Raw genomic sequence first — 71521 nt, 5'->3', positions numbered from 1 at the left:
GAGTGTAACCTTTAAAAATCGTATAAATAAATAAATAAAAAGTCATCAAATTTAGGAAGCATTTACAAAGAAAACAAAAGAATAAGTTTAAAACTTAAAGAATACTTTGCAAGACTATTGAATTTTTAAAAATTGATAGAAGCAGAGGTTCAAAATTTCCCATATAAACATTGTTAATTGTGTCTAATTTGGGATGCTAAAATTAAAAAAAATAGTGCAAAACTGTATCAAAAATCTTGGAAATTATGGGTGAATTTGTGGCAAAGAAGGTAGGTCAAATATCATTCTTCATAGCTGGACAAATTCAGCAGCTAGCTAATGACATGGCAGATTAACTCACAAAACAAATACAGGTAGCAAAGTCTTTTTATTTCTTTTCATTGCAAATTGTTGAATGCACACATACTGCTAACATGACAATTAATTTGAAATATGTATATGCAATTTGAACATTGTAGAGATATGAGGAAGAATTTTTTTTCAGCCTCATTGATGACAACACAACCAGCTCTGAACTACATAAAACTGTGAAGGATTACACTGTTAAGGAATGTGGTTTGAGTTTAAATTTGTGTAGGAATATGCTCTAATGGTGCAGCTGCGTTGACAGAAAAACGTTCTGTAGTTATTACCCAAGTTAAAGAGCTTGCATGAGTATGTAAATCAGCACATGGCTTCCCTCATCAAGAAAGCTTTGCAATGAAAAAAATTTACAGTGTCTAGTTACGTAGTAAAAAAATGTGAATTATGCAAAAGCTGATGTATTAAGTTTGAGATTTTTTTCTCTTTATTATGTGACAACATGGAAGTTGATAACATGGAAACACCTATTATTGCGTATGATATGAGGCATGAGATTCCATGCTTACTGAAGGGGAAAGTTCTATTAACAATGTCTGAATATGAAACAAACTTTCAGTGTTCCTAGCAAGTGAAAAACGCACCTACATAAGGTCCCCACCTTTTAAATATGTGGTTTGGATGACAGACTAGTTTATTTGTGTAATATTTTTGGCATTTTTGATGATCTTACTACTTCTAAGCAACGAAAGACTGCAATATGATTTTCAATGGCAGATGGGATTGAAGAGCAAAAATAAAATTGAGAAGCTTGGAAGAACAGAGTTTCCATAGACTGTTACAACATGCTCCATAATTTAACAGCAATTATCAGTAAAGTAGGTGATGATCTTGATATTGCACATCTGGGAAGTGTTATGGCCAAATGTCTTACAGATTTCACAGAATTGTTTAAATTTTATTTCCATCAAAAGAAGATCCATGATGGGAAATTTACAGATCCAGAAACCTTTGCTTTAATTGAAAGATAATTTGATTCAACTTTATAACCTTACAGGATAAAATGGTGGAAATGGCAATGGATTGAGAATTGAAGATGGATTTTGAAAACCAGAATCATTTGCTTCACTTTGGGTAAAAGTGAAAGATGAAAATCTTGAGCTTCCTGGAATGGCTTTAAAATTTCTTCTTCCATTCCCATTAACAAACCTCTGTAATACTGGTTTCTCCACTAGAGCTCTTATTAAAACAAAATTTAGAAACAGTTTCAACAGACATTGTACCTTGTGAGTAGCATTATATTCCATTCTGCCTGCATTAGATAGACTAACAAGCCATAAGCATGTGTATTTTTCCATTAAAAACACAATATTGATATAAATAATGTTCATTCGAAGTGGGGAAACATATCGTACTTATAATTTTTCTTTAGTTATGACTGAAGAATGACAAAAAAGTTATTCGCATAATATCAATTGTCTATATTAATCGGTTATTACATGCACATTTAATGAACAACACATACAGACTTTGCAATTGTTTTACTTTTTCCTGTTATGTTTGTTCTGATTACGTTTATTGAAACGTAATATTGTCTGTTGAATCTGATAGTAACAATTAGGTTTTTATTTTATATGTTTGTTTTTAAACGTAATTTATCTAGTTTTTTTATTTTTTACTGACTTTTTTTTTTTTTTTTGCGGTACGCGGGCCTCTCACTGCTGTGGCCTCTCCCATTGCGGAGCACAGGCTCTGGACGCGCAGGCTCAGCGGCCATGGCTCACGGGCCCAGCTGCTCCGCGGCATGTGGGATCTTCCCGGACCGGGGCACGAGCCCGTGTCCGCTGCATCGGTAGGCAGACTCTCAACCACTGCGCCACCAGGGAAGCCGTTGATTACAATTTTGAGTGATGTGAAGTCCAGTAAGTTAGGAAAAAAGGGCCAATTTTATTCCAGTAGGAAAGATGAACATTGTTCTGAGTTTCACTTTTTCATTTTTCCCACTAGAGGGCAGTCAAGAAGTACTTATAAGTGTTGGGCGTATCATAAAGCCAAAATTGCTCTTTAACTAAGAGATTGAAGTACGGAGAAAAAATAAAACAGAGCAAGATCAATTACCCAGCGAACGTTTATTGGTACCAATACTGTACTGTAACACACTAAGACTCGATGAAGAGCTCGAAATCCAGTGTCTATGTATTTATAGCTAAAATCCAAGATAGTAGGTAAAAATGATACAACACAAGGGTAAAGAAAGAGTTTTGCAAGATGTTGTTTTATATTATGTGTATTTTAGAGTGCATGCACGTGCAGGAGAGAGAGAGATGTTGATTCATTCCTCAGGCCTGAAGCCTGGGTGGGCTGAAACCATCTATATTGACAGTTCCAGTTCATAAGACGTGGAGGAGAAGTAGAGGGACACAGGCTGCACATCACAGGTGTTACTGAGCTGTTGCTCTGGGGGACACACACATACATACACTTACTTTTATTCTGATTGTCACTACAAATCTTAGCCCATCTCTCTATTCCAGTTTCCTAGCTGACTTCTTTAGGGAATTGCTTTCACTAATTAGTTCATTCAACATTTGCTGAGTATCACCTTGTTTCTAGCACCTTGTAAGGCTCCGGGTACAGCTGTGAATGAGCTTCTACTCTCAAGGTGTTTAGAGAATATAGCTTTTTATGTTTGGGGCCTTGAAGGTCCTGGCAACTTTTTTTTGTTTGTTTGTTTGTTTGTTTGTTTGCGTTATGCGGGCCTCTCACTGTTGTGGCCTCTCCCATTGCGGAGCACGGGCTCCGGACGCGCAGGCTCAGTGGCCATGGCTCACGGGCCTAGCTGCTCCGCGGCATGTGGGATCTTCCTGGACCGGGGCACGAACCTGTGTCCCCTGCATCGGCAGGCAGACTCTCAACCACTGCGCCACCAGGGAAGCCCCTGGCAACTGTTTTTATTTCAAGTCAGCATCTCCTTCAATCGGTGACAAGTGGGCCACTTGGAGCTGCTGTCTCTCAAGTGTTCTCTTGCAAAGGTGGGAACACAAGAAAGAAAAAGAGAATAACTATAGGACCATAGTGTGATCCAGAGTTGCCTTGATAACAAGATTAGAGAAAACAGCCAAGCCTTTGAGGTGCCAGGGCTGGACTCAGCCTTGGCCAACTGTCCATGGAAGCATGTCACCTTTTGACTTTAACAGAACTTCACTGAAGTGAGTCTTTGAAATCCAAAGGAAGAGGGGCCCACGCATTGAGGAACTCATGCCACACCTACTCCAGCCTTGTTCCGATTCGTGTAGGAACACACGATGTTCTCACTTTAAAGACTGTCTGGGACTGCTGGAGGCAGTATAGTGGATGGGTAAGAGTTTGACTTAAGAATCAGACAAGCTGCAGTTAGAACTCAGGCTGGACCTGGTTTTGAATCCTGGCTCTACCAATGGACTTGAGGAAGGTCACTTAATTTCTGTAAGCTTCAGTTTCCTCATCTGTGAAATGGGACAATAAGGACAATAAGGACAACAATTCTGAGGACTAAATGGTATATATTATGTAAAGCACCTGGCACAAGGGCCTGGCACATAATAGTTGCCCAATAAAATGTTCCTTTGCTTCCTTCCTGCTCTTCCGTTGTCCAGAGTCATACTAGGTCCTAACTTTAAAAATGTAGGCCTCAGGGAGTTCATGCTGACCTTCATGATGCAAATGTGGAAGTCAAGCTGCTCTCAAGTCAAATCCAGTTGCTGACCTTGGGCAAGTGACTTATCCTCTTTCTGTTGCATTTAACTTGTCTGTAAAATGACGTTAATAACACTACCTACCACCCAAAGCTGGTGTGAGGATCATGCTCTCTTTTGAAGTGTCCCATAAATGTTTATTTTCATGTCCTTCAAACATGGCTCTGATCTGTAGGAGACTCTCAGGTAGATAAGTAGTCACGCCCATGTTCATTCATTCAATCAAACGTTTTTTTTGTTGTTGTTGTTCTTTTGTGTGCCAGGGTGTTATCAGAGCTGGGAGTCACAGAATTAGACAAGGCTCCTCCTCTTGAGTTGCTCACAGTGTAGTGGACTTAAACAATGGCTACATAACTGTGGGTCAAGGGCTTTGAGCGGCTCGGTCATCAGCAGTTAAGAGTACAGAATCTGGGGCTTCCCTGGTGGCACAGTGGTTGACAGTCCGCCTGCCGATGCAGGGGACACGGGTTCATGCCCCGGTCTGGGAGGATCCCACATGCCGCGGAGCGGCTGGGTCCGTGAGCCATGGCCGCTGAGCCTGCGTGTCCGGAGCCTGCACGTCCGGAGCCTGTGCTCCGCAACGGGAGAGGCCACAACAGTAAGAGGCCCACGTACTGCAAAGAAAAAAAAAAGAGTACAGAATCTACAGTCAGACAGCCGAGGTTTGACCTCAGCCTGCCACTCTGTGATCTTGTGCAAGTTACTTAACCTCTCTGTGCCTCTATAAAATAGGGATTACCACTGCACTTCGTTCATGGTGTTGCTATGAAGGTTAAATGGTTTCATAGCTGCAAAGTGCTTAGAACAGAGCCTGGAACATAGTAAACACACTCTGTGGGCTTTTTCAATCAATAGGAGCATAAGCAAAAATGACATCAGTAGAACTTAGGGGAGAGGGTGGAGTCTTAGAGGAAGAAATAGGGAAACCCAGGAGAAATTCAGTGCAGTTTCTATACCTCAGCCACCCTACATTTCACATTTCAAAATATTCCCAGCAGCCAAACCTGGAAGGAATCTGGAGAGCTTTTCATCAAAGACTCACAGTTTGCAGATGAGAAAACTCAGGCCAGAGAGAGAAAATGGCTTGCCCAGGTGAGGTAGACAGAATAATGACCCCCAAATATGTCCAAGTCCTGATCCCAGAACCTATGATTATATAGCCTTACATGGCAAAAGGAACTTTGCTGATGTGATTAAATTAAGGATTTTGAGTTGGGAGATTATCCCGGTGGGTGGGTCCAGGGTAATCTCAAGAGAGTCCCTAAGGGAAAGAAGGAGGCAGTCAGAGGGGCAGACGTGGCATCAGAAGCAGCGGTTGGATTGATGTGGGCCAACAAGCCAAGGACGGTGTGTGAAATGGGACCTCTGCTTCCCCCATGCCCCTTCCCCACGGAGGCCCTTCCATTGATCTGAGCCTTCACTTCCTGTTATTTGTCCCAGGAACCAAATTTGCTACTTTCGGCTCTGATAAAATGCCTGCCTCCCCAACTCCTGGCTTTAGAGAGAAAGCCAGAGCCTCACTCTCAGAAGTGTCCACAGAAAATGAGTGATATTAGCTATCTGTGGAAAACATTTAAGGAAATAACTCACCCTAGATGAGATTTGTGAACAAGGCTGACGAGATTTGGGAAATGTAGTCAATAGCAAATAAGCAGTCATCTAACTAATCATCAGCGGTCCTCTGTGAAGCAAGGCTTGGTGGCTGTGATGGAAAACTGGCAGGAGACGATAGTCAGAGTTTGTATCTCCAGAACTAGACAAGGTAGAAGAGGCCTTGTGAGGCTGGGAGACCAAATTTATGTATTTGGACAGAAAAATCCTTAGAACGGAGAAGAGAAAGTGATCAGGCTACCGCTGCTGGAGAGAAAAGAAGGGCTGTCGACAATCAAGATAGGGGACACTGCTGGACTTGATAGGTTGGGAACACAAACTGACATGAAGTTTTTGGAAGCCTGTTTGTAAGTATGGACCAACAATTCTCCTTTAGGAAATTCATCATAGGGGAGTAATAAAGATGTTCAACTGCTAACATGTTCATTTCAGCATTGTTTATAATGGTGAAAATACTCAACAATATGGGATTGGTTGAATAAATGATGATATGACTATCTGGTAGGACACTATGCCAGACATTTTTTTTTAAATGATGCTGTAGAAGACCAGTTAAAGACATGAGATGATGTTAATACACACTCATAGGTGAAAAGAGCAGGTTGGAAGATGGAGTGGGCATAGGATCTCATCTTTGTTTTAAAAAAATTATAATACACAAAAAGCCTGGAAGGACAAATACTAAAATACTACCAACAGTTCCCTCTCGATGATGGAGAGGTTTTGATTTTTTCCTTCTGACTTGTTGCATATTTTCCATATTCAATAATTAGCACGTGTTACCTTTGCAAATGAAAGTTATCTATAAAAAATAATTAAAAGAAAGTGACCACTGGGTGATATCTAGTTTGTACCTGGATCTTCCTGTATGTTATCTCATTTACACTTTAAAGCAGTATGAGTTAGGTGTTATTGTGCCCATTTCACTTACAGAGAAACTGACACAGAGACTTTAAGTAACTTGTTCAAGATCATACAGTTCATAAGTGCTGGACCTATGATTTCAAACCAATTGCTTCAGACTCTAAGGCCACCTTCTTTCTACGACATCACTTGCTTCCTTGTAAAGAGTTGCCAGGTCCCTCTGTGCTCTTTCTATGTTCTGAGCAACCTTCTGCTCATATAGTAACCTCGGCTTGCCTTATCCTGTAGCAAAGAACAATACTGCTGCTGCTGGACTCAGGAATGGCCTGATAAACTAATACATTAATTTCCTATTTCATTATTCCCACTCTTGTTATTACTTAGAATAAATTGGTCCCTCCAGAGCTTATTAGGGCTGGGGGAACAGGTGGGTCAAGTCCCAGGGTCCACGCTGGCAGGCTCTGGCTACCCTGGCTGGTTTCCTGCCCAATCTCCTTCAGTCTAATTCCCAGGGGGTCATTTGAAATAAGCTGTGACTTCTGTAGAGACTAGAAGCTGGGTGATTCCCCAGCGTATGTTAACCCAAGGGCATTGAGATAAATGCTCGGTTTCCGTCATGTGAGTTGACCAAGGAGAGAGATGTGCCTAAATTGATTCCGTATCCACACCACGTGCTTGGCAGGAAGAAGTCACTTGGTCGATATAGAATGTATCCATGGCCACAGGAAACCACCGAGGTCACTCTCCGTGCCAGCAGCTGCCTTTCCTCTCCCCTTGGGTCAAACATTGCCCAAGTGGCCGAGAACTGATCAAGCGGTTAGTATTTTCTGGAAACCTGCACTGTGTCCTATTATCTGAAATGACTAAAGGGAAGGTTGCAGGAACAAACAACAATTGAGCACCTGCCTGCCATCAGCATTCTCCTCTTTCCAATATTCATTCATTCGACAAATATACAACTTGTTGAATGTGTACCGTGAACTAGACCTTGCACTGGATGCCAGAGAGAATAAACAGGTAAAAAGGATGCCATGTAAGGAGCGTCTTACTTAAAGCATAGGATTAAAAATTTTTTTTTTGTTTTAAAATTATTGTTCAGTAAAGTTGATTCTGCTGATATACAGTTCTATGCATTTTATTTCTTTTATTTTTTATAAATTGATTGATTGATTGATTTATGGCTGTGTTGGGTCTTTGTTGCTGCACGCCGGCTTTCCCTAGTTGCAGTGAGCTGGGGCTCCTCTTTGTTGCGGTGCGCAGGCTTCTCATCGCGGTGGCTTCTCTTGTTGCGGAACACAGGCTCTAGGTGCACAGGCTTCAGTAGTTGTGGCACGCAGGCTCAGAAGTTGTGGCTTGATGGCTCTAGAGCACAGGCTCAGTAGTTGTGGCTCACAGGCTTAGTTGCTCCGCGGCATGTGGGATCTTCCCGAACCAGGGCTCGAACCCATGTCCTCTTCATTGGCAGGTGGATTCTTAACCACTGCACCACCAGGGAAGTCCAGTTCTATGCATTTTAACCATGTATAGATTCACCCTGTTAGCATCACAATCAGAGCACAAAACAGAGTATAGGAATTTTAATTTCCAGTTGGCTGTTGTGGAATTCAGTCCCAGAGAGTTTGAGCAATTCTCCAAGGTCAAGGTGTCCAGTGTTTACACAGATGACAGGAGGAAATGCGGGTTTCACCTTGGAGTCAGCAGGAGGTCAAGGAAGGGCTCTGTGGCCCAGCATTGGTCCTTGAAGTGGAAATCCCCTCTTTTTCATGGATGGTTGCAAACTTCTTGGTGTCAATGAAATCTACTCTGTAGCTTGTCTGGAATAACTGATTTAACAAAGAAGTATTTTGACTCACTTTCTTTAAAAACAACATGACTGCAAGGTAATCTTTTGCCAGTAACTCTTGGTCGTCTTGGTGACTGTCATTTGAGGTACCTTATTCTGACTCCTCTCTTGGGGAAAGTGTGCTTGCTGCCCTCACCACAAGCCCGCCTTTAACCCGATGTGTTTAATGAGCTCTATCCTGGACAATAAACACTGCAGTGTGGTGAAAACTGTAAACTGAAAGTCAATAAAGTTGAGTAAAAGTTGAGAGCCCCTTCTAGGGAGTGTCACGCACTTGCAAAATCCAGTACTTCCGTTCTACTTCTTAAATCACCTGCTGTCGTTGCTGAAAGCACTTTGGAAAATTTTTAAGCCAGCATTTTTATGTTAGTTTATGTAAGTAATAAATGCACATGATAAAAATGACACTAAGTGACTGAGAGTCTCCCTCCTACCCCCAGACCTCGTCCCTTGGTCTCCCCTTCCAGGGGCAAATGCCATGGTCAGTTTACTGTGTATCCTTTTGGGAAGTCACTAAACAATCAGAAAGCATTCTATTTATTGTCTATAGAATGTGCATTTATGTACTGCCTAAAAGAAATATGCCACCCCACTTCTCCTGACTCTATTCGTTCAATTAATTTAACTGGGGGCTGGTACCAGGTATACAAGGACCAATAAGGCAGCTGTGACTTTCAAGGAGCTCTTGTCAAGCAGAGGAGCTGGGGGCAGCATTTGTGTAAACAGGACTAAACACAGACTACTTGGGTTAGTGGCCCAGATGCCCCTTAATCCCGCCCATTTGGTCCTGGCCCATCCACCACTGGCACCATCTTGTGGCAGTGGCTGGTTTTCCAGATGTACCTGCAGGGCTGGTCCCAAAGCCTCCAAGGTGGGGCTAAGCTTGCCTTCCCTGGGGGAAGGGAAATTCTTCTCCTCAAAATCCCCAACAGGACCCCAGAGGCCATCCCCACAGCTGGTGACCCCTAGCCTGGAGCGGGCCTGAGGAACGCTTACTTTCCGAAGTGCTTGGAATTCCCACCCCTGCATCACCAGACTGGAAGGGACTTGAGAGGATGAGCCACCCCCTTTCCTGACTCCCGTTCCCACACAACACATCCCCATCCTGGGGACTTCTGACCTCGTGGGGGTGGGAACACACCAAGGACCAGGCACTCCTTCCCTGGGCAGCCCACTCAGTGGTCACACAACACAAGTGGTGAGAAAGATCTTCCCTATATTAGACAACACATGTGGCCCAGTGACACCCATCCAACAGGCAGACCAAACCGGGCTGACAGGATCAGAAAGTGGAGGCATCTGAAAGCATAAACAAATTTTCAAGGGACATTGATATTTGATACTATTTAAAAAAAGAAAACAAAAGAAACGAAAACACTAAAGTGGTCATTGTGAGAAAAATCAGAACCTTATTGGACATCCTTATACTTGTTCTTTAGGAATTAGATTGCTTGATTTTATATTACCTCTGGGAGGAGGGTGGGCAAGAAATACGATCATTAGAGGCTTAAGACTTCGAAAGATCTTAAACAATATTCCTGGATTCTGCTCTCGGCATTTACCCGGAGGAAGCGTCCCCCACCAGACAGCCTTTCAAATATCTGGTGACTTCTTCCGCTCTCACACTCAACGTTCCTTGCAGTTTGTCAACCTCCAGGAAGCCCTTTCTGTGCGACTGGGAGAGGATTGGGGTTTCCCCCAGCACACACAACCTCGTTTGTGTTTGTCTTTCCACTCAGAGTCCTGACCCCTGTGCTTGGAGACAACAATATCCCCTGAGTGGGTGCCCACGAGGCACCCATAGGGTCAGTGACTACTCCTTACTTCATGGCTAAGGCTTGCACATCCGCCTACCTGTCCCCGTCAGCCTTACATCACAGGTCTGGAGGGATGGGGTCCTCGTTCTTTACCCTCCTTACCCAGTCCCAGGACAACCAGGGTCTCCCGCCAGGCTTTCCATAGCAGGGTTGTGGAATAGGGCTGAAGTCGAGAGCTGGTGCCTCTCAACCTGGTAGGATAAGGGCACAGGAAGGGGTGACTAAGCCTCCCTGGCAGCTGGGGGTCATACGTATCATGGCTCTTATTACTAAACAGGGCTCTGGAGCACAGGGGACCCTGAACGAAACAGGAAGTGGTCACTGTGATTCAACCACAGAACTTTTTCCTGTCATCTGGTGGGAGTGACACAGCTTTTGGGGAAAGTCAGTGCTGAGGTGGGAGTGTGGGTGGGTGGGTGGGTGGTTGGATGTTCAAGTTATGGGCCGGTGCTGCCGCAGAAACTGGGCAGTGAGGCCGGGAAGGAGGGCAGACTCCTTCCTGTAGCATCGGTGTCTCCAGGGAGTCACAGCCAGCACCAGTCCCAGCTATGTGGGAAAATGCTTCTCCGTAGAGGGGACAGCTCCCAGGAGGCAGCATCTCTCTGCTTTCCTGGAGTAAGAGACCCTATTTACTAAAGCTACCATTTGTACAGGTTATTTTACTTCTCTGAGCCTCTATTTCCTTATCAATATAATGGGAATAATAATGGAGTCCACTAACAGCTTTGTTGTGAAAATCAAATGAGATGTTATGTTTATCACTTAGAAAAGTGCTTGGTATATGGTAGGCGGTAATAAACAATAGCTGTTATTATTTAGGATTTATTATAATCAGGGACTCTCAGAGGTGGAAATCTTAACCTGAATAATCCATTTTAAAGAAAAGAACTCTGAGGTGTCAAGTGGGCCAGTGATGTACCCAAAGTCTCACATTGCTAACCAGAGGCACAGGTGTGCCTAGAACCGAGGTCTCCTGCTTCTCAGCCCCTTTCCCTCGTTCTCTCCCCACCCCCGTTCATCATCCACCACTAACTGGGTTCTTGTTACATGCCAACCATTTAATGTATATGATATCAGTTAATTCTCAGAGAAGGTAGGCAAAATTGTTCCATCTTTCAGATGCCATGTCATTCAGCATGCTTTCAGCCATCTTCTCATCAATTCCTTTAAAACTCTCTGCCCAGCCACCCCCTCCAGGAAGTCCTCTGGCATTAAACCTTCCCCAGGATTCTAGTCCCTCCCAAACACCCTGCCCTCTCAGCTATTAGCCGACAGCCTGATCTAGCAGATACATCTTGCAACCATCAACAATCAACATAAACATGAGGAAGGACAAACATATGAAGGACAACATCCTTCAAACATGGGTCTTTCAAATCATAACTTTAAAAATTGTTTAATGGGGAGGGTGGGAGGGAGGGAGACGCAACAGGGAAGACATATGGGAACATATGTTTATGTATGACTGATTCACTTTGTTATAAAGCAGAAACTAACACACCATTGTAAAGCAATTATACCCCAATAAAGATGTTAAAAAAAAATTGTTTAAAATACTTTTATAATAAACATAAAGTAACAGCCATCATTTTTTGAGTATTTATTTTATGCCAGGCTCTCTTCTGATTCACATGGAATATCTTTAAATATGCAGTTCTAATATTCTCAGCAAGTGAGGAGAATTCCATGGCGGCTCCCATTCTTCCAAGGTGTTCCCTGGCTTCTAGCAGCTCACTTGAGGCAGTAGCAGCTTGTGGGCATCTTCTGCCCTTAGGAGAGGTCCAGGCACAGATGAGGCCACAGAGCCCCAGGATGGCAGACAAGGACTAGAGGGGGGCAAATACCCCAGGTACATCTAGGGACAGCCAGCCAAACATATTCATTGTGGTGTGAATGTATTTCTGAGGGAAGATCTGCCCCCTCTGGTTTGTGTCTTATTCTCCTGTTTCAGTGTCAGCCTGTGATGTAAGGTCCAAAATCCTTAGAGGACGTTCTCAGCCTGGTGGGCCCTGCGTTACTCTGTCCTCTCCTTAATCTCTGAGACCTGCTTACCTACCACTCCTTCCCCTGCCTCGTGACCTTGTCTCTACTACACCAAAGAACTTTGCTGTCATTCCCCCTAATAACCCCAGCTGGAGTACAGCTAGACTTCTGCACATTTCCTTCCCTGCCCCGGCACTCCCCCTCACCTCTTGCTTGCTTCCTGAGGACATTCATGTAGAAGTAAATAAATACTCCGTTTGGGCTTCTCTGCCCTGATGAAACTGGTGGGCTCCTCAAAACAGGGACTGGGATTTAATCTTAACAAAACTTTATTTACAAAAATAGGCTGAAGGCCTATGGGCCTTAGTTTGCCACGTGATTTTTTTAAAATATTGCATTAAAATATTATTTTTTGGCACTCCACCCCTCCCTTAGGTTTTTGTACTCAAAGCAAGTACTCAACTCTTCTCACACTATTCCCCGTCCTGTTTGTATCCTCAGCCCAGCACAGTACCTGGAGGTGTGTCAGCTCAGTTCTCACAGTTGGATGAATGAATGGATGAATGGATGAATGAAGTGGAAAGGACACCAGAGTGGGGATCGAGAACTCTGAGGTCCAGGCTCTGCCACTAATTATGGGACCCAGGCATATTTGTTAATGCTGCAGACCTCAGTTTTCTCATCTGTAAAATGCACAGACTGTGTTAGGATTCTTTCTGCAAACACTCAACAAACATTCATAGATAAAGTTATGGCTCAGACATAAAAAGAGGGACATGACCGAGTTCGTTGCCCTGGAGGTCCTCACAGTTGAATGAATTTAGTAAATCTCTGAGCCTTAGGTTTTTCCTCTGGAAAATGGGATGATGTTTGCCTAGAGCTGTCGGTGAGGCTCAAACGAGAGAAGGCAGGCATTCTGCACTGTATTACTCCAAGTCCTCTCAAATCTTGAGCCCCAGGACTTGTTTAATGCTTTTCTATAAACCAGTCAACAAAAATACTAACATCACACCCTTGTACTGGCTATGGGGAGCAGCTGAGTGCCAGGATTTCAACTCTGTCTGGGTACTTACTGTGTGTCCTTGGGCAAGTTACTGAACTCCTCAGGGCCTCCATTTGCTCATCTAATGAATGGGAATGACAGTTAAGTGTTCTCCCACCTCACAGCATTGTTGCCAAGGTGACTGGAAATTGCCATTGCAAGTGTATTGAAAACTGAAAACACCATATTTGGGAAGTCATCAGAGGACTCCTCCTGGCACAGTGAAGTTTTATGTCCGTCCCTCCCCCATCACACCTGCTCTCAGAAAAGGAACAGAAACTACTGCTTACTGACATGGAAAGTGATCCCCGCCAGGGGAAGCTTAACTTTTACTGGGCATCAAAGCCTTACAGAAGTGAAGTGGAATTTCAGGTGTTGGGGAGTTGGGGGGGTCGGAAAGCCTTTCTGAGCCACTGAAATCGCACGCAATTAACAACGTCGTGGACAGCGCTTCCGAAAGCTCCTGACACTCTCATTTGGTCATTTCTTATCGAAACTTCAAGTAGACCAACTCACTTCTGCTTGGGCCTCAGTTTCCAACTGCATGAAAGGAGAGAGTTGGGCAAGGACAGCTCTGAGCCCCCTGCTTCTTTTAGGTTTTAATGGTGTTTCAGAAGGCCGGGAGGTGTGGTTGGGAGGGGAAAGGACGATTTCATTTCCCTTTGCCCTCCTCAGTTACCCTTTCCGGTCACTTCATTCCCACACTTCATTCCCACACCCCACCGGGCATTGCCAGGGCGTATTTGCGCCCAGGTAGGCTGGGTCGCATCCTCTGCCTGCCCGCGGCACCCTTGGATTCCCTGCCGGCTGGGCGCGGGTGCCCATTGCGCAAGCGCTTCCGGGGAATGTGGCCGGGGCAGTTCCCACGGAGCTCCCAGCTCAGGGTGGGACCCTCTCCTCGGCCAGGCAATCAGAATCACACTCTGCAAAATACTAATTATTGTTGTTTCCAAAGCTCCACCGCTGGCCGTTGCCGGGCCCTGCCCAGGAAGTCCAAATAATCAGCACCTATGGCATTTTAGTCACCCCTGGTGGGGAGCCGGGTCACGTGATCCCTGGGTGCTCGGTAGGCGGGAGCCACTTCCTGGAGCCCAGCCTGGGACCGGCAGGTGCCAGGAGGCTGGAAGGGGCTGGGGCCGAGTCGGGGTGTGTGTTCGTGGGGGATGTAAGGTGAAGAAGGGAAGAATATGAAACTCTCCAGGAAGAAGGAAGAAACACTGTCTAAGTGAATTTATACACGATTCTCTTCATTTTCCAGAAGAGGTTGAGAGATGTAAGAAAATTGCCCCAAGTCCCAAGCTGCCAAAAGGAAGAGCCAGGGCACTTCCTACTACACTAAAGGCAGGTAATTTCACAGGCAGGATAAACCAACCCAGTCTAAACAGTGGTTGAGCATATTGGGAACGTGAGAAAGCAGTGGGCAGGCCTGCCCTGTCCAGGTGACTATGGGGCTGTGGGACTCATACTCTTGGTGGCAGTGAAAATGCCCTGTCAAAATTCAATGAAGGGGACTTCCCTGCTGGCGCAGTGGTTGGGAGTCCACCTACCAATGCAGGGGACAAGGGTTCGAGCCCTGGTCCGGGAAGTTCCCACATGCCATGGAACAGTTAAGCTCTTGAGCCACAACTACTGAGCCCGTGTGACACAACTAGTGAAGCCTGTGCACCTAGACCCCATGCTCCGCAACAAGAGGAGCCACCGCAATGAGAAGCCCACGCACTGCGAGGAAGGGTAGCCCCCACTCACCGCAACTAGAGAAAGCCCACGCAGAGCAATGAAGACCCAACACAGCCAAAAAGAAAAAAAAAAAAATTCAATGATGTGGTACGCATCCAGTAGGGTCCTGTCCCATGACCTGCATCAGATCTGTGGGAATTTTAGGAAACAGTCTCTTGAAAGTTTCTTGAACAAATTGCTTAATTGATGTCAATTAAGCATCAGTTGGTATTCCAAAGAAGCATTCCAGAATCAGAAACAGCTTTTGAAAAAACACTCATAATTTGTAAATGCATACCACCCCTCTTTGCCGCCACCCCTCCAAACAGTGGAAACAATACTTGGGGAATGAGTCTATCCACTCCACCGGATATTTTGCAGCTCCTAAGAATGATGATTACAAAGAGTCTTTAACAACATGAGGAAGTGCAGAGGCTATAAGGTAGGATACACAACTGTACACACAGGATGATCACAGCTGTTTGAAAGAAAAAAAGAAAGAACGAAAGAACCCAAACCAATACATAGAAAACAGGTTGGCAGGAAACAGCAAAATGTTGACAGTGGTTTTCTGTGGGTGGTAGGAGATTTCATTTTCTTCTTTCAACTTTTCAGTATTTTTTAACTTTTCTATCTATGGCATATATTACTTTATAGTGAAAACTAGCCATGTTTTTTACTTTAAAAGAGAGAAAGTGGATTATAAGAGTAATAATAATAATACTAATAATTACAACAACAATAATAGTAAACTAACGTCTACTGAGCATTTACTGGGTATCTGGCACTGTGCTAGGCACTTTACTTCTTTAAAAGGAAAAAATCCTCATGGCAATCCTGTGAGGTGGACATTATAAATGTCTCTATCTTATTTTTTATTTTTATTTTTTTGGCCACACGGCTTGCGGGATCCTAGCTCCCCAACCAGGGATTGAATCCGTGCCCCACCCACAATGGAAGCGCTGAGTCCCAACCACTGGACCACTAGGGAATTCCCTTAATGTCTCTATTTTACAAAAGCTCTGAGATGTTAGGCATTTCCGGGACATTGAGTTTTTCGGTATCCAGGCTCCAAAGCCCCCTGACGTATGCAGGACTTACCCTTGTGTGTCGGCTTGGAGGAAGGAAGCACCCTACCTCCTACCACTGAGGTCCAAGGGCAAATCCTCCCCCTTCCAGCTTCCTGGCAATGCGTGTGGGCACATGACCTGAGGCTTGGGCCCTGAGCCCTGGAGTGCTGGAGAGTTAGAACTCTGTTCGCTGTGGTATCTGGCTGCAGTGACATCGGCATCCTCAGTAGATGCTTCCCGGCCAAAGGGTGGTTTTGTGCCTTCTGCTGCTCTGGGCCTTGAGCACTGCCTTAATTTCTGCTCCTTTCCCAAGACTACCCCTGTTGAATCCCTGCCAGTTCTACTGCATTGGATTCCCTTTTTTTTTTTTTTTTTAAGATTATCCAGGTCCATCTCTGTGGCTTGTTACTAAGAGTTCTGACTGATACTGGTGATTTTCCAGCAGTCTCAGAGCAAATGGTGGAAACAGGACTGTAACCCAGATCTGTCCACCCAGAGCCCAAGCATTTAACTAATCCTTTTGTGTTGTCCACTCTTCCCCAGAGTATGATAAACATTTCCTGAACTCCTAGAAAACAAACCGGAAACATCAGCTTGAAATTTTTCTCAGAAATTGGCGGCCCACCACCCACTCGACTGCCGTGGGAGCCTGGCAACCCAATCGGTGAAGGGCAGGAAGCCAGAGACAAAAGCCAGGTCAGGGTGGAGCCAACTCCTGCCTCCAGTGACTGGGGCGCATGGGGTTGGGGAGGAGAGGAAGCAGAGGCATCTCAGGCCTCACTGGCACTTCCTGGCTGGTGCCAGAGGACTGACTCAGCGTACAGTGTCCTCATCCTGGAGGCCTTCCTTGACCTTTGGAGAATGGGAGAGGAACCCCTAGTTTGACCCTTATGGCACCTTGCATCTTCCTCTCCCACACCAGGTTGATGACTTATTTACACGTCTACCCCCATGCAACTGTGACCTTCTAGAGAGCAAGGACAGGGTCTTTCCCACCCTGAATTCCTCTTGCCTGGCACATCAATGTTATTGGAATGAATGAGAGAATAAGTGAATGAAGGGCTCTCCCCACCCCTATGCTAAGCAATGGGAAATCTTAAACGCTGGGACTTTTCCAAGTCATCTTGGTGAAAGAGAACAGCCATGGGCTTTGGAGTTGACAAATCTTGTTTTAAAACCTGACTCTCGGGTTTCCCTGGTGGCGCAGTGGTTGAGAGTCTGCCTGCCAATTTAGGGGACACGGGTTCGTGCCCCGGTATGGGAAGATCCCACATGCCGCGGAGTGGCTGGGCCTGTGAGCCATGGCCGCTGAGCCTGCGCGTCCGGAGCCTGTGCTCCGCAACGGGAGAGGCCACAGCAGTGAGAGGCCCGCGTACCGCAAACAAACAAACAAACAAACAAAAAACCTGACTCTCTTACCTATAAGCAGATTCTTCCTTAACCTTTCTGGGCCTCAGTTGCCTCATCTGCAGGATGGGAACAGGGCCTAAATTCTCACATTGAATGATTGGGCAGATAGGAAAAGTGGTTGGCACACATTAGGTCCTCAGTCTCAGCTAGCTTGCTTCCTCCTCCCAACGCTTCATTCTGACTTGCTTCCTTCTCCCTGCCCCTCACCTGAGTAAATGCCCAACGATAGGCAAAAGGTTAAATAAACTATGGCATACCAAAAATATAAAATGTTAGGCAGTCGATAAAAACGTTGTTTAACCAATAATTTTTAACGGAATAGAAAATGCTCATGTATTCATGTGAAGTGAAGATAAGGCTAAATTATTCAATACTGTATGACCTCAGCCATGTAAAATGAGTGTGCATATACAGGCTGGGACGTGCAATAGGCAATTTCTGGAAGGATACTCAAGAAACTCTTAACAGTAGTTTCCTCTTGGGTAGGAATAGAAAGTTAGGATAGACTTCAACTTTTCACTTTATAGCCTTCTGTCTTATTTTTAATATATAAAATAATACATATGCAATATATAATTTTATGTATATATATTTGCCATGATTATATATTAATTTTTAGATAAAAGCCAAAAAACCTAGAAAAAATAGAAAAGAAGTGTAACAAGATTTCAGCAGTGGTTATTTGGGGAGTTGTGGAATTATGGGATTACTAAAATAATTCTCCCTTTTATATTTTTCTATATTTTCCAAGTGTTCTTTGATGAGCATACAGTTCCTCTATAATCAGAGTTAAGGCAAACATTAATTGGAGCAGCTCCCCTGGGGTAGGGGGAAGAGGGAGGACGAGCAGGTGACTGTGTCCAAAGGGCCAAGGGAGCGTGAGGTGTATCTGGGCAGAGGTAGTTGCATTTTCGGAGCCATGTGGTTCCTGCTGAGTCAGCTAACTAGTTGTTTGGCCCCAGCTTGCTGGTGGAGGCAGGAAATCCTCCCACTCCGGCCCTGGTTTACACTTAGTCATCCTCTGGGAAAGCAGGGTAGGGGTGGGAGCAGGAGGTTAGTTGGGAACCTCCACCTGCTCTGGGAGCCTTCTAGGCAGAGAAATCCCCCAAAGATGTCTAAGACATAGGCATCCTATGCACCTCACAATTGCCACCTTGGGGTAGGCAGCAGCTGGGAGCGAGCAGGGAGGGTTGAGGGAGGGGTACTCGGACTATGGCCCTCTGGCCTTTGGCAGGCAGACTGCATCCTCCTGTGGAAGCTACTGTGAATATTAATTACCATTTGTCCAGGGCTTTTAGATTCCCCAGATGAAAGACGCAGCAGAAGGAGTGTCACGATGAATATGTATTTACGGTATCGACTTTCATCCCAAACATCCATCATGACAGTCATGTGTCTCTCTCCTAACCTCCCACTTGCCCTGACATCATAGCCTCAAAGCACAGAAGTTGAGCATCAGTATCAAATGATGCTGAAGGGGAGGAGGGAAGGGCAGGGGCAGCTGATCCCCCACAATCCTGCATTTCAGATGGGTAAACTGAGGTTCTCCATTCCCCCACAGGTTAAAGGGAAGACATTATGATGAAGCCTATGAAACTGAGGAAGGAAGCCTTGGAGAGAGGCGCTATGGATTCCTCTGGACCAGAGTCCAGGATTCTGCCCCTCTTGTGGATTGAGGAATGGGAGGAATCCCAGAACTCTCTGGCTCAGAGCATGCAGTGCCAAGCAGCTTCATCCCTAGATGCACAAAGTAGATGGAGTTTATTCCAACTTCTAATTCCTCTAGTAAACTGATTCCCTTCTTTTTGATTGCTTCTGAACACTTGACCACAGCTGAATTCTGTCATCTTCTGGCTCTGTGAATTTTGGAGGGGGAAACTCTTTGGTTTTCTGGACTCTTCTCATTCTGTCTTTCCTTCTTTATTTTATACAAGATGATTGATCTGTAAAGCTACTTAATGTGTTTCTGGGCAGGTGTACAGAGCAAATCCAGTGGAGAGAGGATCATGAAGGGGCCAGCCCCTCCCTCAAGGAGACACATTCTTATAGGAGAGTCAGTCCTTTGCTTATGAGACATTTAAACAATCTAAGAGAGCAGGCAGGCAGAGAAAAGGCCTGAGCCCTGAGAAAAGCAGGATAGTTGTGGACAAGAGAACTCAGGAGACTTTCCCAGGACCCAAGTATGGAGGTGCAAAGGGACACAGCCTAAGTGGAGACAATGAAGAGCCCACTGAGGCCAGAATGGAAGGTTCATGTGAGGATGTGGGCAGGCAGATGGGCAGGCTGGAGGAGATTGTGAAGGCCCTTGAATGTCAAGCTAAAGAATTAGGATTTTGTCCAGAGGGCAGTGGGAACCCACTGAATGTTTCTGAGCCAGAGAATGATACAAGGCAGAGTTTAATAAAAGGTTAAACATTTTCACCAGGAGGGGAATCTTAACATCTCTGAGTCAGCAGCCCTACCATGAAATTCACCATCTCTCTCCTCAGTCCAGCTCCTGAATTCTATTTCAGCTAATGACACACAAGCACAAATGTCACCTCCCCTGGTTGCTCTCTGACACACTACCCAGTGTTATTTTCTTCATAGCACTTATCACCCTTGGAAATGATCTTGTTTATATACTTGTTTACTTCCTTTCTCTCTGTTGTTCATGGAATGTACAAAATGGGGTAGATGGGCGATTGTTATCTGTTTTGTTTGCTGCTTCCTTTCTATCAACTATGACAGTACCAGGCTGGTGTCAGATGCTCAATGCGTATTTGTGGAATGAATGAGTAGATGGATTGACAAATACATTAATGGCACACTATTTTCTCAGTCACCCCGTCCCCACACCCCATGGTGATTCTTGACTCAGCCTTCTTCATCCTCTGCAGAATCCAGTCATTCATTCCCATGTCTATGAATATTATCTCTGCATCCCTCCCTGCCCTCCCCCTACCCCTCTGCATTTACGCCTGGACACTCCCAGACAACTCTAAGCTTCTTCAGGACAGAGGCTCCTCCCCTTCATTTCCTCCATGGGGGTAAGCACAGGGCCTGGGCAATGACAGTTCCCACTGGTCCAGTCTTTACAGTTTTCCAAGGGTTTTTCACATGATCCTGGTATACCTCGGGCAGGTTCAGACTCAAACCTCAGCCCTCAACTCTAAACCACACACTTATTCAGTTATTCTGATTTACGCATAATTTATGATGAGTGAATGAATGAATGAACAAATGAGTGAATGAAAGCTGGAAGTGCTCAAGATCAGTTGTAGAGGGAGAAACTAAAATTGGGAAGACCTGTTGAGGAAAATGTTGGTCCCCAACATACTGATACAAAAGGAGAGAGACTGGAGGTTGGGGATAAGGGGGATAGCCAAAAGCTGGGGCTAGAAAGGGCTGACTCCCCAGAGGTTAGATGACTTGGTCCCATGTGTCAAGAACCCCCTCCTCCATCGTCTTGTTTTTTAAAATGGAAAGACATGTAGCCAACCTGGGAGAAGACACCAGAGAAGAAGTTAAAGGAGCAGGGGATTCTGAGTCCAAAGGAGATATAACTTATTGGTTTGTGAGCTACTGTGTTTGTAAGTAATAAGTATTAAAAATATAAGCAATTCCATTGGACAAAAATTGCAAAGGACAGAAATATATAAAGAAAAAATAAACTGAAAATCACCAGTTATTTCACCATCCAGAAAAAGTCATCCTAAATTTTGATACACATCTGTTCAGACTATATAAATGTAAATATCAATATAAATATATATATTACATTTATATAAATCTATTATATATACTTATAATTTTATTATATATATTGTATATATATTTTACACATACAAGTATACACACACTTTAAAAAAAATAAAATGGGATACATACAGTTGTGTAAACCTGCTTTTTGTTCATTTAATAATATGTAGTGAACACAAAAGAGATTTTATAAGCCCAAAGGGCAGTTTGATAACCTTTGGGATAAACAGGAAACCAGAGAAGATATAAGAGCATGAAGTGAGTAGTTAAGCTCTGGGTTTTGATAAATATTATTAAAGTAAATAAAACTTAGATGTCCTGCCAGGTTAAGTAAATTATTAGCTCTCTATCAGCAAGGCCACTAAGTCGTAGACTCATAGGATGTTGGTACTTGAAGGAGCCTTTGAGTTGATCTAATTCAACCCCCTTCCCTTAGGTATTGAGAAACTCCAAGCCCTGGGACATTAACTAATGTGCCTAAAGAGACATGACTGGTGAGCCACAGAGCAGGAGTGAGAACAGAGTGCCCTGACTCCCAGCCCAGTGCTCTGGCCATTAAACCACACAGGTCAACAGTGTGCATGCTCAGGCACTGATGTGCAGAATGGGACAGGGGAGATGAGGCCCCAAACCCAGTAGTTCTCCAGCTATATAACACCAACGGAGGTGTGTGTGTGTGTTAAGACGGCAGCAAAGTGTCCCCAGGCAGGTCAGCAGCTTTGATGAAATAAACAAATTATTTGAAAGAAATAAACAACCAAAGTTCACTCAAGAAGAAATAAGTGGGGCTCCCCTGCTGGCGCAGTGGTTGAGAGTCCGCCTGCCGATGCAGGGGACACGGGTTCGTCCCCCGGTCTGGGAGGACCCCACATGCCATGAAGTGGCTGGGCCCGTGAGCCATGGCCGCTGAGCCTGCGCGTCCGGAGCCTGTGCTCCACAACGGGAGAGGCCACAACAGTGAGAGGCCCGTGTACAGCCAAAAAAAAAAAAAAAAAAAAAAATACAGCCGGCATACAACCTGCCCATATTAAGTGCTTTTTTAAAGGTCTTTTCAAAGGCCCTAAGCAGGCTTCCCTGGTGGCACAATGGTTAAGAATCCCCCTGTCAATGCAGGGGGGACGGGTTCGATCCCTGGTCCAGGAAGATCCCACATGCCGCAGAGCAACTAAGCCCGTGCGCCACAACTACTGAAGCCTGCGTGCCTAGAGCCCATGCTCTGCAACAAGAGAAGCCACTGCAATGAGAAGCCCACGCACGTTAATGAGTGCAATGAGAAGCACTCGCCGCAACTAGAGAAAGTCCACGCGCAGCAAGGAAGACCCAACGCAGCCAAAGATAAATAAATAAATAAATCTATAAAAAAATAAATAAAGGTCCTAAGCAGTTAGATTACCAAGGGACTGGCAGCTCTGCTTCCTGATTCTAAGTCTACTATTCTTTTCCTCGTGGGCTGGAGATAAACTGTTTTCGCCTTCCTATCTTAGAGATATATTTGAGGCTTCACTCTCTGGGAGGTTTATTCCTCTCGAGCAGCACATTTTCTCCTGGCTGCTGGAGAAGCCCAGGATGAAAAGCGTAGGGATGCTTCAAGGGTCTATTTTAAACTACCACCTAGTGGCTTCTAGGTTTCTATAAACTTTATAAGTGAATGGGGGTGGATGTGTGTGGCAGGAAGGGATCTGACCTGCTACTATAAATAAATACTACCATGATTTTAAATTTAGGTACCCTAATTGATAATATGAGGGCACTCACCAGAGGTGGGACAAGAAGGGTAGGGTTGAGTTTTCCTGTGCCCAGGCTATCTGGTCATCTCCAGGGCCTTCTTATTGAATACTCAGTCTTTGGGCATTAATTAAATTCTTTAGTGGCAAGTTAGTCCAGTGTGTGGCAGGATCTCCACCCCTTCTAGCTGAAACTGCTTCATCTACAGTCCTTGCTCAGGGATTCTGAGCTAGGCAGCTCTCTGAACTTAGAGGAGACTGATTGGTGCCAGGGTGGACACCTGACCAAAGGTGTCCATAGGCTGACCAGTGTCCATAGGCTGACCAGTGACCAATGAGGTGATGTGCTGACATGGACTCTGACCAATATGGTAGCAGTAATTAAATCTAGGAAACCTGTTTCCTTTAGGACTGGGGAGGGATTCAAAAGTGGGACCTGGGGTTAACAGGCTTATGAGCTTATGTGCAGAGGACAGCATGGGCTTTGAGAGAGATGGAAAGAGCAGCTTCTGGTTCTGACAGCTTTTCATTCCTATCTTGTCATTCATTCACGCCTTCACTCAACCAATACTTATTGAACACCTACTATAAATCAGGCCCTGTGCTAGATTCCTCTTGAAATTCAATATAATCTTTGCTCTCCTACTGCTTTTAGTCTGATGACAAACATTAATAAAATAATCACAGGTAAATGAATAATTCTTAAACTTTGGTGAAATATGAAGAAAAGATATAGATAGGGAGCTATGAAAGATTGAACAGGGACGTCTGACCTAGTCTGGGAGCCTGAGAAGGCTTCCCCGGAGAGGTGAAGTTTGAGCTGAGAAGTGAAGGACAAATAGGAGTTATTTAGTTGAAGGGTGAATTTAGGGGAGAAATGTGTTCCAGGCAGAGGAGCCAGAATGTGAAAAGAGGCAGGAGGGAGCATGGCTTGTTGAAAGGAGCTTGTCATAAATCCACTGTAGCTGGAGTGGAGTATAACTGGGCATTAAATGCCATTCATGTCTATACACAAAAGGTTGTGGTTTTTTTGTTTTTTGTTTTTTTTGCTGTACATGGGCCTCTCACTGTTGTGGCCTGTCCCGCTGCGGAGCACAGGCTCCGGACGCGCAGGCTCAGCGGCCATGGCTCACGGGCCCAGCCGCTCCATGGCATGTGGGATCTTCCTGGACCGGGGGACGAACCCGTGTCCCCGGCATCGGCAGGCGGACTCTCAACCACTGTGCCACCAGGGAAGCCCAAGGTTGTGTTTTTTCTAATGTGGCCTGAGGAGACTCTCTCCCTTGAAGACAAAAGCCCAATGGACAAAAGTACCTACTGTATACCCCAGGTGCTCAGAGGCGTACAGGATCAATGAAATAGTTTCATCCCAGCCTCCACCATTTACTAGCTGTGTGATCTTGGGCAAGTTACCTAATATCTCTGAGGCTCAGTTTATGCATCTGGAAATGGAGACAATAAAATCATTTGTACTGTGTTGTGTTGAGGATTAAAGAGATGATGCCTGTGTGCATGCCTAGTTTGACTTGTGGCACATAGTAGGTGCTTAATGCATACTTTTGATATTCGCCAAATGACTGAGAAAGGACCATGGCTCAATAAGAACTCACTTCTTTTTTTTTTTTAATTTATATATATTTTTTATTTTTAGTTTTTACAGTATGCGGGCCTCTCACTGTCGCGGCCTCTCCCGTTGCGGAGCACAGGCTCCGGACGTGCAGGCCCAGCAGCCATGGCCCACGGGCCCAGCTGCTCCGTGGCATGTGGGATCCCCCTGGACCGGGGCACGAACCCGAATCCCCTACACCGGCAGGCGGACTCTCAACCACTGCGCCACCAGGAAAGCCAGAACTCACTTCTTTTTGCACACTGGTGGGGGGCTGGAGGTGGGGCAAGACTAATACAGTGTTCAAGACAAGGTAGTAAACAATGCAAGAGAAGCTGAGGGATGAGCCAAGGCAGGGGTCAGACGGTTAGCGCGGGGAAACACAGCCACGTCCACGGGCTGGCATATCTGGGAGCTTAGGCATGAAGCATCCTGGGGCCAGAAGGGAGAGGATGGAGCTCGAGCCAAGAAGAGGGGAGCTGGGGAAGGGGATTGTGTGGGGCTGGGGACATGGGTCCACCTTGGGAGGCCAGCTCCACTCTGGGACAGAAAGTCCAGTGGACAGTCATCAGTACTTATGAAGCTCTCTTTCCCCACTGAATCCCAGGTTCTAGCAGGTGCTCAGTGTTAAATGGATGGACGGATGATGGTTATCTAGACACAGAGTCACATCCATCACATGCAGTGTGTGAGGGTTGGGATCATCTATGCTGTGGCTTTGAGCCATCTGGTCCAGGGCTCCCCCCATAGAAAGTCACCCGCAGTGGAATATAGGTCTCAGTGCCAGAGATTCTAAGACATGGAGCCAGGCCCTAGTCATGGGGTTTGGGTTCTGGACAGGGTTTATTCCAGAAAGAATACAAAACTTGGTAGATTTACTGAGAAGGTGAAGATTTATACAGTCCCATGGATAAATCCTTCAGAGTGAGATGGAGAGTAGCAACACCGAGGATGTACTGGCTTCTCTCTACATTCATATCACCTCATTCTATAAATGCACTGTGGTATGTTTAATATTTATTACCCAAGTGTTGTTCTTTTTTAAAAGTCACTGTGGAAATGGAAGTAAAGAAAAATAAAGTTGGGAAATTTTAATGGAAACCAGGTAGAGTTGATACCCAAAATATATGCCATAAGGTCCTATAAAATTGCCAGAGGTAGGCTAAAAATTTGGTTCTGAGCTGTCTCCTTGCCTGAGCAAAGAGGGAAACAGGGGTGGTCACCAACTTTATGGTGTTCAGAAGAGAAACCACCAGCGACTCAGTGAGATGCAGCCTTTCAGGGTATTGAGATCTGGGGTGCTTTCTCCCTGGGTCCTCACACAAAGGAGAGCCATGGGTACACAGGGCTCCTGCGAGCACATTGGTGTGAGCTGCTTTCACATTTCCTGCCCCTAGGTCAGGCCTAGCTCAGGAGCTAGGGTAGACCTGAGGAGCTCACCCACAGACTCTGCTGGGGAACAGAATAGAGAATTAACATTTCTATTCTCCCAGACACATCTCTGCCTGAAGCATTGCTGGAGACCAAGAGAGGTGTTCCTTCAAAACCTGGGGATGAAGGAACTGGATAACACCAGCTTTAATTCTCCACCTGGCACTGGAAGCCAATGTAAAGTTGGTCTTGGCAAAAATGGAGGTGTAATTAATAAGAAGACTATTAAGGGAGTGAGAGTTACGGAGCCATCCCCAGCTGTGGGGCTTCACTTGGCTTACCCTCCAGTGACTCACTGGCTTATGAGCAATCCTCATATGCCTGATTTAGAGGACTTACTCACCCTTCAGAGAAAGAATTTAATGCAATAAAGCAAATGTCAGCAAGTGGGCTGCGGCTTAGCACATCACCCCAGCCTGCATCCAGCTTCCCCCTCCCTGGCTCTCCCTGCTTGCGGCCCCTCCAGCCACTCAGCACCTGGACAGGCCCACACAATGGGACACATTCCAAGGCAGAGCGGAGACTCAGAGATATGAAACCAGGGAGGGACCTCAGGCAGACCAAGCCCTGAAGTTTGGTCCAGCAAGATTAGAGATTAGCTCTAAAGCACTAGAGTCAGGGGCAGGGTGAGGGCTAGAACCCAGGATTTCTTCCTCCTATACAGTGCCCTTCACTCCACTTTCTTCCCCTGGAAACCGTGCTTAGATTATGCAGATGAGGGGTGCAGGCTGAAGCAAATGCAGCTACCCCAGTCTGGGTGACATTCTTATCTGAGGACTCTCCAAGGACGAGTGGGGAAGGAAAGGTGTGTGGGGAGCAAAGTCTCAAGCAAAGTCTTCGAGGTGAGACGTGTAGAAAGAGCTGGGCTACCCTGGGCTCGGCCGCCATCTTGCTATTTGTTGACATGGTGCTTGCTGTGGGGGAGCTGGAGGCCTCTCTGGACGCCCCCCCCCCCGCCATAATCAGGTGGTATGGATTGGAATCCCTGTGTCAGGCAAGTATGGTATCATTCCCAGCCAATTTCCCGTTCCCCTTGATTAGGAAACAGGCCCCAAGAGTTAGGCTGGAGCAGAGGCATAAGCCACGGGAATACGCAAATATTTCCCCTTCCTTCCTCCACCACACAGAGGAAATTACTCAGAAGGCAAGTTGATTCAGCCTTGGATTTCAATCAACTCATTGAGGATTTACCTAGGAACTCCTGAGGGAATTATCTGGAAGAATTAATTCCAAGGGTAAAAGAGGGAGAACAGGCATTTAAGGTAAACCTTTACCTAGTTCACTTATCTGTCCCTTGGTCGTTTTTCCAAACTTTTCTGAGAGTCTGCCACATGCCAAGCACTGGAGGGAGGGGGCTGACCACAAACTTGCCACTCAGGTTTGCTGGAATCAAGGGTCTTGAGCTCTAAGGGGCTTTTCAGATCAACTAGCTTAGTTCACTCATTTCATGGATGAAGAAGTGGAGGTTCAAGTTGAACTCTGCCTGGGGCTCACAAAGAGCCCAGCGTGGGCGGATGCTCTGACCACGTCTCCATGTGGCCTGAGCCTAAGGAGTTCTCTTGCAAGTGAGCCAAGGGAAACCTCCCAACTGGAAAGCATTATTCTGTATTAAGATCACCAGCTCGTGAGCAGACGCACAGCCTCATGCCTCCAACTGCACACCCACCACCATCACCTTAGCGTTCATTTGGAAATAAAACCCAGTGAGGCAGGCTGGGCCCCGCCTCAGTGTATCCCTGCCTTACCCCAACTCACCAACATGAAGAAGCGTTTTTGTTCTTCTTACTATTTTTATTTTGCACTATAAAAAGCAACAACATCAACAACCAGTAACATACTGCTTTTCTTCACATTCATATGGATTTTAGGAAATTATTGCCTTTTCCCCTGGAGAAATAAACTACAGACAAAAAAGAAGTAGTACCACATTGAGAAATCTGCAAATCCCAGAAGTCAACAGCTTGAAGACAACCCCAAGGGGCAGGGAAGAAAACAAGTGTCACCAGAGACCAGACAAGCACATGTAAGGACAGCAAGCTGGGGTGACAACCGTTTCAATGCCACTGACTCAGACAGTGGGTACCCTTTCTCTCCTGGCACCCAGTGCCACCACCTCAAAGGGGTGATTGTTGGTCTATGGTCTAAAGAACTCTTGTCAAATGACGCCAGAGTTGCTTTGAGGAGAGGTGCAACGAGAAAGGTTCAAGTATGAGTAAGAATCATGCCAAAGTCCAAAGTCAGGGTAAAACCCACAGTGAAGAGGAAACCAGAAGTGTTACTGTCTCACTACTTCACCCAAATGACTCCACCTGACCCAAGACAGAGTCTCAAAAACATCTGAGGGTTCAAACGAGCATATACATCATGTCCCTAAAACCCTGTAGGGTTACTTTCCTGACTAGGTGGTGATCAGCTTATGCCCTGAAGCAACACAGACAGATACGGAGACTGCCAAAGTTAAAAAAATAAGGTGGAAATTGTGCTTCCTTCAAAATGAATTGGCTTTGTTACTGCCTTTTCTCCTGGTCCAGCAACTGCTTTCTCTCATATTGCTGCAGGTATTTATTGCCTTATGCTTGAAATGAAAAGGCAAACTTTGAGGTGCAAAGACTGGGCAGTCCTGAGGGCAGGGGGTCTGGAAATACAGTAGTCAGCACGTGCTGTGCTCTCATAATGGCTTGGCCTTCCTTCAGTCCCAAGAACCTATCCCCGAGGTCAGTCTGAAGTTTGTTTGCAAACCTGGTGACCCTTCACTGGTCCCACCAGGACAGCGGGACAGAGTGAGGTCTTCAGTATTGCACACGTATGAAATGTCCACGAGTCAAAATACAAAATCACAGTTGTTCTTGGAGCTGGGCTGGTTTTCCCACTCTGGTCTTAGCAGGATGTGGCTGTGGCCATGGGGCTCTGGCTGAGCTCTGAGACCGTTGAGTGGGTGGGCAACGGTGCCAGCACCGAGGTAGGGAACGTGCAGTAGGAACCCTGCACGTCAGGGCTCAGTGTCTGTAAATGGGCTATGAACGAAGGGCCGGCTGCCTCCCCTTGGGAGGAGGGAGCCTGGGGGCTAGGCGCGCAAGGCAGGATCTCGGACTCATACTGTAGGAGCTGGCCCATGAAGCTGAAGTTGGGCGAGACCACACTCCTCCTCTGCTTGATGTAATCAAAGGCGTCCTTTAGGTGGAACTGCTTGGTCTTCATGAGGTAAGCCATGCAGATGGTGGGTGAGCGGGAGATCCCAGCCTCACAGTGAACCAGGACCTTGCCTCCCTTTTCCCTGACACAGTCTGGAAGAAAGAAAAGACAGTGGAAATGAGTTGGGATTGGAACTCAAAGGCAACTGGATTTAATTAAAGAATTTAAAAAAAAGTGACCTAGTAATCAAATCATCCTCCCTGCTCAACGTCTGTGGTCCCACACCAGGCTTTTGCCAGTCTTTAACCTCCACTGCTGAGGATAGACTTTAGGGTCCCACCATGATGTCTATCTCTGCGTAGGACCTTCACAATCCTTAGTTCTCCAGGATGCTTTCACAGGTTCTGCCACTGGAGGTGCTGGACCTGGAGTAACTCCTTCCTGGGGATGCCATCTTAACTCGGGTTCCATGGATGCGTTTCAAGAAGACTTTGGAAAATCTTTGAAGCTGCATGCAAGTTTTCGTTGCACATTCACATTTCCCTGAGAGGGTCCCAGGCTCAAAGACTGACTTGGAGAAGCAATTCCTGCCTCTCGGGGTCTGATTCTAATGGTGATGACCTAGCCCTCATCCCGGTTGAGGCCTTCCATCCTCCCCGGGATCCCTGTTTGGCTGTGCCAGGGCGGGATGCTTGGCTCAGCACCGAGGGTTCCCAACCAAGCAAACATACAATAAATAGTGCACAGCCACTAATTATAGCCTTGGCTAAGTAACGCTTACTAGACGGAGGATATAAATGGCTTTGGCAAACTCCATCTTGCACAACAATGGGAGTCACTGCTATAAAGCTACCACCTTCAGTTAGCATTCATTAGCTCAATATGACACAAGCAGGGTGCCCTCCTTTTCTGTTCTACTCCTCCCCCCAAAAGAGCTCCAACTGTTAAAAATGAGCAGGGGCAAAAGGTTAAACACATATACACATCAAATAAAAACCACAAAAAAGAGTCTTTCCAATTCCCTCTCTTGCTAGTGAGGAAACAATTACATCACAGGAAGTTAGATGTCCATGGCACTATGTAAGGCCACAGTATGCAACAATATTTAAGATTTTGAAGGGCAAATAAAAAGTCAGCCCCCTTACCCACCTCCCTCCTCAAGTTCAAGAAATTTGCAAATGCATCTCTAAGATCTGAAAGATCCAGTTTCTGAGGAGTCAGGGAGGAACCTGGAGTCTCCCCAACAGAATGAAAATCCCAAAGGACACCCCAGGGTTCCTCATTAGAAGTGCCCCAGTCTCTGATTCAAAAGAAAAAAAAAAAAAGTTCCTGTAAATTAGTTCAAAAGAGACTCCAAGTTCCTAGGATTATAGGGTCGTGACTCCAACCTTCTTTTGCTCCTCCACCAGCAAAAAGCTGGTAGTCTAGCTTTTAATTGGCCCAGAGCCAAATCCCAGAAAGCAAAGGGCCTACAGTGTGTTGCTTCTGGATCCCACTTCACCCCTGGGGGCTTGCCTTCTACGTGGCCCTCAGAAGGGGTCAATGCATGATTCGGCCTCAGTCCCTCCTTCCTTCAGGAGGGCAAGGAGTCTGGGGAAAGGCATCTCGTGTGCCTTCAGAATGCTGTGGGTTTGTGCGGTTGTGTACCCAGACACAATGCACACACAGGATGGGGAGGGAGGCTTCTGAGAAGTGATGGGGGCGGGTTTCATGACTTCACTGAGAAGCTATCTAGATAATTGAATAACAGGCTGACAAGGGCAAGGCATTCCCAGGGACAGGGAGAACAAGTCAAGGGTTTCCCACCCTGACCCCATCATCTTGACTGTCTCTCAGAGACTCCAAAGGAACCATCGCAGCCCAGAGGCTCAGGGAACAGGGAGGCAGGCTCGGCCTTTTGCCTCTGGTGAGTTTCTCTGCAGGCTTCTGTGCAGTAGAGATTGTGTGTGCTGAGCAGAGGGCTCACCACGTGGTGGAAGGGGGGCCTTTAACGGCTCCCTGCACTAAGTAATCATTGCTGCACCCAGCACCGGCCTTTCTCCCTCCAACATCCCTCAGAGCACGAGGCAGGAAGATCACTGCTCAGCTTCAACAGTTATGCATGTTAAAGGGAAAGAAGGACTCTGGAAAGGGAGGCAAGCCCACAAGGATGGGGAGTGGTGGGTGCTTGCAAATCTGAGACACAAAAAAGTCAGTCCAGCCCCCAGGGGAGATGGTTGAGGGAAACAGAGATGTCCAATGAAAGAACAATCCAGCCTGTTCGAGGAGTTGGAATCCCAAGGCCCAAAGCCCTTTCTAGGCAGAGGGACGAGAGGTTTCCAGGCCTACACGATGGAGTAAATGATAACTGCCTCACGGAACGTACAAAGGATGCAAAAAGATGCCAACTTCTCTGTGCATAAAGCACAGAGCTTGAGACGAGCGCTACCTTTAGTCCCAAATCAGCTGAAAATGCAAAACAATTGCCCCCAAAGCAGTTTGCCAAAAACCGTGGAAAGCTGCCAGGGCCCTGGGGGCTCAGTGCGTAAGGAGTGCTCTCTCAGTCCTTCTGTTTGTTTTCAAAAATATCCCAACCTACGCAGAAGCAGTTTGGGTGGTTCTTTCCCTCCCCTGCTTCCCCGGCATGGAGCCTCACACACGGATGCACCCTGCTTCCCGCCCAGCCAGAAACACTAACAAGAGCGACAGAGTATTGCTATAGAATTGTAGTAATTCATTTATCTTGCAAATTAAAGCTCCTATTAATAGCAACTCAAATCCTCCCCTCTGTCGTTTTGGTCGGTGCATCCAACGAGCCAAGTTGGCTCTACAACAAGATGCTTTTCTTCTCACTGACGGGAACCCCCATCAGTACATCAAAATCCAAGAACACGCTCCCCTAGGGGGCCCCCAAAACAACTGAGGGGGAATGGCTGCACCTACCAATGAAATCTATTGCTTCTTGAAAGTGGGAGCTGATGTTAGCCGCATGGCTGTCTTCCACGGGGATCCATTTGTAGTGTAGGTGGGTCGTGCAGGCCTCAGAGGTCCGTCGTGAGACATTCAGCAGAGCCGTGATGTGCAGGTTGGCGAGGAACTCACACTTGGACGCATGGTAGGCACTTCCAAGGTACAGGAACGGAAGGATTTCGACTGGGCCGCCCTGGAAGGAGGGGCAAAGGAGGACAACCAGGAAATGTTGGATTAGCTTGCTCTTTGGGGAGAAGAAACAAAACAACGCTGACCTATTTGTTTTCAGGTGGGAGGTTCCCTTTCTGGTTTCCAGGTAGAGAGCTCAGAGTCAGCGCAGGTCACCCAAGAGTGTGTGGGTGGAGCCTCTGTCCTGGTAAACTCTCTGCCCTACATTACTGCCTTGTGACTCAGTGACAGCAAATCCCACACAGCTAAGATTTTCATTTTCTTATATATATTGAGGTGGTAGGAAATGCCGGCAGCCTTCCTATACTGACAAGGATGAGAAGAGGGTGGTGTGATGGAAGACTTGAGAGGCCCGTGCTATAGTTCTAGCTGCCCTGAGAGTGCCAGAGTGAGTCCTTTAACCTTGGGGGCAGCCTCGGTTTCCTTCTAGATAAAATGGAAAATGGTTCAACAAGGTGAGCCCCCTCCTTTACAATCCTGACGTTTTATATATATATATATATATATATATATATATATATATAAAATGTGTTTCATCAAACCTAGGACACTGTTGATCCTAAGATGCATTTGGAGCTCAGAGATGTTAAAATATGCTTCCCCCGTCCCCCAAAAAAGTAAACTTCTCAGAAGTGAAAATGACCACTATCTCTCCAAAATCCTCAGATAATGAAAAGCTGTTAGGCCATGAGCAGGGCCTGATCCTTTGTTTTTTTTTTTTTTTTTTTGGCTGTGCTGCGCTGCGTGGCATGCAGGCTGCAGGATCTTAGTTCCCCAACCAGGGATCAAACCCGTGCCCCGTGCAATGGAAGCGTGGAGTCTTAACCACTGGACTGCCAGGGAAGTCCCAGGCCTGATCTTCTCGTGGGGTTGAGTTTTGGTGAGAGACGCGGACATCTTCACCCTTTTGGGAGACCACCTATACCTGAGGTTTCTAGTTAAGAAGGATCCCCAAAGAACCAGAGACCATCTACCCTGAGGAAAAGCTAAAAAGAACAGCTAGCTAGTCAGACTCTGGCAGTCTCAGCATTTCCAGGGTGGCAAGAAAAGCCATTGTTCCATACTCGGAACAATGGGAGCCCCTGGAGATTTAGAGGGAAAACACTGAGCTGGGGTGACAGTGGCTGTGTCTTTGGCAGCCTTTCCCATATCATCCATCCGCTTCCTGTGTTTCCATTTCCTGTCCTGGAATAAGAGTAGAATGGAAACTCTCTGCCAGACCCACAATAGGGAAAGGGGCACGGGAAGAGGGCCAGGAGAAGGCAGTTCTCAAATTACCCCGCATGGGTGTTTGCTTTTTCTTTCCTGAGAAGTCAGGTGTTTAAGGCAAAGGCCAGTTTGGCCACTTGAAAGAAAGTTATAGAGATTTTACAAAAGGTAGTAATAGTAACCAGTATTTTTAATAGCTGGCCCCTGAGCTTAACACTTTAGGTGTACCTACATAGATCTCTCCCTCTCTTTAGAGCCTGGAAAATGCTGACACACCAGGCCTGGGAACCTACTCAATTTCTCCTGGAGCTTAGCCCAACACCCCTGAAACCATGTTTCTTTCCTTTTTTGAATCTTCTTTTTAGACTCAAGAGGAAGAAACCAAAGGCCTTCAGAAACCCCAAAGGTTAACACGACCTCACCCGGCTTCTCTCAAGGCAGAAGCGCTACTAAGAGTAGCACTAGGGGGTTCCCCAGATGAACCGTGGAAACACACCAGGGCCTCCCTGGTCCTTGCTTGGCCAAAGGTCTGCTGTGCTTTCACAACATCCTGCAAATTCTCGTTTCTCTTTCACTTTCTGAGAATGGAGGAGGAAAACACCACCCAAACAAACAAACAAAAATAGAAATTCAGCTAAGCCGGATGCCCATGGCTTGAAAGTCCAGAGTTCATCATACACTGTAATTTTAATAAAAGAAAACAAACAAAATAATAACCCTGGCACCTCGCCAAGCTAATAGGTTTCCATTCAAGGAAAAGCCACCTGGCTGTATTTGGAAGTTTATCCCCAGGGGCAGAGCTCTGCTCTTGGCAGGCAGCTGGCATCTTACACAGTATCTACAAATCTTCCTTCTATGATTTGGGTATGTTCTTATTTTGTGCAAAGAGCTTTTTGTGCAAAAAGCTCCTCCTACCAAGTCAGATGCCTAGAATGGCCCTCTTCCAAAAGAAGGCATGTGGAAAGCAGAACAGGGTCCTGAAAAGAACCAGAACAAGGAGTTAAGAGAAGGGAGTTCTGGGCCTAGTGTGGCCATGAACCCAGCTGCAGGATTCTTGGCAAAATCAATCATCCCACCAGCTGTGACAGTTTTTCCCTCTGTAAAATGGGAAGGTAGGTTTTGATCTCTGTTTTCTGCAGATTTGGGTCCTTGCTGGCTTTTTCCACATCCTCCTGCATTGTATAGGTAACCCCTGCCTGAGCCGTCCACTTTTTCTTCCTCTAATGAGTTGCCAGAAGGTACAGTTCTTTGAAGGGAAGAAACCCACATGTTTGTAGACACATGAAATCCTCTAGTGTGTCTTGATCTCTGGTTTCAGAATTTATGGAATTATAAGCATCAGAAACCCCTAGGGGAGGCTGCTTAGCCATCCAAATAGTAATTTCTCTACAACCCTCCCCCAATCTTCCTCCTTCAGTTAAAAATACCTAGACACGCCTTTACAGGTACTGGGTTGGTTTGCAGAAACTGCAGAGCATGAACAGTTACGAAGAAGATCAACACAGGAAGCCTGAAAGTCAGCTCTGAAACGTCTTCAGGGAAACCTAAACCGATATTTCAAAGCTTCAAAGCTTCTCTGCACCTCCCAGGCCAGCTAACAATAATGTATATTTCGCTTCCACTTTTTGCCAGAAGCCACCGAGCGTCCTGAAGTGCATTTGCTCTTGTCAGCTTATTTGCTGGAAGGAAGCCCATTTACTCTTAGATGGAAACTCAAGTTGGCAAGCAACAGAGGCTCTCTAAAGCTAGAGGCCTCTGCCAACTCCCTGATCCGCAAACGAACCAACCAAGGTTGCTGAGCAGGGAGTGGAAGAGCCAGGGTGCTGTGCAAGGAACAGAGCCAGGAGCCGGGACGGTACTTCCACACCGTGTACCTGGTCATAAGCCGGCCTGTAGCTGATGTTGAGCACTGACTTCCCACACTGACTGATGAGGGCTGTCTCAGTTTCAACCTTCTCTGGTGAAATGGGTTTTACGTCCACGCAACACTCAGGATATTCCGAGTGGAAAGTCTCATATCCCCCTAAAAGACAAAAAAAAGGCAAGAGAGATATAAGCATCGATTTTTCTCAGGCTGTCAGAAAATGCCCAGAATTGATCCATAGCCTGAGTGTGGAATAGTAAAAAAAATATTCAGCTACTATACATTTTGGTCATATTAAAAAATTGAGCCAAAACAAGTAATAGTTTTAGAATAGAAACGGGCTCCACAGACACACACACACACATACACACTCTCTCTCTCCTAAAAAGCTATAATTCAGAAAGGCAGTGATGAAAGTTTTCTATGCCTATCAGAAGATAGGCATAGAAGAAATGAAAGTTTTCTATGCCTATCAGAAGAAGCTTAAACTGTGAAAGGAAATATATCTGACATGTGGCAAATATTAACCAAATCCCTCCAGAAAACAAAAGCTGTTTTCTCTCATTTACCTAAAATGCAGGTGTGATTATGCAGAATTTCAGTAATTTGTGAATGAGACTCTAAACTGGTCTGGTTCATCCCTAGTCCCTTAGCTCTAAACTGGATTATAGACGAAACCTCCTCTATTCATAAGGGAATGGGGGCTAACACGAGGTTTAAACTCAGGGCAATAAAACAGCTCTGCCCTTTCTCTTTGCCAAGGTGCTAAGAACACTGCTGACAATCCTCTCCATAGGTCCAATGTAATCAATCTAGTTAATTACCTTACAAACCAGAGCAATGAGGCCTTCTGAACTTAATTCTTAACTCCTTAAGTAAAAACTCCTTCTTTCTCCTTGATGACCACCTACTCTCCCTTTATCTTATGACCCTCCCCTCCTGAACTTTCTCCCCAGCTACACACACACACACACCCTCATACCTGGCAGGTATGATTCTATAAAAATCCTAACTATATTTAAACTTCTCCAAATGGATCAGATCACTTAAGGTAAAAACTACTCTCTGACCGAGTCATAGAAACTTGAGTAGGTAAGTTCTCAGGCCCACACACGAGGTAGGGAAGAACCAAACGAAACACTGGCCTCGAAGCCTCAGAATGCCAAATGCTGCTGGGTGCATAGGCCAGACTTGTGTGGGGAAACACTTTGCTTCCAATCCAAAGGGACCTAAGACACTTCCAAGAGCCTCCAGAAAACCTGCTTCTTTTTCTGGCCCAGAGAATTCACTTGGGGTCAAATCATCAATTTTTTTTTTTGTTTTTTTTGGTCCATGCTGCACAGCTTGTGAGATCCTAGTTCCCAGCTTATGGGATCTTAGTTCCCTGACCAGGGATTGAACCTGGGCCCTGGCAGTGAAAGTGCTGCCAGGAATTAGGAATTCCCTAAATCATCAATTAAATAAGCATTCTGAGACCATATATTTTTCCAAAAAGGCCCCCTTTTTTTCTTCTGTCTTTTGGTGTTGTAATAGCCCCACAGTGGAGCACATGGTGGTTTTTTAAACCCCTGCAGTAGGCAAATGGTTAATGGATTACACGGCAGTCTCCAGCTCTCTCCCAGAAGCTACAGCCAATTCCTAGAATGAGTCATCTAGCTATTACTGCTTCCTCTCAGCTTGCTGGAACTGCCCCCAACCCCATTTAGCACACCCAAATCTCCCCTGTGGTCACTTCAACAAATAGCCAATTGGGCCTTCCCAAATGAGCTTCTGGACCTCCACAATGACCACGTTCCCGGTCATGATGACAGGCCATGCCGGAGGGAGGCGGAGGTGGAAAGTTTGAAGGTGTCTGTGGCTTAGTTTTCCCTCCCTCCCCACCATTGCCCCCACCCCCTTCCCTCCCAGAAGGCAGAAAGAAACCACACTTAAACTGACCCTCAGCTTCCTCCGAAGAGGTGTCCCTAGTTAGCAAATCACTTCCTGTGCCTGGGCCTCAACATTTTGAGTCCCAGGAGACAAACTGAGTGATAGGGGATGGGAATCTGAAGTAAGAGTGGCCCAGGCCCTCTCAAATTTCAGAATGAAGCTTGGGAAAGAGAAGCCTTCAGGCCACCCCATCTCTTGGCTTTAAACAGAGCACTTAAGAGTTGGCTGTTGGGCTTCCCTGGTGGCACAGTGGTTAAGAATCCGCCTGCCAATGCAGGGGACACGGGTTCGAGCCCTGGTCTGGGAAGATCCCACATGCCCTGGAGCAACTAAGCCCGTGTGCCACAATGACTGAGCCTGCACTCTAGAGTTCATTGAGCCACAACTACGGAGCCGCGTGCCACAACTACTGAAGCCCGTGTGCCTAGAGCCCGTGCTCTGCAACGAGAAGCCACCACAATGAGAAGCCCGTGCACCGCAACGAAGAGTAGCCCTCGCTCGCTGCAACTAGAAAGCCCGCGGGCAGCCATGAAGACCCAACGCAGCCAAAAATAAAATAAATTAAAATAATAATAATAATAAAAAGAGTTGGCTGTTAGGAGGACAGACAGGAGGTGCGGGTGTGGGCTGGGTCCTGCCTGCCTGTTGACAAAATAAGGCAGGCAGACAAAGTCTCAGTGTAGTTGAGGGACAGATAAACAGGGTCCTGCCTCTTCTAGCTGGGGTCAGGAGTCCTATAGATTAGATGGTCTGTCTTTCACCCACTCCCATCAGAGGCGTGGAGAGACAGAACATTCCTCTCTGGTGCCTCACTTGAACTCCAAGAGCCGTGGCAATTCTTTTGGCAGCTTCAATCCTCTTCAGAGTGATTCTGTTTTTGATCACCACCGCATTACCAGGGGAACTGAGCAGAGAAAGCACACGGACACTATATATAAATACGCACTGACAATGCCGTTCGGTCATCTCATTTTAGTGGGTTTTTTTGGGACTGGAGGGCATTGAGGGAAGTGTAAAAGGCATTGCAGGACTTCCCTGGCAGTCCTGTGGTTAACACTCCGTGCTTCCAGTGCAGGGGGCGTGGGTTTGATCCCTGGTTGAGGAAATTAGATTCCACATGCTGCGTGGCCAAAAAAAATGGTTTGCCCCACGATCTGGGATGCCACTAGATTAAAAACCTGAACTCTTATCTGGATGTGAGTCAGGTAAAGAAAAAATTTTCTTTGGCAACAACTTAAAGTTTAGTACTGTTATAAGGGTAAGTATTAAGCAATTTCTACTGAAATTTAAAACGGACATAACTTTCGACGTGGCAATTCTCATAATTTTACTGAAAGATAGTGCACATGCAAAAGCATTTGGACAAAGGTATACTCTCCCACACTGCTTCAAATACTAAGGCTGGAAGCAACCTACTTACTGGCTATCACCAGGGGATGGGTTTAAAAAGTGAATAGGACACGTATGCTCTGGTATGGACAAATCTCTCAAGACCTAGTTAGATGAAAGAGGCAGGAACAGGAAATATACAAAATCATTTTATTTTTACTCATGGAAAATTAATTTATCTAAAGATGAACAAGAAATAGTTGACTGTTGTCTCTGGGGAGTAGAACTGAGTTCTAGGGTGTGCAGAAGATCCACTTTTCATTGTACAGCCTTTGTGCTGTATGTTACTTACATTAAAAAAATTTTTTTAAACATTAATTTTTCTGAGATGTGAGTCTACAGAGCTGCCTACTTCCTGTGGCAATAACTTCCAAACTGCTAGCGTGGCCCCCTGCAGAGGGGTGGGGAGCAGAGGTAGGACCCGGAAGGGTTTCCTGGAATGTATCTTTCGTGCTACTGGAGAGGCAGAAGCTTTTTCTGTACTCACTGCTAAGAAGCGGAGACAAAAAGCATATCAAAAAGAAATCAGGGACTATGTGTGAAAAATCTCTGCAGAGCTTGGAGGGCACTCTCCATCTCCTGGGGGCTGAGGCTGGGTAAAAGAGGAATATCATTATCTTCTGCCTCTGTTGTTTCCCTAACAGGAATCAACAGGGGACCGTCTGTAAGAGGTGCTAACAGAGGTGGGAGCTGCCCGTGTGCCTCTGGAATCTCCTGGCCTGGAATGTGTAAAACTCCACAAGTCGCACGGTTTTAAAACAGCGCTCTCACTCTCTCAGCTCACTGCACCTGAGCTCTGAACCACATCAGTGTTACATCTCCAGGTGTCCCCGTCAGAGTCGGCCGGCGCAGCCTAGGCTGAGTCCTCTTGTCTGCCCTACAGGCTATGCCTTCAATACGTTTGAGGTTACAAAGGACTCAAATACAAGGCGGCAGCAGTTATAGGAAGTGACACAGAAATCAATATTCTGGAGTCTGAGAGTAAATCACCCACCCACCACCAACGTCATCTCCCCCAGCAGGTGGAATGGGCAGACTGGTGAAGCAGCTTCTGGGGATCTCAAACCAAATGCGACGCAATCCCCTTCACAGCCACCCTGTGGCACCTCTCACGTGTCCTGGCTCGCTGGCCAGCCTGCCTACCACCCCTGGCAGACAGCGTTAGGCCCGCCGGGTTTGGCCCACGACCAGTACAGATGATCCTGGGGTGGGGGAGAGGAGGTGAAAAGGGTGTCAGCTCCAAACGGAGCGAGAGAAAGGCCTGGGAGGGGAGAAGGGGAAGCCAAAGAACAATAAAAAGCAATAAAATGAAATGGAAAGGAAGGGGAGGGGAGGAGAGAGACTCGCCAGGGTCAAAAAGGCAAGAGGGTCGAAGACGACACAGCCTAACATACGTTAATCGTGCAGGAGGGAGAAAAGGGGACACCGCGGCGCCACACTTCGGGGGTGAGTGTGTTACGACCTGCTGATCCCTCCAGATCTGTCCATCAGGACGGCTCCAGAGCGCAGGCCCCTGCGAGAGCGGTGAAGCCGGCGCCAGGAAAGCCGGCCCGCGCCCAGCACTAGGCGACCGACCCCCAGCTGAGAAGCAGCGCCCCCGGCTGCGTAAGCAACCCCACCCCACCCACCCGGGCCGAAAGGCCGATCGTCAAGCGCTTTCGAGGAACTCGAGTGGGGAAGCTGTGAGCGCTGACGCTAGCAGTGCCCTCCCTAGAGCACGTCAAGCCCCAAGGTGCAGACTCCCGCCAGCGGAGAACCGCTCGGGTTCTAGCGTCAAGGAAGGCGCCCGGCGCCAGCAGGGGACCCCAGAGCCCGGGGCCGTCCCGGCGCGGACGGTGACAGGGGACCGGCGTCCCCGACGCGCTCACCTTTGAGGAAGTAGACCCGCGGGCCGGCGGGCAGACAGGCGAGCAGCGAGGTGAGCACAACGCGCGCGGCGCTCTCCTCGCGCAGCTTCTGCCAGTGGCGGCTGCCCTGGTCCAGCACGACCACGGCCGCCACGCCGCCGCCGCCCTCCTGCAGCAGCCGCGCGCGCGCCGCCTCGTCCGGCAGCACGTAGCGCGCCGACACCGCGCCTCCGCGGGCCCGCCGCAACACCACCGAGTTGAGGTTGACGTTGAGCGAGCCGCGCACGCTCGAGGCGGCGAAGGCCAGGTAGGGCCGGCAGTCGAGCACCACACAGCGCGCCGCAGCCTCCTTGCGGAGCATCTTGCGCAGCTGGCGCCCGTCGAGCGACGTGACCTTCATGCCGCCGCCGCCGCCCAGCGGCCCCGCGCAGTGCGCCCCGCAGGTGCCCACAGCCAGGGTGCCCGCCGGCGAGGCCCGGGAGGGCGACCCGCGGGCCTGAGGCCGGCCGACCGAGCCCGGCGCCGGAGCGACCGCTCAACTCTTCTTTCCCGCCCTTCACGCTCGGCACCCGGCCCGGCCACTCGCCGCCCCAGAAGCCGGGGATTCCGCCGGCAGCTCAGCGTTTTATGTGAATGGGTGTACAGCCTGTGACGTGGCTGCCCATATAAGGCCGAATAAGAGTATTTCCCCGCCCCTTCGGGCTGTGGCCACGCCCCCCGGGAGCCGGACGTGCTGGGCGGGCGCCGAGCGTTAGTCAGCCTGAGAAAGAGGAAGTGGCAGGCAACTTGCCGTGCTCTCTGTGGCGCTGCGCGGAGACACTCACTTGCGCATCACCGGGGACTGCTGGTGGGGTGTCAGGAACGCCACGAGGCCGAGGTGACCCACGCTGTGCGGGAAGAGGAGGAAGCGGGGGAGGCGGAGCTGGCGTCGTGACATGGGTTTAGAGTTTCATAGACGTAGGTTCAGAACCCGCTGGGGGCCGGGCCAGGTACCGTGGTAGGCAGAGCTAGGGGCGGCCTCGGCCAGTGCCCCCAGATGGATCTGACGTAGATTTCGATCCTTACGCGTCTTTACGCGGGGAATGAGATGATAGCTGGAATTTGCTTCGAAGGCTGGGTTATCGACTCAAGATTGGGCTTGTGTTGGTATCGTTGAAACTTGGTGACAGGTACCTGGAGGTTCATTATACTGTTTTCTCTACTTTTCTTTATATTTTGAAATTTTCCATGATAAAAGCACCTCAAAGTAAAAGTGGAGAGAGAAGAGCCAGCAACTAATCTCCCCAAATGGGTTCTGCCCTCAAAGGGTTGATGGTCCTTTTCTTTGTCACACTCCCAGTAAAAATTAGAATAATTGTTTTTTGAGGAACCGTTTTCTGAGCCCCAGAAAAATCTGTCCTGAAATCAGCTGCAGCATCAACACGCACCGTTGATGGAGCTCAGCCCAGCCAAATGTACAGGTGGCTTCTGGATTTGGGGGATTATCTGTGGCTCAAGTATAATCCCAGGCTGTCTGCACCCGCCAGTCCCCAGCTGCTTCAGGCTTCCCATCCCCAATCTTGGGGAACTGGACACGATTCACCCGTTCAGCAAGTATTTACTGAAGGTCAGCTTTGTGCCCTGGTAGCTGCAGGGACATGCTTCTACCCCCAAACTCAGGACGAACCATTTTATTGTGAGCCTGAGGCAGGAGGGGACTGCCTGATGGAAAACAGCCTGCCTCCACTAGGGTGGGGCTTGTTTACTACCGACAGAGGGGAGTGAGGTTTTTAGAAGGAAGCAGAAGTCCAATTCTGAAATCAAATGCAGTCAAACCGGACAACAGCCAGCTGGCCGTTGCCCCTGGGTCTCAGATGCCTTCAGTCAGAGGCGCTGTCCTCACCCTGTCACTGGAATCCCCACGAAGATGTGATGCTGGGGGGTTTTCTTTCTCTTTGGGATTATACGTGCCAGCCTTCCCTGCAATCTGCTCCTCCTCTAGTGTCACCGGAACCACCCAGCCTCAGACGTTTCAACCTACAACCACATGGCCAGGCTCTGTATTGGTTGCTGGACACCAAAGTGAGCAGTCCTCACTCTGCTCCAGCTGCCCCCAGCTAGGAGACGAGGCTTGGTCCAGCCCAGAGGCCTCTTTTTTTTTTTAATTAATTAATTTGCTGCACCGTGGCGTGTGGGATCTTAGTTCCCCGACCAGGGGACCAGGGATCGAACCCCTGCAGTGGAAGCGTGGAGTCTTAACCACTTGACCACCAGGGAAGTCGCCACAGGCCTAAGGTCCTGTAGTCAGTGTGGAAGAGCATCCACGGTGTGCGAGGTGGGGTAGGGATGTGGCCCTGGAGAAGGCCACTCAGCGCAGAGGAGAGCTGAGGTGAGCTTAACGAGAGTGAATCCAGGTGAGCCAGGCCACGGAGTGGGAGAGTGGAGGACATTCCAGGCAGAGAAAACTGCTTGCGGTAAAGGGAAGAAAACCAAGAACCCAGCGAGGTATGTGCTGGAGGTACGTGGGAGACTAAGGCATTTCTGGCATTTATTAGAAAGTTAAGCAGGCTCAGGTGACAGAGGGACTTGTGTGCCATTTAAGGCATTTGGATCTTATCGTTTGGCTGGAGCAGCCATGGATGAGGCTGTTACTCAGTGACTTGGTCAGGTGAGCATTTGGGGACCTCACTGAGGTGGCACTGTGGAGGATGGATGTTTTATTTGCAAGTGGAGATGGGGTCCAGACCGGCGTCAGGGAGACAGATAGGCGGCTTTTGTGGGTAATCCAGGCCTGAGCTGATAAGGGCCTGCCGGAACTTGGCAGTGATAGCAGCAATTGAAGAGGCCACACAGATGGGAGAGACATTTAGGAAGTAAATTGCTGGAAGGGATGGGATGGCGGAGAGAGGAGTAGAGGGTGACTGAGTAAATGGTGACACCTTTAGATAGGGACCCTACAGGAACAGGTCCGGGTGTGTAGCAGGAGAGGGGTCGGGGGTGAACTTTAGACTTATTAATAAGTAGGAGTTGATCCTGGGCCACCCAAGGGGGTGGTGGAAAGGTGGCCTGGCAAACAGTGCAGGAAGGTCATCCATCAGTGGATTGCTCTGTCACTTCCCACCCCAACAGATCACCAAGTCCCTGGCTTCCAAAGACTCTGCCTTCCAGATCTCATTCCTAACCTGCTCTTTCTAGTCCCATGGCCAGGGCCAGCTTCCTGGGTGTGTGACCTGTGTGACCACAAGGCCATCCTTAGAAGGGCATGATGCTTGGTTTGATGCTCTGCTGTCACTCTCTTGAAATTCTTGATAATTTTTGGACAAGGGACCCTGAATTTTCCTGTTGCACTGGGCCCCGCAAATTATGTATCCCGTGCTAGCCATAGCTGTAGTTAAAGGGCCCCATTATCCCCTGCACTGGACCCTACAGTAGCATCCTGCCTCCCAATCGCCAAACCCTCTCCTTTCTCTCTTGTCTTCTGCAATGTGATCTTTTTAAGCTTAGATCAGAGCACAGAGCCCACCTGCTCTGCTCGAAAACCCTCAGTGGCACCTATGCACTGTCTGATAAAATCCAAATTCATTAGTGGAACATCAAGGTCCTTGTTCTAGCCAGTTGGCCGTAACCCACCTCCAGCCTCGTTTGTCTCCTTCCTTCCCCCTTCCCCCTTCCCCCAGCCCCAGGCTCCAGTCACACAAAACTACCTATTTTCCTAAACTTGCCCAGTATTTTGCTGCCTCCACACTTTTCTACAGGACTTGAGCGCCTCCCCCATTCCTTTGTTAGGAATCCTTCCCTGCCTTCACACACCAGCTCCAGAGCTACCGTTACACCTCCAAGAAGGCCCCCCTTAATCCCCCAGCCTGTTAATCAGTCGCCCTCCTGGGTGTTCTCACATTGTGCAGTTTCCCCCTCCCCCAACAGAGTGTTATCTGTCCTGCCATTAGTTTGAAGGCTCCCAGGCCATACTCAGGACTTATCCCACCATCTGTGACCCAGTCATAACACCCAGCACATGGTAGGAGCTCAGGCAATGTTGGTGGAATGGAATCCAGTGCTTGCTGAGGCTTGAAAGCAGCAGGCTTTTTAGGAGGCACCCAGGGGAAGAGTTGGCCACAGCATAAATCAGGGCCTTAGACCCTGGGTCAGGAGGCAAGATAGGAAGCTGTGGATGCACAGACCCTAGGATCAGGAACTAGAATTCATAGGCCACAGGCCTAGGAGGAGGAGGAGTGTGTCTGAGACTGGAACTGTTTAAATAATCATGCCTTTCTCCACACCCCCCCACCCCCTGCCCACTGCTTTGGAATGGGAGTGAGGGGGGTTCAGGGAAGAAAGCAGAATTTAAATTAACATGAGCGTACGAGGCAAGACCTTGTTCTATTTGTCATTCGCTCTCCCCTGCCAGTTCTACTCAGTCGGGCAAGGAGATTTTTATGTTTCTTGACCCTCCTTGACCGGTCATCTTAGTCCTCAGGTCCCGGTTCATCTCTGCGATCTGGTGTTCTTACCCTTTGAAGGGTCATAGTGCCCCTTTTTAAAAAGTGTGGGCCCATTCCTTGGAAAAGTGCACACACAGCTTTCAGCTTCCAATGTCAGGGAGCTTCATGGACCTGGGAACTCCTGTGATGGTCCCTGCTTCCTTCCTCTGCCCAAAAAGTGGGGCCAGGTGGCCTGTGGGGGTGGATCAGAGGGTGCCCCAGAGTGCCACCCTGAAGCCAACCCAAGGGTCCTCCAGCAGCTCCAGCCCTCAGGCGGTGCATTTTGCCAGCTCTCTTCATTTGCTTGTTTCTCATCATGAAAGCAGCGCGCATGCTCGTTGTTTTTAAGAGCACTACTTTCTTTGCTGTTAACATCCCCAATCAAGACTGCTGTTGGGTCTGGACCCAAGACTTGCTTCCCACCATCTTGGTCAAAGGAAAGAGCACTGGACTAGGAGTCAAAGATCTGGACTCCTGTCCAGCCTCTGCTATGACTGGCTTCTGTTGTTTCCCTAATATTTGTAGAATGCTTTTTGTGTGTGTAGGTGTTTTTCTCCCCATGGCCCTCCCATCTCCCTTGCCCCCAGGATCTTAGAGTGGAGTGAATACAACGTTCACTCAAGGGTACAGGCAGCACTTGCTGTGTGACTGTTGAGAATCACTCACCCTTTTGTTTTCCTGTCATGGTTTCCTCTTCTATAAAATAGGGACATTAGCGCCTATCTGCTAATGGTGAGTGACAATGACATAATATTCATGAAACTATAGCCTGACGCAGCATAAGGTATTTGTGTGGTTGTTGCTGCTATTGATAATATCCATCAGCAAAGCATTTACTCAGTCAAATCCTGATGCACTGGTACATTCAGTTTCCTCTTCTGTAAAATGGGAGTGAAAATAGGACTTAGCTCATAGGTTACTATCAGGATTCAGTGGGTTAATCCACGAAAGGTACTTAGAACCGTGCCTGGTGCATATTAAGAACTCAATGAACGTTAACTAGTTGAACAGACTGTAGTATTTTTTCCAGCCAAGAAAAGACTTTTCTAATGGCACAGGAAAAAAAAGACGGGGTAGGCATGACAGGGAAGAAGGAGTTACTTGCTGTCTAATTCAGCTGTCAGTGAAAGAAAGAATTACTAGAAGCCTGTGAACTTGTTCTGAAGGCTTGCTGAGTACGAAAGGATATTTAAAGAGTAAAAATCCCCGGACCCACTTACAGTAAACTAGGAAGGACAAGAAGCCATTCACACAATAATAAGTGCTAAGTTAGGTGGTTTTGATATTGAGACCTGAAGAAACTTTACAGAAGACAGATCAATAAAGCCTGGAGCATTAGAGCAGGCGAGTCTGGGAGAGGGGTTTAGCTTTGATAAATAACCCCTCCAATTGTAAGAGCAAGGACTTTGGAGCGTGACGTTTAAGTCCCTGGTTTGCCGCTTACTACTGATGGTGTGACCTTGGACAAGTTACTTCACCTCTCGAAGCCACAGTTGTCTCATCTGTAAAAAAAACGGGGCAGGGGCGGGGAGAGATAATAATAGTACCTACCTCATAGGGCTGATGAGAAGATTAAATGAAGTACCTACAAAAAGCCCTTCTCTGCCTGCCTGGAGCATGGTGAGGGCTCCGTGTGAGCCAGTATTTTTCTTTATGAAAAGTCACAGGCAGCACGGAAGCACAGAATCTTGGCAGTAAGGAATTGTAATTCTATTTTGAAATTTTCCAGGGAGGGAGCTTACTGCCTCGTGAGGCATTTTTGAATGAGGCCAAAAAAGGAAACAAGCATATTCTGGGATTTTTATGAGATGGCAGGTATGTCCTGAGCCCTTCACTTAATCCTCACAACCTCCCTGTGATGTAAGCGCTATTGCCCCCATCTTACAGTTGACCAAGGACAAAGACCTGTATTATCCACTCTTTGCTTCCAGCTCTGGAGAAATACTGTCTAAACCTAGACCTTCTTTGAAATATTTGAAGATGGTCATCTTGTCCCTTTCCCACCTTATCTTTTCTAAGATAACAGTCCTTGTTCCTTACTATAACTGTTTTCTGAATTCCTAGAAGATTTTTGTTTATTTGCCAGAACTCTTTACTTGTGATCCCTGAATGAAACGGAGGTGCAGCAGAGAATGTCCATTTACTCAAAGTTCAAAGGTCTGACCAAAAAAGAGTGGCTGTTAAGGGCCCTGGACATGGTTAGAGTAAGGAAGATATAGAAGAGAGCAAACACTTGAAAGCAAAGATGCAGTTCTTCCCCTCCACTGGGGAGCCACAGACTATTTCTGAAGGATGCGAGGGGGATTTTTACCCCCGACTCCTAGCCTACCCGCTGCAGCATTTCAAGTCTGGCCTGGATGGGCATGGGGTATCCTTGAAAGCTACAGGAAGTGGGCTGGGTGTGGGAGGATGTTAGAAGGAGCAAGTTTGTGGTCCCTCCAGCTTCACCATAGAGATTCTGGCTAGAAAGATAAACGGCTGGTAAAACATGGTCTTTTTTTTTAAATAGGGAGTGTGTGCCCTTAAGTGAGCATCGTATTTGCTCCATACTAAGACTCTGGGGGCAATGAGGATGGGAAGGCCATGGGGAGAAAACCACCTATATGTGAAAAATCTACGGCCTCTGAGTAGAGATCTCTCTGGCTGCTGGTTTTCTCTCCCCACTTCCCCCCACCCCCGCTGTGTGGTGCCTGGAGCTGTTTCCCACACTCCAGTCTTTTACCACCTTCATGGACTTTGCAATATCTGAGTACCACCTCCTCTATCATTCCTGAAATTGATTTTTCAGAGACTCATTAAACAAACAAACAAACAAACAAAAAACCAACCCATATTTTGTCTTAAACAGTAGTCTCTGAGGTTTAATAATCTAATTGTGTTTTTTTGCAGTAGAAATTAAAATATATGGCAATTCAAATAGGAGACTTTCGTCTGTACTCCACCTACAGTCACTTCTCCTGCCACTGGGATGCCACTCTGTGCTTGGCGAAACAGTGATTGGGTTCTGGAGTAAAGGAGACAAGCGTCAGGCCCAGACTCTGGAAGTGGCCAGCAGTGCAGTCTTGTACAAATGGCTTAGACTCTACCAAGGGACAGTTTCTTCTTAGTAAAGTTGGGATAATTAACAAGTTGTAAAGTAAAAACAAAATAATATACTTGAACGTACCTTGTAAAATGCTTGGGATATTCCTTTTATCAGTAACTTCCTTGCTCCTGGGGAAGGTGGGGTCTGGAATCCTACCTCCTCTGGCCTAGAACTAGTGGGAAAACATTCCTAAACCTCAAGACTTCAGAGCCAGGGCACTGCCCAAGGTTCCACCAGCCAGGGCTCTGCCCCTGACCTGCTGTGGGACACTGTGGGAGTCACTCCCCTGCTCCATGCTTCGTTTCCTGTCTTTAAAGTGGGAAGAGTTTTGGCGGTGCTTCTCAAACTTGATTGTGCCTGAGATCACCTGGAAGCCTGCTGAAATGCACATTTTCCTCCTGGGGCTGGAGAGTCTGCATTTCCAACCAACTTCCAGGTGATACTGTTGCTGCTGGCCACAGACCACACTTGGACTAGCAAGGAGTTATTTTACTTAACTCCTAGAGGTGTTGAAAGGCTTAAATTAGACAATACATCCTAAACATTTAGCCCTGTGCTTCCTTCAGGAGCTTATCCAATAGATGGTACCACTATTTTCAGTATTATAGTGATTGGTGTATATGGGGGTAAGGGTGGGTTGAGAGGTAACCCCAGATAGAGCAGAGGTTGATGAGAATTCTTGTAACTGTGGGGTTTGGAAAGAGCAAGTCCTAGCTTTATAACCCATGACATAGCTGTGTGAGTTTGGCCAGATCTCTTGACCTTTCTGAGCCTCAGTTTCCCCCTCTACAAAGGGGAGGGTGGTTGAATTAGATGGTGTCTAAGGATTCTGTCAGCTTTAAATCCAAACTTGAGGCCAGTGATCTCTGCACCACCCCCACCACTAAAGGACACATAACAGGCCTGACCTTGGCCATAACCTTGAGCCACATCTGTTGCAGGGATGGACCTTCTTAGAGCCCGCCTTGACTGCAGGGAGGATGAATAACTGGAGAGCCCAGTTTGGTGCCCTTGGTGTTCCTTGAGCTCTGAGTGACATCACTCCCGGAAGCCTCTGTTCCTTGGGCCTCATGCAAGGTTCTGCCTGCTAGAGGGGAGGATTTGCAGCCGGGATGGGAGCAGGCTTGCCACGAGTTCAGAAAATGGATGTAAAAGGAGGCATTTCAACATTCCATCCCACTGCTGTACTGCACCGGAGGCAAAGGTGATTCACGAGTAAACTCTTTGTAAGCATGATTCCAGCCTTTCCACATACCCCTCCAGACTCTGGTGTGGAGACCCAGGTGGCCAGAACCTGCAAGAAACTCGCCCGTCAGTGGAAGAAATAGGCATCCAGCAACCTAGTCCCCAAGCGAGAAGAACAGGCCTGCTGAGATGCTTGAGTCCCATGGCTGCAGGCACCCTGCCAGTGCAGCCCCTTTGTTAATCCACAAGTCTGTATTGAGCCCTCACCAAGAGCAAACATTTATTGAGCACCTGCTGCATACCTCTGGCTAAGCAAGTTCACCTGAATAACTGAGTTAACCTCACTACATCCCAGTGAAGAGAGCCTGGTACAGAAGGGGGCATCCAGGTTCAGAGAGGTTAAATGACTTGTTCAGGGTCACACGGCAAGACATCCAACAAGGTTCACAGCCTGAGCAGAGCCCACCAGGTTGAGCTGACACCCTCCCTTCTCTCTCCTCTGTTATGAACTTGTATCAAAACCCCTGTCCTTCATGGTTACACTCGATTATTTATGTTTCCCTCTCCCCGCCCCGAGCGAGGAGCCAGCACCTAAGGTCCCTGCAGCCATAGTGCCTAGCCTGGACCACAGCTGACCCTAGGAAGACATCTTGCCCAATGGGAACTCAGATCCTAGCACTGTACTGCTCACTCCAGGGCTGAGAGGGGAAGGAAGAAGAGCCCAGGGCTTCGTTCCTGACCTCAGGAGCTTACTGTCTGGGTGTTATGGACCCAGATCTGAATCTTGAAAGGGAAAGAGTGTCCATGAGTCAGGCTGGACTTGGTTATAGATTCAAGGGGCTGGGAAACCCAGAGGAGGGGGAGATGGTCAAGGGCCCAGCAGTCAGGGTGGGCCAGGGAGAGGTATAAGAACTGAAAGCAGGGAGGATTTACACGGGCAGAGAGGAGAAGCTCAGCCACTGAAGGAGGCAAGGGAGGTGGCGGCAGCCAGGTGTCCTCTCCGGGGAGCAGAAGGCCATCCTGGTGGGGGGCAGGGAGGCTCTGGGGATGGTAAGGAGGCGGGGGAGGTTAGGTCTAGGAAATAAGGCCCGCTTTGTGCAATCAGGCCTTGTGCAGATGAAGCCTGAAAATGGTGATTACCCTTTGGCCTAGTAATTCCACTTCTGGGAAATGATCTTAAGGAAAATCTTCAAAACATGGGGGACGTAAAGCTCTACTCACAATAGTGTTCATCACAGAGCTATTTATACGAAGGTAAAAATGGAAGCAGCCAAAACATTTCTCATAAGAGAATGGTGAAGAAATCGGTACATTCAGCAGCCACCACGTGTGACGTTTTCAAAGATTCTGAATAATGTTCAAAATCAATTATGTTAAAATATTGAGGGAAATGGCAGGTTACAAATAACGACAGCTGCATTTATTGAGTGCTGTTTGCTAGGCAGTCAGTGCTTTACATATTTGGCCTCATTTAATCAATACAACCATCCCAAGAAGGTGGAATGACTTCCACAGAACAGATTTGCACGCAGAGTGAGGCTCTCCCAGGTAGAGGTGGAAGAGCTGGGATTTGAGCTCTGGTCACACTCCAGTGTGTGCTGACCACCACCTGATGTAACGCGACCACTTCTAGCCAGGAGACCTGAGAGAAATATATCAAATATAAACAAGGGTTCTTTTTTTCAGGGTGGGAGGTCTGTGCGGGGTGGGGGGGGGGTGTGATTCCCCCCTACTTTTCTGTATTTTCCAAATTTTTCCTTATGAAGTTGTGATACTCTTTTTGTATATTTTCCATATTTTCAGTTACATATTCTGCTTACCATTCTGCAACTTCGTTTTTTCCATTTACTAGTAAGTCTCAGTGCACTTATCTTCCAGATGCCCTTTATTCTTTTGAGGGGGGGGCTCAGAACATTCCATGGTACGGATTTGGCATAATTTATTTATCTGATCTCCTATTGAAGGACATCCTAGCCTACATCTCTTTGGGCAGAGGGTTTTGTTTGCTTTTAACCGAAAAGAATAAACCGGGGGGGAGAGGTCCTTCTAGGTAGCTATATGTGTGGCTTTGGCAGATTGGGGTGGAGGGATTTAATTAGGGGCTCCAGATTCAAGGATGGTCCCTGTTGGTAAAAATGGCCAGCTGGAGTGAGTGGGTCTATTTGAAGGATGAGTTTCTGGTGTCTTAGGTTTCCAGTGATAATATCCCCACACCCCATACTCCCCCTCGGGGCAGCTCTATCAGCTGACCCCCCCCTTGGCAGGTGTAGGACTTTTCTCTTTGGAGGAAGTTATAGATTAGGATCCCTCCTGCCCTGGCTTCATATTGACACAGGGCTTCATTTTGTTTTGCTGTGGGCAAATCCTCTTCAGGAAGTCAGTTACTCCAATGCCTCTGGGCTACCAGGATGCAGAACTGACTCTACTCCATTCAGTTCTACCAACTTCCCTGGAGGTCTTTTATAACAAATAGAGTCTGAAAAACCGGAACCTCAGTCAGTTCCTTACACCTGCTGTGTGGCCTGCAGCCAACTTTGTTAGGGCCCTGGGCTGTGTGCTTCATTTATATGGAAGAAGGGGCCAGAGTTAGAAGATTTCAATCATCTCCAACCTTCTGCTGCGATTCTTTGAGGCATTAGTGAGAAAGACACACTCGCTGTGCAATCCTGGGTAGGTTATTAACTTCTCCGAGTATCAGTTTCTCTTTTTTTTTTTTCCTGCGGTACATGGGCCTCTCACTGTTGTGCCCTCTCCCGTTGCGGAGCACAGGCTCCAGATGCGCAGGCTCAGCGGCCATGGCTCACGGGCCCAGCTACTCCGCGGCATGTGGGATCTTCCCGGACGGGGGCAAGAACCCGTGTCCCCTGCATCGGCAGGTGGACTCTCAACCACTGCGCCACCAGGGAAGCCCTAGTTTCTCATTTGTAAGGTGGGGGCAGTGAAATACCTGGTAGCGTTTTGCAGATTAAATGAACTACTGCCAGGAGTTTGGTGGCTAGCACAGTAGCTATGCCTGGAAGCTGAGCGATGAGTTATGGGCGTAATACTTAAGGATCCTTAGAATGGAAGCCCCTCGGCTCCCTTGAGCCCAGTCTCCAAGAGGTTACCTGGGGCTGCCCAGGACAGCTTGGCTTTGAGATCCTCTGATACAGGCAGGGAAGCCTATTCATTTCTCAGCCAATAGGATAGTACCCTGAACTGCCTAAGCTAAAAAGCAAGAACAACAACAAACAAGCCCCCCTTTCTAAAGGCAGCTCCTAAGCCTGTAAGAGTCCAAACTCGCCCAGCTGCGACCTGGCCAGCATGTTACGTACCTCCTCTCGCGTCATCCGCAGATTTGTCTTCATCACATCACTTCATCCTTAGCCTGGCAGCCAGAACATCAACCTACAGCTTCGAAGAGGGGAGGCATCACTTATTGAAGTTCAAAGATCTGGTCCAAAATATTATTAGAGAGTGAAAAACTAAGTGAAACAAAAGGTCTGGAACTACTATTGTAGGAAAAGAAAAAACCCACTTAACTACATGGGTGTGTGTTTTTATAGACATATAGACCTTCTTATTCTTACCTATATTCTGCTGGTATAAGAAATTCCCTAGTATAAAAGCATTATCAGCTAACAGCAGCCTCTTTGGGGGAGTGAGGGGAGCTCCCCCTGTTTACTTTCTTTTTTAAAAAATCTATTTTAAAAAGATTTTTGGCTGTGCCGCACGGATCTTAGTTCCCTGACCAGAGATCAAACCCGTGCCCCCTGCCCTGGAAGCAGAGTCTTAACCACTGGACCACCAGGGAATCCCCCTGTTTACTTTCTTTATTGTTTGACTTTCTGATAATGAGCACACCTTTTGAGAGAGGCAGTCATTGTAGCAGTTAGGAATGAGGGGTATGTTGGAGTCAGACCATCTTGTTTGGCTTCAAACTCAGATATGTGTCTCTGGATCAGACACTGAAGCTCTTGCAGCCCATCTGTGAAGTGGGATGACAGTAATAACACAGCTGACCTCATGGGGTTGTTTAGAGGGTTAAACAAGGAGATGCATATGCTTAGCACAATGCCTGGCACTCAGTAAACACTCAGTGAAGTTCAGCTGTTATTATTACTTGTATAACTAAAAATAGCATGTACGTAAATATTTCTTTGTCTATATATGTAAACATAGGACAGGGGTATCTTGAGGCTGCACATGCCTTCCTGTGATACACTCAGCCCCATAAAAAGGAATGTGAGAGAGGAAAACAGAAAAGGGAATGACTGCCTGTTAATTAGCCAGCTCTGAAAGCCCCTGCCCCACGCGATGTTCTCTATTCTCACAAGAGGGGCAATTAAAGAAAACACTGGCGTGGGAGCAGGGAAAAGTTTTAAAGGCCCAGAATAGAGGCCACCCGACCCCCAACACTGCCCCGAGGATTAGCTGGTGACAAGGCTGGAGAAAGGACACAGGTTTGTACTGTCTCTTGAACTGGGAGCTTCTGGGGCAGGAAGGAATTAGAGCTGTCCAACTCATTCACTCATTCAATGAATACTTATTGAGGGCCTGTGGTGTGCCAGCCAGCAGTTCTAAGCCCAAGGATACATGTGGACAAAGAAGACCAAAACAGAACAAAACAGCCAATAAACAAACAAAAGCTTATAATCAGAGAGCTTACATTCTAATGGAGGTAGATAGACACTAAACACAGTAAGACTAGCGGCCTGTGGAATAGTCATAAATGCCACGGAGAAAAATTAAACAAGGAACGGTTTAGGGGTCACAGGGATAGGTTGCAAAGGAGCTCAGGAGGTAGAATTATGGGGGGGGCCCCAAGCAGAAGGCAGAGTGAGCTGGTGTTCCCCGCAGCTCAAGTCTCTGTAGATTTCTGAGCCACATCCTTATTCAGAAGGTCTCCTTGAGTCCCAGCCCTCAGAGATCCACAAACCAGGTGTGTCTCTGACTGCACATGGAAGGCCCCAGCTCCGGGAAACTGAAGGCAGGGTTAAGGCACTCAGCTTCCATGAGAAAGTCATCCAAACACTGCTTTGAAAAGCAAAAACCAGGGGAGTCTGTCCTGAGCGTGGCGGCTCCGCTGAAGCAATGGTTCTTGGCCTTGAGTGGCCTGACGTCACTGGGTGGGGAGGCGGGGTTGTTAAACTTCCGATTTCTGGATCCTGCCACAGACCTTTTGCCTCACGGGTCTCTTGGGGTGGCCTGCCGGGCACCCCACCGGGAGAAACACAGGTTGGTGGATTATATATGACCCAGACATTCATCTCTAGGTACACTAACCTGTCCTCTCACCCCTGGAATCTCAAAAACACTAAGAGATTCCCGCCCAGTGAACAACCTACTTATTTTAATAATAATGCCTGCCTTTTACTGAGCACTTAAACTGTGCGCGGGGCTCTCTGCTGAGCACCTCAGATTTATTATCTTCCTTTAAGCCTCACAACAACCTGGTGAAGGAGGTAAAATTCTTATAAGGAAGCTGAGGCACAGCCGTCAGTGGCAGAAGTGGGACGCAGACCTAGGCTTGCCTGACCCCAAACTAAGTTCCGAAGCCGTTCCCTGCACTGCATCCCTCCAGTGCTCTGCTGGGCACTTCTGGTACTCCTCTCCACAGCTGGATTGCAAACGGCTTGGAGCCAAAGTTGGCTCTTAGGCTGTTTATGTTCCTCAGACAGAATTTTCTTGAATTAACCACACTTGCCTTCTCAGAAAGAGCTAAGAGAGCGTTCGCTTTCTCCCCAGCTCTCGGACCCCCAGCCCCTGAAATCGCATCTCTTCCTCCTCCTTCCTAAGTGGACGGAGCCAGTCCTCGATGAGCTCCTGGGACTCTACTCACTCTGCTTGGACATTTACCAGAGGGCCTTGTATTTGAGTTCTCAGCCTTCCCTGCCCTCCCCTGCCCTCCCCTCCCCTTCCCTTCCCTTCCATGAGTTCCTCCTGGGCTGTGAGCTCCTGGCTGGCTTCTCCCCATCTGCCTCCCAGGAAATAGTATATAATAGGCTCAGTGAATTCAAGGGGAGCTGGTTGATAGCATTCAGACTCTAGATTTCTGTGGACATAAACCAAGGACTATCTTTTTTTTTCTTCTCTAAATCACATTCATTTTTTATTTATTTTAAAATTAAAGTACAGTTGACTTACAATATGATATTAGTTGCAGGTGGACAACATAGTGATTCCATATTTTTATAGATTATACTCCATTTAAAGTTATTATAAAATATGGTCTATATTCCCTGTGCTGTACAATATATCCTTGTTGTTTATTCATTTTATACATAGTAGTTTGTGTCTCTTAACCCCCTACCCCTATCTTGCCTCCCTCCCAGTCATCTCCCCGTGGTAACCACTAGTTTGTTCTCTATATCTGTGAGTCTTTTTCTGTTTTGTTATCTTCATTTGTTTGTTTTATATTTTAGATTCTACATATAAGTAATAACATACCATATTTGTCTTTGTCTGATTTCACTAAGCATAATACCTTCCAGGTCCATCCATGTTGTAGCAAATGGCAAAATTTCACTTTTTTTTTTTTAACATCTTTATTGGAGTATAATTGCTTTACAATGGTGTGTTAGTTTCTGCTTAAAATTTCACTCTTTTTAATGGCTGAGTTTTAAATATATATGCCACATCTTTATCCATTCATCTGTTGATGAACACTTGGGTTGCTTCCATATTTGGCCATTGTAAATAATACTGCTGTGGACACTGGGGTGCATGTATCTTTCCAAATTCGTATGTTCATTTTCATCGGGTATATACCCAGGAGTGGGATTGCTGAATCATATGGTAGTTCTATTTTTATTTTTTTGAGGAACCTCCATACTGTTTTCCATAGTGTCTGCACCAATTTACATGCCCACCAACAGTGTATTAGGTTTCCCTTTTCTCCACATTCTCATCAACATTTATTGTTTGTTGTGTTTTTAACATTCATTTTTATTTAATTTATTGAGTACCTACTACATGCCAGGCACTGGCTCAGGTACTAGGAATTCAGTGGTAAACAAGGTAAATGAGTTCCCTGCCATCATGGATCTTCTTTCTAGTGGGGAAGACAGGTAATACACAAATAAACTCAGCAAAGCCAGCCTGTGTGGTAGGAGCTGGGGAGAAGGGAGAGCAATTATAGCTGGAGGCCAGAAAGGCCTTGCTGTGGCGGCATCATTTGAAGTAATGATGGAATGATCAAAAAGAGCCAGACATGTATGAATCATGGAAAGAATGTTCCAGGTCCTGAGGCTAGGATCAGTGTGGCCTGTTTGAGGATTCCTGAATGCTACTGGGACTGGAACTTAGTGGGTGAGAGAGAGAGAGGTAGGAGAGAACTTGGTCAGAAGTCCAAAATGGATCTTACTGGGCTACAAGCAAGGTGTCAGCAGGAACGTGTTCCTTCTGGAGGCCCTAGGGGAGAAGCCATTTCCTTACCTTTTTCAGCTGCTGCAGGCTGTCTCATTTCTTGACTTAAAGTTCCCTTCCTCCATCTTCAAAGCCAGCAAAGGTGGGTTGAGTCCTTCTCACACTGAGTAGCTCTGACTCTCCTGCTTCCCTCTTCCGCTTATAAGGCCCCTTGTGTTGACACTGGGCCCACCAAAATAATTCAAGTTAATCTCCCCATCTCGAAATTCTCGACTTAATCATATCTGCAAAGTCCCTTTGCCATGTAAGGTCACACATTCACAGGTTCCATCATTAGGGGGGCATTACTCAGCTACCACCACCAACACAAGCATGCCAGAACTCTTGGTTTTGTCTCCCAAACCTGCTCTTCCTCTACCTTCCCCATCTCAGAATATGGCACCCCCATTCACCTACCCAAAACCTGAGGTCCTCCTTGATTCATCTTTCCCTTGTGCCCCACCCCTGCCGCATTTCACACATCCAAAATTCATGTGTGTTCACCAAGACATTTCCTCTTTTACTACCCTCATCCAAGCCTCCACTGTCCCTCACCTGGACCTTGGCAGTAGCCTCCTAACTGGTCTCTGTTTCTACCCTATCCTCCCAACAGTTCATTTTTCAAGCAGCCAGTGATCTTTCATCATCACCCTGCTTAAAAGCCTCCAATGGCTTCCCATCTCAGAATTAAATCCATTCTCCTCACCATGGTCTGCAAGGCCCCACAAAATCTGAGGCTCCCAGACCATCTCTTACCTTTCCCTCTTGTCCACTAAGGTAGATGAGCTGGGACTACTGAGAGTATTTTCTACCCAAAACAGCAACAATGCCTTCCATTAATTGACCTCTCCTCCTTTGTCCGAGTTAAGCATTTAATCCTCACAGCAACCCAAGAGAAACAGTCGGGATTGGATTCCAGAACAAAGATTTCACTCAAAATAACATTACTACTAATAAGTGTCCCTCTGACTCTCCACCCTCATTCCTCCTACCCCCACACCTTCCCTGCAGACCCTGGTCAAGGTGCTTTGAACTGTGGGAATTGTGCCTGTTACACCACGTCCTTAGCATTGGCCACTGGGAGTGAGGCTCTACAGAGAAAATCCAAGTCTTCAACAGACTTATCTTAGGTGATTTCAACAATACGGAAGGTGATGCCAATGAAGCCTCTTACAGGAAGCCCTCCCTGATTGCTTCAGTCACCAGAGCTCTTACCTTTCTCTCCACACTTACAGTTTATTTCATTTACTTCCCAGCAGACCTTGCAGGGGCCATTATCACTTCACCTGTACATTTCACCCACAAAATATGAGCTCCTTGGGGGAAAGGGATTTTTGTTTGGTTTTACATTGCTGCATCCTGAGTGCCCACAAAGGGCCTGGCACATCGTAGGCACAGAAGTATTGGGTGGGTGAATATATCCTTTTTTGCAACCCACGGAGACTGGAGTCAATCTGGGCCAGCCCCTGTCTGGGCTTCCAGGGGTGCAGAAATGACCCAAGTAACTGTTCACCCTCTGAGCTTGTGGGGGAGACAGACTGACCTGCGTGCTCACAACAGACTTTGCCAAAGGATGGTGGTAGCCATCATCAGGGGGACTGGACCTGCTCGTTGGAAGGGTGCCAATGGAACTTAGAGAGACAAGTGTTGCCGAGTCTCTGCTGGGGCAGGCGGCGGTGGGCCTGTGGGAATGGAGAGGTACCACTGGACAAAAGTTAGGAGCACAGGCTCTGGAGCCCGAATGCCTGGGTCTGGTCCTCCTCCACCACTCACTAGTTATGCGATCTTGCCCCACTTATTTACTCTAAAGAAAAGTGCCGACTCTAAAACCTGCTGCAGAGAGATTCCGATCGAGCAGGTCCAGGCTGGCTAGGAGCCTGTGTAGTTCCCCCCACCCCAACCAGCAGCTCATGATTTGTTACAGATGGGCCATAGACCATGCCTTGCAAAACACTGACTTGCAGGGAGAGAAGCTCATGCTGATCAGCAAACCGGAGTGTCAGGCTTGTAGCTCAGTGACATTTTTCAGCATGAAATCATAAATTGTCATTCAGGGTTAAACATTTAGGCATGATACTACCCAGTAGGTGCCACGGAGAAGGCTTCAGGATAGTGGCCAAGGAGGATATCCAACAGGCCTTGTCTCCCCAGGTCAACCCAGGACATTTCCCAAAGGCAGGTAGCGAGGGACTGTGCAAATGTTTATTGATAGACTGATGGATGTTCTAGCTAAGCTCCAACTGGCCAGCCCCAGCCCCACACAGAGGTTCTGGGTGAACCACATGAACCCCAGGGAAGACCAGGTTGCTAGGGGGGTTCAGGAGTTGGTGTCCGGCTCTGGTGTCTCCATGGCTTGACTTGAACCAGGGCCTCACAGCCAGGAGCTCTGAGAAGCCAGATGTAAATAAGGCCATGGGAGACGTAAGGGAACCTCTCTGAGCCTTAGTTGAAATGCATGGCCTGAGTGTTACCAGGGCAGTCTTCATTTATTCATTCCACAAATATGTAAGCACCAGTCAATGTGCCATGCTAGGCTAGGGATACAGTGGTGAAACAGGTGTCTGTACTCAGTGACCTTATATTCCAGAGGGGAATCAGATTATAAGCAAATAAAATACATAAGTTAATATAAGAGGGTAATAATGAAAGGAAGATCATAAATGAGAGTAATTGGATGGAGAGCAGGGAGTTTACTTTTTTTAGTTAGGGTGATCAGAGAAGGTTTCTTTGAAGAGATGACATTTATCCTAAACCTGGATGAGAAGGAGCCAGCTATGTAGGATCCGAGGGAAGCGTCTTCCAAGTGTTGGGGCATGGCATAAGCTAAGGCCCAGGGGTGGGGAAGTGCTTCAAATGGACTGTACAGCGCCTTCTAAAGTGTCCTCAGGACGGGGTCATTTAGCCTCTGTGTGGCTGTCTGCACTGTTGGGGGCTCACAACTCTCATCTCAGGGATTCTAAATTAGGAAGTCATGTTATAACCATGGCAAATACTGATGCAGAACCTCATGCCAACGATAACCTTTTCTCACCTGAACCTCACAGTTGTCCCTTCGGGTAGGTATGACACTGTGTTCTGGGCCTTTTTTCCTGATAGGAAAGCTGAGACTCAGAGAGTGAAGCATGCGGCCCAGGTCACATATTCGTCAAGTGTCGTAACAGGGATTCGAATCCAGGGCAAACGCTAGAGCCCGGGACTCATAATAGATCCGCAGCATGCATGGCATTGTTGAGTTGACATGCTTTCGCACCCGCCCCCCACCCCCGCTTCTCTCTGAAGCTGGGACTCTTGGGCCTGGAGGCCCCGCCTCTTCTGAGGCCAGTAACATGGCTGCCCGGCCTGCTGGGCCCTGGTGCCCACACCGAGGGTCACCCCTCTGGCGCAATTGGCATGGGATTCCTGAGGGCTGCGGCCTGGGGGTGGTGAACCAGATCGGCCGGGCTGGAAACCGTCCTTCTAGGCAACTCCTTCTAGAGGGAAGAGCTCCTGGCCCTGAGCGGTGCTCTGTTCCCAGCTGCCTCCAACCTGCTCCCTCCACAGCCCCAGACGTCCGCTTGACTCAGCCCGACCCCTGTGTGTGGGCGTCCTCTGGGCTTCCGCAACATCCTGTGTTCTGCCTTCTGCTTACCTTTTTTCCATTCCCAGGGAATCCCTCCCATCAGGGTTTGTTTTTACACCCTGGAGCCGACCAGCCCACAGAACAATTAAAATGGCTCCCCCAGGATCACCCAGAGCCATTCCTGCGTTACACAGTCAGCCTCCAGCCTCCAGGGTCTGGCAGGAGCCTCCCTCCCTCCCTAAGGCGTCAAGTTCTGCCCTTTCTTCAGCCTACACGTTAGGACCTTCTCTTCCAAAGAGCCTCACTGTGTTCCCCACTCCCCGACTCTTATCCCCTTTGCTGACTGAGCCTTGGGAGTGGACATCTATCACGTTTGTCTGTCCTGTCATCCTTTCAGCTGCTCCCTCTGAGGATAGGACTCCCTTTTCTCTGAGTCGCCCGCCCCTCGTCCGGTCCCTGAGATTTGATGAGGCCTCCAATCGCATAATACCCTTTCTTCTGGCCACTGTGATTGGCCCAGGGATGGACCTATGACCCAAACCAGGCCAATTGGAATCCTTGCTTGGGATTTTGTGAATGGAACATAGGGAGAAAAACCCATCTCTCCTTCCCTTGGGTTTGCCAAACTGACATGGTACATGATGCAAGCCAGGCTGGCAGTATCTGCATCCCTTATTGTCCTTCCCTCACCAGAAGGAAGGTCCCCAAGCTACCCATCCGAAGTGGGAGAAAATGAGGCCAACAGAGAGAAGCAGAGAGAGTGAGGAAGTGAGTCGCTCATTATTCGAGTTTTTAGAGTTCCTGGTCCTGGCCTCACCTCAATTAACAAGCCAGACTTGCTTACTTACTTATTATTTACTTACGAATTACTTTTGCTTGAAATAGTTTGAATTTGGTTTCAGTCACTTGCGATGAGTCCAAACAAGTATGGTCATTCATAAGGTTCTTTCTTGTACTGTGACATACGAAATGCCTTTTTTGGGGGTCTGTGTTTCTATTTTCTCGTATAAATGGCAGTCTCCTTCAGACCAGGAGTTATTGCCATGAAAATGTTTACTATGTATTTCTGATATCAAAGAATATATGCAATGAATAAAATATAATAATAAAACAAACACTTGATACCTCCTATGTGGCCCAAGAACTAGATCATTGGCCCTACCAGTGGGATCCTCCCCTGTCCCATAACCTGTCTGCCCCTAGGGGTAACAACTATCCGAAATTTTATGCTCAGTATTCCTGGTTCTAAAAAAATTTTAAGATACATTTGTTTGATTTCCTTAGAAAATGTTATTTAGCTTTGCTTGTTTTTAAGCTTTAGAAAAAATTGATACAGTATATGTAGTTTTCTGAAACTTGCTTTTAAAATTCTTTAAAAAAAATTTATTTTATTGAAGTATAGTTGATTTACAAAGTTGTGTTAATTTGAAACTCGCTTTTTAAAAACTCATCATTTTACAACAACAAAGGCACGATGCATGAAAGAAATAATCGATAAGCTGATCTTCATTAAAAATTAAAATTGCTCTACAAAAGAGAGAGAAGACAAGCCACAGACTGAGAGAAAATATTTGCAAAGAAATACCCAAGAAAGGACTGTTTTTAAAAATACACAAAGAACAGTTAAAACTCAACAATAAGAAAGTAACCTGAAAAATTAAAAATGGGCAAAAGATCTGAACAGATACCTCATTATGCGTCATTAGGGAATTGCAAATTAAAACAATGAGCTACAACTACACACCTATTAGAATAGCCAAAATCCAAAGCACAGACGAGACAAAGTCTTGCGGAGGGTGTGGAGCCCCAGGAGCTCTCATTCAAAGAGAGGAAATGCAAAAATGGTACTGCCACTTTGAGAGACAATTCAGCAGTTTCTTAGAAAACTAGGCATACTGGGTAACTCACCAGTCCTACTAACTGGTATTTACTCAAATGAATTGAAAATTTACGTCCACACAAAAATCTGCACATGAAGGTTTACAGATACTCTATAACTTACAAGCGACCAAGATATTTTTCAGTAGGTAAATGGATAAATAAATGGTGGTACACTGGGGAATCTAATATACAGCATAGAGGCTACAGTTACAATACTGTGTTATACACTTGAAAGTTGCTAAGAGAGTAGATCTTAAATTTTCTTACCCGCCAACACACAATTGTAGTCATGTGAGGTGATGTATGTGTTAACTAACTTTATCTTGATAATCATTTTGCAACATATATGTGTATTAAGTCACCATGTTGTACGCCTTAAACTTACAAAATGTCATATGTCAATTATATTTCAGTAAAGCTGGAAAAGTTGTTAGTGATAAAATAATTAAAAAAGCCCCACAACAACCAAAAAAACAGAAACTCATCATTTGTTTCTAAGAGGCATTCATCTTATTGCATATAACTATAGTTCATTCATTTTCACTGCTGCATAATAGTACATTGTGGAACAGACCATAATTCACAAGTGTTCCTTCTCCTGGTAATAGACATCTGGGTTTTTCATAATTTTACTATTTTGAACAATGCTTCTTTGAACATCCTTATACATGTCTTTCACACAGCTGCAAGAGTTTGAGGGGTATATAGCTAGGAGAGGAATTAATTGCTAGGTTATTGGTGTGTAAGTTCAACTTTGCAAATTGTGCCAAATTGTTTTCCAAAGTGATTACACCTACCTATACTCCCCATGACCTTGTATCAGAGTCCCCACTGCCAACATTCCACCACCATTTGTGCCCTACTCTGTATCCCACATGGTGCCTAGCATGGTCTTTGATTTGTCATAGGCTCAAAAAATGTTTTTTTTACGGACTGCTTGAGACAGTGGAATGGATGGGATGGATGGATAGGCAGTATGGAATACCATGGAAATTTCCAGAAAATTGGAGAAGGAGTAGAGACCATCTTCACTGAGAAGGATGAACAACTGGAAATTCCAGTATCTCAGACAGTCATTGCCAGCCACAGACCACACCCTGGGCTTCTCTGGGCTGATACCCTAGGACCCCCTTGAAGGCCTTTATGGTTGCCTGATCCTGACCTTCAGAGCTCAGCAAGTGCTCTCCTTATGGACGCAAGCTTCTAGGATGAGCCTGCTTTGGGAGTCTTGCCTTGCCCACCTTGGAACATTCCATGTTCTCAAATTGCTGCTCAGGCTTGTGCCATGAGTCTGGGAGGGGGTCTTTGGAAACCCACTCCTTTGGGCATCCTATCTCTGAATAATACCCCCTATACCTGGATGGGCCCTAATGTCAGTTTCAAAAGTCAGGTTTCCCTGCCCTCCTGACTCTAAATTTTTTTAAAGTTTTTGTTTGTTTGTTTAATAGGCCAGCGTTAGTAACATGTTAGGACTTTCTGGTTTCAGTCACGCCTGAAATTCATAATCTTTACACACGCATACACATACACCCTCTCAAAGCACACATTCCTTACTTCAAGTCCAAGTCGTACGAGAGGAGTCTTCTGTCGGAGGTCAGCAGCTCTGATTGCATTTCTTTATTTAGAACATTGTTTTCTCTGAAGCTGATGCCATTACCTTGAGTTCACGGAAGTGGAGCCCATTAGAAAAGTCAAGAGGCTCCCGAACAGGCTTAGAGTGTGATGCTAAACTTAGGTTTATTTGGCAACTGTGGTTTATTGACAGGGACCTTTCTCTCTCAATTTTAATGGAGACTGCATTTTCCTGCTTTGCAACCGCCAAGCTGTTCATGGTAGGAAGAAAGGAAACTTGGGGCTTTAGTCCCAGATGTCAACATCCACTCTCATCTCTGCTCCTAAATTTGCTACTCCTCCAGCAAGTGACTGACCTATTTCCCTTAGCCCTAATATGGCTCATTGACGCCCACATCCGGGGCTCAGGCTGGCCCAGGCATGAGCGCAGAAGAGGTAGCACTGTGTCCCTGGTCCCGGTGGAGCGGGTTTATAGACCTGATCATTGACTGGTCTCTTGGCTTCTGACCTGTATGTCCCCTTCCCCCATCTTGATTGCCAGAGCCTGAGTGTCTGCTTAGGTAACCACACCCTTGCCTGGCCTCAGCTTCCCCACTCCTGGCCTTGCCTATTCTGTTCCCATCCGTGCTTTCTGTCATCTCTGTGGTTCACAGCAGTGCTGGGACACTGGCTTTGTCCTGGGGTGAGTGAACTAAGCTCTCCGAACTGCAGAATGAGGGTGATAACAGCCACCACACCAATGAAGGTGGGCTTACACTTAACACATGCAAGTTGTCAGGTGTGGTGAGATTGGCAAAAATGAAACGTTTGGACAATGACTTGTATTGACATTGTGAAAGGGATGCTGTCAGGGTCAGCAGTGGGTGAGAGTGGGGAGTGAGTTAGTCCAGCTGCTCTAAACAGCAATTTGTCAATACTTATTCAAACAGAAAAATATGTAATTGTCCTTTGAGCTAGAAATGGAAATGCCAAAGACCAAAAATATGTAATTGTCCTTTGAGCTAGAAATGGAAATGCCAAAGACCTCCATATGAAGATGTTTGTTGCTACATTGCTTATATTAGCCAAACCTGGAAATCATCTAAATACATACTTTCCTATATGATACAGCTCTGTAACGGTGTAACATGCAGCCACCAAAAAAGAATGAAACAGTGATTCATGGACTAATATGAAATGATCTTTAAGAAATATGGCTTGGTGAAAAAAAGATACAAAACACTATACTATGCTATTTCCATGTTTAATGTGTAATATATATGTGTGTATATGCTGAGAATATTTCTGGAAAAATTAAAAAGAATAGATAACAGAATATGTTCTAGGGACGAGGATGGGGTGGAGGGAGAGTTATCTCTTGCTATATGCTCTTGTACTCTGAAATTTTTATCACGTGTATGTACAAGTTAAACAAAATTTTGAAATACAAAACTGAATATAGTAAGCTGTTTTTTATTCTAATTGCTTCCAGGTTTTTATTTCTGCAACACTGATATGTCACAAATAGTGCCTCTGACAATGGCCTTTTAAGAAGAGAAAGACATCATACACATTAGGGAACTGAAAGGAGGATGTGGGATCCCCAGAGTTTGTCCCTGCAGGGTCCCACCCCGGGCTGCTGGCCTCCTGTGGCCTTAAGCCCAGGAAAGGCAGGCCCCCAACTCCTTGTCACTGCCCCCGCTTCTCCTAACCCTGGCCACACATCTAGCCACAAGCACCCCTTTTTCTTGGGCCCCCAACTCTATGTTGAGTATCCCTTGATGCATGCCGGGCCAGTGCTCAGTGCTTCACATGTGTTAGTACCAGGTGTTTATCTGCCTTCCTCTTCCCTCCATCCCCACAGGTGGCCTGGTGGTCCAGGCCACCAAAGCTTCCTCACAGCTCCTTGCCCCCCTTCCATCCATTCTTCACACAGCCACCTGAGTGATCTTTGTACACGACACATCATAACGGTCATTGCCGTGCTTAGTAAACCTCCTATGGCTTCCCGTTGCCATTAGAATAAATTCAGGCTCATTACCATGGCAATGAGGCCCCTTGCCTCCCTCTCCTGGTCTCCTCCACTGCCCCTCACTCTTGCTGCTCCAGCCACACTGGCCTTCTTCCTGTTCCTGGAAGAGCCCGAGCATACTCCTGCCCCAGGGCCTTTGCATTTGCCATCTTTCTAGCTGGAGGCCTCTTCCTCCAGCTCTTCACATACCTGTGTCTCATCTTTCAGTCTCTGCTCAATGTCACTTTTCAGAGGCCTTCCTGACTACAGTAGGTAAAGAGGGCGCCCCCTCCCCTAAATCCACCCACCACTCCATCTGGCACCCAGATTTATTTTCTTCATAGCATTTATCAGTCTCAGCAGTGACTTTTTGGACTTGTGTGGGGTCTGATCCCTCTCCATAGAATGTCTATGCCATTCCCGGTTCCTACCTCTCCAGCGCTCTGACCAGAGCTGGGAGCATGGCGTGGATGCCATGGGTGTATATGACGTGGATGGGTACAGAACCTACCGTGGTGGATACAGTACCTACCATGTTGTAGGTGCTCAGTGTTGGTGGAATCTCTGCTGCTTACTTGCTGTGTGGCCTTGGGAAATATCACAACTTCTGCAGCTGTGAAATGGGGCAGGTCGGGAGAACCCTGGCAAAATAGCTTGCTGCTCTCTACGTGGAGCTTTTTGTTTTTTTCTACAGGTCTATCATTCTGAAGGAGTTGTGTGGAAATGCAAACTCTGATTTTTCCAGCTGGGGCCGTTTTCTGCCCACCTTCCTGCTCTGGGAAGCAGCATATGTGCCTGGGAGACTCTCCTCTAGAGAGGATTAGCCTGGAAAATAACCCAGTGCCCAGGGAGAGGGAGGCGCGCCTCCGTGGGCATTGAACTGTCTCTTGAAGAAGTGTGGGAAGAAAGACTGGGGTGAAAGAACACAGGCTTATGGGAGGCAAATCCTCAGACAGTGTCTGACACTCATTGCGTCGACACAGAAAAGTGCTAAATGAATAATGAATGTGACTATGATTAATTTTTACTATTAGCAGACTGTGTACACTTTGGAAGGAACCAGACTAACTATCTCAGATTGTGTATTTTCACAATTCTCTGCCTCATTAAACCTTCACAGCTGCCCTTTGGGTCAGATACTCACGTTATCCCTACTTGGAGTTGAAGCAACCGAGGCACAGAGCGGGTAGGTATCTTGCTCAAGTTTACACGTGGCTGCAGAGCCAGAAGTTAAACACATTCATGCTCTTCCTGCTGCAAGTTGGAGGTTTCTTGGAGCTTTCCAGGATTCTTAACTTTTGCTAGGCCTGATCCTTTTCCTTGTGGCTACCAGCAGTAAAACAACCACTACGAAATGAAAGGAGGCTGTAGCTTGTTTGGGAGGGAACAGGGCTGGGAAAAGAAGACAGGGCACCATTGCTTGGTTCTGTAAGAGAATCCCGAGACAGACTCCAGGGGGCCGCCAGGTAAGGGAGGGAACGAGGGCCAAATCCCGAGGACTCCGTTCAGCTTTGGGGCGAGGTGGCTAAAACTCCACGCAGCTTACGAGAGCCTTGGAGGAGGCTGGACCCTCCGGAAGGAGACTCAGCAAGAGTGAGTGGAGACAGATGCCCCAAGCAGGCTCCTGTGGGCTGGGAACTCAGGTCTTCCGGGGCTGGATCCTCCACCCCTATCCTCAACCCTGGGCTGGGGCTGGGCCTCAATTCCCGGTCTTCCAGCTGTGGGGCAGGCCCAGCCTCCAGGTTTTTTCCTCCACAGCCAAGTTCCAGGGGCCAAGCCCCTTTGAGGGAAAAGAACGCACACGTAAAGAGCTCCTGACTCAGAAGCAGACCTGGAGCCACCTTCCCAAGATGCGCAGGGCGAGGACCAGCCCCTTGTCCTGCCGCTGGTAGGGGTGACATTCTCCACCCTCTCTTACTCCTTCCCGAGAATGACGCCTACGGTCTCACCATTACCACCCTTCCTTTGGGATAAACACTGGGATCAAGCTCTTTGCTCAAGTCTGCAGGGAGGTGACAGGAAATCTCTAAACCCTTCTCGGGAATTTATCCACCCAAGGGCGCATGGGGTGAATATGCTGTTCCAAGGGCTGCAAGGGGCTGGGGGTGGCACATGAGGCGAGGGTGAAATACTCAAGAGAAACAAGTCCCAGTTGGGCCCAGGGTCAGGGCCTGAAGAACAGCTGGTGGAACTGGGAGGAAAAAAAGGAACCGAATTAGGTGCATTTTAACGAGACTATTACGTTTTAGGCAACACCTCTGCTGGAGAGTCATCTGCTTTAAGAACCGGATGAAGGCAGTGTGGTCAGGGTTCGGTGCTCAGGGAAAGGCCACCTGGGGTTTGCACGTGTCTTTCCCCCAGCCCTCCCCCTCCCCACCAACCCCGGGCCCCCTTCCCAGCACCTCCCTCCCCACCAAGGTTCCGGCACGGCCACCCACAGAGCAGCCTCAGGGCTGGGCGCTGAGTCACAGGCTGTGGTGCCTGCCGGGGGGCGAGGGTGGCAGATGGCTTTACGTGGGCGTGAGTGAGGAGGGGAGGGCAAGTGGGCGGGGGCAGTGACCCTGGGCCCAGCAGGGAGGGGTTCAAGGAAGTGACCTGGGAGGGAGGCTACGTCCTGGGATGAGCCGCCACTCTTCCTTTCTTGTGTCTTCCCTCCCAGTTTCCAGGGATGCCATTCCAGTAGGGGCAGCCGGCCGTGGCCAGCCTGGGGTAGAAAGTGACCCTGAGGGGGCCTGAGGCCCAGGGCTCCTGCACGGCCCGCCAGGCCCGGCTGGTCCGGCAGTGAGAGGCAGAGCCCGGCTGTGTTTACCCAGGCCGGGCACTTCCGGAGCAGATGGGCGCCTGTCAGCGCTGCCAGCCAGGGGCTGGGCTGACGTCTCTCACTGCCAAGTGGCAGGTGACGCGGGGCCTGGAGGGGAACATGTGTTTGGTTTTGCTGTTTACTAGGGGAAATCTCTCCAGGCTGAGAGCTGCCTGCACACCTGAGAGAGCACAGCCCCAGCTAGGGTAGGACATGGTGCAGACTCTTTGACCCAGAGCGGTCTGGCCCTTTCAGTTACTGACAGCCGGGGACTCTGGTTGGGGGGTGGGGGGGGGCGGCTTCAGGGTCTCCCCAGAACCCATTGTTGAGCTCTGCTTTTTGCCACCCTGTCTTGGTGTGTTCGGGCCCTAGGGCTGCCATAATAAAGTACCATGAACTGGGTGCCTTAAACAACAGAAATGCATTCTCTCACAGTTCTGGAGGCTAGAATTCCCAAATCAAGGTGCTGGCAGGGTTGGTCGCTGAGGCTGTCTCCTGCCTCTTTCCTAGCTTCCGGTGCTTGCCAGCAGCCCTGTGGGTCCCTAGCTTGCAGATGCATCACTCCAACCCCTGCCTCCACTGTCACGTGGCATTTGTCCCCTCTGGGACCTCTGTGTCGGTTCTCTTCTCTTTGTATGAGGACACCAGTCATGTTGAATTAAGGGCCCACCCACTCCAGTATGACCTCATCTTAACTTAATTACTACAAAACTACAGTCATGAAGAGTAAACAGCTTCAAAAACCCTATCTAATAAGGTTACATCCTGAGGTTCCGGGAAGGACATGGATTTTGGGGGGACACTTGGGTTGCTCACTTGCTTCACTCCTCATCTTGTCTTTAACTTTTCCTCTCCCTCACTCCTTTCCTCCCTCTTCTCTGTCCCCAGCCCCAAGCTTGGGGAGAGGGTGAGGCCACCATATTCCCAAGCAGGACTCCGGAGCCTGAGACTGTACATTAGAAAGTGCTCTAGAAAGAACTGAATTATTTTGACTACTATGCTCTTTCCCATTAAGAAGTAATCAATTTACAGCTGCGGTTTTAATCTTTTAGGGTTTTGGAAGCCTTTGGGACTGAGGGAAGACTTTGGACTCCCACTCAGGATAAAGGTACAAATGCACACAACTCTTTAAGTGGTGACACCGCCTTCCAGTGCCCACCCCCGCTCTGGTTCCAGGGAGGGCCTTCTGGGGGCCAAGGAATGCCTGCCCTGGAGCCAAAAGAGGCCCCAGATCCTCGGTACCCTAGTGCTCGGGAGTTCAGGGGTTGCCACGCAGGTCAAGAGCTGCAGAGGGTTTCCTCAATTCAGACCACTGTCAGAGTGTGTGTGTCAGGGTAGGGTGGGCATGACTGGGATGGGGCGTGTGGAGGGTCCAAGGAAAGGAAGATGCTCTTATGTGATGTGAACATGTTTTTTTCTCTTGCCACAAGAGCCACCACAGCAGAGACGCTGTTGAGAAGAGTCCCAGAGCCTGTGGTGGATTGCTAAGATGAGCTGTTAAATGGGGGTGCAGTGGGGGAGGTGAGGGGTGGGAAGGTGAAGTGTAATACACCCATCGTTATCCCATTTATGTAAAAACTCCCCAGCCGTGTACTTCTGTGTGTACATACACATGTACAGAGAGTTCTCGAAGGACAAACCCCAAACAGATCACAGCGGCTGCTTCTGGGGAGGGGTCTAGCCCTGTGGGGTGTCAGGGGAGGACTTTTCTTGGTTGTGCCCTGTGTTTTGGTGTGGTCTGACTTTTTCTGGTGAGAATGTATTCAAATATTAATTGTGTATTAAATAAATTAAAAGCTTTTCAGAGAAAGGCTCCAGTATCGTGGGGTTTCACGTTCCTCTGAACAGCTTATGAAAACCATGGGCCAGCTCTCCCCCTGGCCTGCCCACCATAAGCACCCCCAGCCCAGAGGGAGGGCCAGACCCCTGACCCTGGAGTTGGCCCAGCTCCTTCCCGTGGAGAAGCCCACCTGCTGCTGCCAGCCAGGCCACCGGGATGTCCTCTCCCTTGTCTCCACTCCACACCCAGTCCCCCCACAAACTCTAGCCTAAGTCTTCCCTGGGTCAGTGGTTCTCAAACTAGTGGCATCAGAATAAACTCCTGCTATACTTTGAGCCACTGCTCTAGGTAAAGGGCATTAATTGTGCCTTTCAGGCTTCACCTGGATCCAGAGAGGGGCCCCGATCTGGAACGAAGGCTTGTCTCCCCTCCAGTACCTCTGGGAATCACTTGGGAGCAGGGAGAAGGGGAAAGTCTTCTCCTCTTATGTGTCAGGAGGATGAGGTAGGTGGCACTGACGACTGTGGTGGTCTCAGCTGGAAGAGACCCCGAGGATCATCCCACCCCACCCAGGGACTGAGGATCCAGAGGCGAGGCAAGGGTGGCTTTTCCCAAGTCCCCCACTGTCCTCTGAGCCCTTTCCCTCAGATGTGTCTCTCCTCCTCGCTGAGACAGGGTGGGCTACAAGGGAGAGGGTGGGAGGGGTAAAAGGTAGGGGAGGGACCCTTACTCTCTTCCAGGCTCTGCGGGTCTCACCTCACTCTCACCTCAAGGGACTTGATTGAACGAACGGGGTGTCCCTGTCACCGGACCCAGCAGCTGGCAAAGAGTCTGGAAGGGAAGAAAGGCGAGAGGGAGCTCAGCCCCACCCCACTGCGAGGAGGCAACGTTGTGAAGGAGGGAAAGGTTTGCTGAGGTCCTTTTCCACTCCTTCACTTTCTTCATCATCCCTTCCAGCAAGTCCGTGTTCTCCCTGTGTCCACAGGGCCACAGCTGAGGGGTTTGTTTTTATTCCCTACAGTGATGGTGTCCCACCCTGGAGGTATTTTCGTCTTAAAGGAGGACTCACAACAACCCCAAGGATGGAATGCAGGGCCGCAGGGACAGTGAAGTTGTACAAAGTAGGGATTCAGGTGCAAAAGGTTCTTCTAGGGCCTCTGCCCCAGCCCACATCAGATTAACCCTCCCGCATCACTCCTGGGCCTCAGCAGATACCATCAAGATGCAGGTTCCCCGGGGGCTTGCCTTGGGGAAGTGCCCTTGGCACCACCATCACCTATATATGGGTGGCCCTTCTGCGGATGAGCCCAGCTGCTGTTTGGAACATCTCTGCCTGCCAGACTGCCCCAGGAAGGATGAAAGGGGGTCAAAGGTGTCAAATTCCTCCAGCAGTCTGAGATAAGAGCCCCTACCAAATTGAGGG

General features: G+C 47.6%; 1 protein-coding gene across 1 annotated transcript; it reads right to left on the bottom strand.

Annotated features, from left to right (window-relative positions):
• Positions 1-27663: 27663 nt before the first annotated feature.
• DUSP5 (dual specificity phosphatase 5) lies at positions 27664-41039 on the bottom strand. The gene is made up of 4 exons (XM_027112559.1): positions 40422-41039; positions 35246-35394; positions 31947-32166; positions 27664-29176 (listed from the first exon to the last, which is right to left on the bottom strand). The coding sequence occupies exons 1-4, from the start codon at positions 40798-40800 to the stop codon at positions 28770-28772; spliced, it is 1155 nt and encodes a 384-aa protein (XP_026968360.1). The 5' UTR covers positions 40801-41039; the 3' UTR covers positions 27664-28769.
• Positions 41040-71521: the final 30482 nt, after the last annotated feature.

The sequence above is a fragment of the Aethalodelphis obliquidens genome, unplaced genomic scaffold (genome assembly GCF_003676395.1).
Source record: "Aethalodelphis obliquidens isolate GAN/ISIS:26980383/991018 unplaced genomic scaffold, ASM367639v1 scaffold11, whole genome shotgun sequence".
In the NCBI taxonomy this organism is placed as follows: domain Eukaryota; kingdom Metazoa; phylum Chordata; class Mammalia; order Artiodactyla; family Delphinidae; genus Aethalodelphis; species Aethalodelphis obliquidens.
This window is presented reverse-complemented; position numbering and strand designations above follow the sequence as displayed.

Bases quoted from the DNA above. Each gene is read 5' to 3' on its own strand.
- DUSP5 (XM_027112559.1), bottom strand. From the start codon at position 40,800: ATGAAGGTCACGTCGCTCGACGGGCGCCAGCTGCGCAAGATGCTCCGC. The intron at 35,395-40,421 runs GTGAGCGCGTCG...TTTGTCTTTTAG, and splicing joins GCGGGTCTACTTCCTCAAAG to GGGGATATGAGACTTTCCAC. The intron at 29,177-31,946 runs GTAGGTGCAGCC...TCTTTCTTCCAG, and splicing joins AGAAGCAATAGATTTCATTG to ACTGTGTCAGGGAAAAGGGA.